The sequence below is a fragment of the Furipterus horrens genome, unplaced genomic scaffold (assembly GCF_987537825.1).
Source record: "Furipterus horrens unplaced genomic scaffold, mFurHor1.1.pri manual_scaffold_6, whole genome shotgun sequence".
Lineage (NCBI taxonomy): Eukaryota > Metazoa > Chordata > Mammalia > Chiroptera > Furipteridae > Furipterus > Furipterus horrens.
In genome coordinates, this window is record NW_028327176.1 from 177,774,793 (window position 1) to 177,846,881 (window position 72,089).

The window sequence follows — 72,089 nt, forward strand, 5'->3', positions numbered from 1 at the left end:
TGCTTAAGCGAATCAGAATCTCTCTTGAACAATGCTAACTAAATGCTTTCTAGGGTTCTTTTTTTTTTTTTAAGCCAAATCCCTTCTTTTCTTCATTACAGAGGAAAAAAAAAAAAGGTTCTACTAGTCTAATGTTGCCTAACGACAGTCAAGTGTCAAAGAGTCAAGGTTAGCTTTCCTTGTATTCATTGTATTACAGAGAGGAGTCTTAGCATGTAGATTTCAGAAGATACACCCTTCTCATCAGCAATGCTTTCAAAATAAGAATTAGACTAAAATCCTTTCTAGAATGAATGCCAGGAGACCAGCATTTCTTTTATCTTGTTCTTTGATTCAGTTTCTGATGACATTTTAACCTTCTCTCTTGATTCTGAGAATGGCCCTTCTATAAAATCGGTGGTTCCCTGTGCCCTGGACATTGCTTCCAGGAAGTATTTTAATAGTAACCTTTGGTCAAGTTAACTGTTTCTATCAGTATCAATAGAAGCACAGTTAACAGGGATTCAGAAATGTCACTTTTGATTTGTTGTGCAAAAAACAGTGATTAGTGTAACCAAAATTTCTGGTGTTACTCTGCCAGAAACAGTCCATCTCCACGCAACAATAAAGTTCATCTTTGATGTGCCCATCATCTGGTGGCCAGTAAAAATTACCTTATTTGACTGTATTAACAACAAGAATATTTTATAACTGAAATAGTATCCAGGTATTGAAGCTAGGAAAAAGAAAGTAAAGAATAAATAAATTAGCCAGTAGGTTAGAACAAAAGTGAACTATATTTATTGTACGTTAAAGTTTAATGTAGAAGGTTTTTGTAGAAGTTTTATTCTGGTCTATAACTAGAGATCTTTTGGGTGATTTCAAATAGCTCAGATAATTTGCATTTGGATTTTTACCTTAGTACACCCTGGAGTTGGGAAATTTCTGTGGAGAAAGTGGATGTAACATCACAAAAGAGAGTATGAATATAACACAGAAAATGGCTCACACACATCAGGGTGAAAACAATCTTTTCTTGTTGTCACTGGAATTTGAATGGTACATTCACTGACCAAAACATTGTGGGTCTGTTTTTTTTTGGGGGGGGTGGCAGGGTATCTCAGCACATTAAATAGAAGAAACTGTTCATTATTTGGTGGTAGATTGCCTCATTAGTGGATTCACATACTTCATCATATATACCTCTCCCTCTACAGTTCCTAAAATAATAGAGCAATAGCAGCAGTAATCAAGTAACTTGAACATACAGAACTCGATTTAAACAATAATTTCCATATATAAAATAAACTCCTGCTATTTATTCTAATATTGGGACCATACTGTGCTGCATTATGAGCTATTCTTTAGGGGAGAAATGAGCAAGACAGGAGCAGGTTGTGGGCTAGAGCAGGATGGGGGAAACCTAACTAAGATAACAAGGCTGATTGCTTTCTTCCTGCCTCTTGGGAAGGAACCAGGAGACCACATCATCGAGTACCTGGAAACCTGGAATTCCTGCTCAGCTGTTACAATCTTAGGAGATAGTGTTGCACAGCTTTCCTTCTGGAAAGAGTTCTCAGGATCAGGTGGTGCCTGCTGGGTTTTTAGAAGGGAGGATGGTACAAGCTGTTACCAAGAACTGTGAGAAGAGTTCTTGGTGAGATGAACAGAAAGAAGAAGGACCCAAAGCCTCAGCTGAACCCAGGCGAGTTAGCTGAACCCTCAGAGCTGGTCTCCAGCCCTATAGAGAGCTAGATAGTCACAGAAAATCTTAGTAGATGGACTACTGAGGCTGGTTCTGTGTATGAAATTGGGTAGGTAGGGATTTCAACTTGATGCCCTTACAGTAACATTCCTTTCTGAATCCCCAGGAATGTTTCCAGATCCATGTCACTCATTTAGAGAGCCTCCTACTGTACCAAGTGCCTGCATTCCAGTGGCTCAGAGCTCGAGTGGGAAATGGTAGTGCAGGCATCTAGATCTAGGCTGTAGTTACTAGAGAACTATGGTTTTGATGCAGCTTATCTGGATTATTTGAATGTATTGCAAATTAAATTATATATTTCTGTATAAAAATTAAATGGTGAAAAGGTGAATTATTAGAATTAACCTAGGTTGCAATAGCATCTTTATATGGGCTTTTTGTTCTTTTTCTTTTTGATGCTAAAGAAAAGTAAAGAATATACTTCCCGCCTGTCCCTAGATTGAATTTCTTAAGACCTAGGTATATTGCTTACAAGGTAGGAAGGAGTATGTTATTGCAACTAGTACATTCTACATTACTATCTGGGAATACAAATGAGAGTACATTGTTTTTCATATTCAAACTAGATGATCCTGAGCCCCTATACCATCTGTTGCAAGACTATTTTTTCTTTGCTTGGGATCTCTCTCTTACAGTAGCTGCAACAACCTCAGGGGTATGTTTTTAGCCCCAAGTTATTCCAAGGGTCAGGCCTGGCTACTGTCCTATTTTTACTATATAGCTGCTACACAGGATCACTAAAAGTCACCTGATTCTGCTCACCTAATATCTACCTGTCTACTGAAGGGCAATCTGCCTCAAACAGACAGAGCAAGTACCTCGACACTGACCTTGTAACCCAGTAAAATGAAATAATCCTTGGTCTCTCTTTAGGTGCATTCTTTGCCAAGGCACTTTTGGCAGAAGGAATGAGGCATAACATAGACTTGAGCGTATTAGTTTCCTAGGGTTGCTGTAACAAATGAAGACAAACCAGGTGGCTTCGAACAACAGTTCTGGAGGTTAGAAGTAAGGTATTGGCATCATCATGCCCTCTGAAGGCTCTGGGAGGATTGTTTTTTGCCTCCTCTTAGCTTCTGGTGTCACTAACAATCCTTGGCATTTGTTGGCTTGTAGATTTCTAGATGCATAACTCCAATCCCTGCCTCCATCATCAAATGGTATTCTTGTGTGCGTATGTGTGTTCCTGTGTTCAAATTTCCTTTATAAGAACATTGCTTTTTGGATTATGGCCTATTTTAACCCAGTATGAACTCATCTTAACTTGATTTATCTACAAAACTCCTATTTCAAATTAGATCACATTTACAGGTCTGAGGAGTTAGGACTTCAACGTATCGTTTTGGGAGTCAATTTAACCTGTAATACTCAAACCTCTGCCACCTCGCCCCCAATTTATATTCTTCCTACAAGAAAAATACATTCATCCCATCTCAACATCTCCAAAAGTCCTAACCCTTCCAGCACTGGAGAGTTGTTGGTTTTTTCCCCCTCTATGTGGAATACTCACATGTTAGGGATCTGGGCTCCAGGCTCACTCTTGGGTCACTTGGGTCTTTGAATTCACATGCAAACACATGCACACAGAAAAACCATTTTCCCCAGATATTTTTCTGAGGTAGCAATTGAAATATTAAACATCACAACTAGGGATTAGAAGCAGACTCTGTGAAGAGTGAGTGGGAACACACTAGAAGAGAGATAACATGAGAGGGCCTAGAAAGTCCTTCTCTTCATGGATACTGGGATTCAAAAATTTTTTTTTACTAACTTAGTCCAGACTATTCTCAACTTTGCATGGGCACAGCCCTTTGAACCAAGGAGTGGCCCATCTGGAAATCCTAGTAACTCTTTCAAAGGGAGGCAGGTCCTCTGATGTGATCTGGACAACACAGCCCACCTCCCTCTGACACTGAGTGCTGACTCTCACTTGTGAATCCCTAGCCGTTCCCTGCTCCTTCTAATCTGCATCCAACTCTAACATTTTGTCATTTGATTTGTTCCATGGTTTCAGCTTTACAACAAAGAACTTCAATGACCTCCTGATTTTCTACATCTTCCGAAGGACAACCCAGTTCAAATGGTTCCTTTTGGCATGACATCTCTCCACATCTATCCGTGTAGCATGATACACTCTTCTATGGATAGAGAATTAACCTCTCAAGCTGGACACTAGCCTAACTATATGCTTATAAGAGGCATGCCTATATTCTAAAAGATGTGAGATTTTAATCAACACACTGAAAAAAATCTTAGCCCATTTGAATGAAGGAACTAATTCATTTCCTTTATCATGTAGTCCAACACTGTTCCTTATACCTTTCGGTGAAGATAAATTTTTCTCTTTGTTCACTGGCCAATTCAATAGCCACTAGCCACATATGATTACTGAGTACTTGAAATGTAGCTAATATAGTTGAAGAACTAAATTTCTAATTTTATAATTTTAATTAATTTGCATTTAAATTCAAATAGCAACTTGTGCCTGGTGGTTACTTTCTTGGATAGTACTGGATTACTCTATACTTTTATATTCTGTGGCAGTGCAAGAGTTAAACCACCAGGAGCAAATTAAAACATGAATTCATCAAAGCAAATTCATGTTTTATAATAAGAACTTTATAGGATCTTAAGGGAAAAAAGAAAAGAAAGGTGATGAACTTGGTTATGGGAGTCTAACTGAATAGCTCCAAGGCAATATGAATGAGGTTTCTCATCATTCATGTGTGGTTGGACATTGATATCCCCACCTTCTGTCTCTGAGCGCACTTCAAGAGGTATGAAAATTTGACAAAGGTGAAAGTGCTTGAAGCATACTCAGTGAAGTTCCCCAGCAGCTGCGTGAGATCCTGGAGAAGCTGAGGACCTCGTCTTTCCTGGCGAGTGGCTCGGCCACTTGATAAAATCGCTTGGCTCTCATTTTAAGCTACTGCAGCAGTAAGAGGGAGATTAAAGAATTATGTTGGCATTTTGGAATTATCTCTTTTAATTTCTCTGAGTCTAATTTAAAGTTTTCTTCAGATAAACTGCTTTATTAGCATTCACAGGCAAAATGTTCAGACTTTAAAAATAGAAAATGTCAATGTTGAGGTTATCTATCTGATTGGGAGATTATCTTGCTCCTGAAGTGCAAATCCAGGGAAAGCAAAGATAAAGAGAGTAGTTAAGCAGGGACACACGTTATCTGACTCCATGGAGTGCCTCTATCACTAGACCTGGAGGAAATATTTTCTTATGCCAAGCAAAGTTGAGAGACTTTATAGAGAACCTTCATGAGTTTGATTCGGTGTAAGGTGTTAGGGCTTCTGAGCTCCATATGTTTCTGTGGTTATCAAGAAGACCTTGCACAAGATCCTTCCCCATGTGGGAAGGCCACTCTCCCCTCCACACCCCACTCTTATTAGGGATTTCTGGACCCAAGGGTAGGTAGGATGATGACCATGTCCAGCTTGAAGCAGCTAGAGGAGCATGAGACCTTTGCCCATTGTCCTTTATAAGATTATAAAGGATCTTAAGTCTGAGAGCAGGGAATTGTTACAGAGCAGGGATCTGCACCCCGCCCCCCAGATAAATAAATGATTTAAAAAAAAAAGAAGAAGTCCTTGCACACAAAACTTTCAATTAAAGTAGGTGAATCTGGAATTGGTATAATTTACACTCCTATCTGATGGGGTGGCTCTAGAGAAGATGTAGGTATGGACAGGGAAATGAAAATGGGTAAGTTGAGAAGTAATTTAGTAACACAAAGGACTCTAATGCTTAAATGCAATTGAAAATAAAGTTATATAACAACAAAACTCTCAGTCTTTTTCATTTCTGAATTCCCCCTCGATGACCAAGCAACCTCTGGCCTGTGTGGGCTTGAATGTCCATATATTTCCAGATTTGCTTTTGAGTTATTCCCCAAACAATTTCTTTAGACTCTGTTTGTAAATGAAATCCTGACTTTCATTAGATAGGAATGAGCTCCTCTAAGATGTAAATTTTGGGCAATTTGCTTTATTAAAACAGAATACTGAATCTGTGTGCTATTCCTTCCATGTAGCAAAAGAAACAAGGCCTCCCTTTTCTCCCTCCTTCCCTTCCCTTCTTTTCCCTTCCCTCTCTCCCTCCCTCCCTTCCTTCCTTTCTTTCTGTCATATTTCTTTCCACAATTGGGTGGACATTATAAGAAGATTGATAGAGAAAATGCAGTATTTTAACATTTTGACTTTCAAAATATTTATGAACTCTTCAGTTGCCAGGCCAAACTTCAGTAGGAGCATTGCCTGATTTCCATGGTGAGGGGAGAATCACCTGCTTATGGAAGCCCCCTCATCTGTTACCAATTCCTTCTTTACTCTCTCTAGGACAGAAATACCTTTCTTTTAATTCTTGGATTTTTATTTACCTTCTTAAGTCCTTTATGTTGGATAGAGCTGAGGAGATGTTTCACTGTTCATATCACTGTCACTTGCCAAGGAACTGATTTATTATATGTGACACTAGAAAAAAATAAAGCACTAATTTATATTCATGAAGTTCTTGTTTGTGCTTTCTAAACAGATATAATGCAATCTGTCTAACCTCTCCAGGACATTACTGAAGCCTGCCATTTTGTGACATATTCTTTCCAACACAAGTAGGAAGAAAATAGTGTATGAAAGGTAAAACTGTTACAAATAAATTAAATTAAATAATTTTCAGAAAAATGAAAATGAGAAGAAATTACTAAGTGATGTTATAGTTTCTAAGTACATCAGTAAATGGGACAGAAAACATCATTGCTCTGAAATTTGAGGATTCTCACAATATATCTCTTATGTGCCAATGAATATTTGTATTGACAGGAGGAAAAAAAACAAAAACAAAAAACAAAGACACTTGCCAGTAATAACTATACACATTGAACTAAAGAGACCTGCAAAAAGCTTCACCTATGAACTTACAACATGCCAAATCTTTCTTTCTCTTTTATATATCCTATAAATTTTTATTATAGCACATATCTCAACTAAACCAAAATATAACATTTATCCTTTTAAGGTTTCATTCTTTTTATTAATGTCATGATAGTTAAGATCTCCTTCTGAAACCAGATGGGATCAAATCATTTCAACATCACCTTCTTATAACAAGTTTCCCCAAGTTCCTCGATTGGGCCCGGATCACTGGCCCTGTTCTTTTGGAGCCCTCTGTGTTCCCCTTTATAGACTGTGTACAAGTGAAATGCAAGCAAATCTTTCCTTCCATTAGCCTAAGCTCCATGGTGGAGACCCTCACTGCGTGCCTGGGGCTGAACAGAAGACCTCCATAGTAGACATACTGTGCCTGCTCAAAAGATATGTTGATTAATGAGTTGTGATCTTGACATTCCCCTTTAATGCCCTTAAAGTTTCCATAAGAATAGAGGGATGGCTTCCTTTGAAGGGACTTGGCTTTGTGGTGAACCTATTAAGCTGGTTCATCACAGCATTGGATTTTGTCAAGGGCCCGGGTGAGCATTCCTTCATATTTGCAACTATAACCTGGAATTAAAAATGGTGAGTAATGTGTAACTGAAGTGTTTGCTTCATGAGGTCACACTTAGATTCACTTTGAGACTATGCTAATTCTTCTTCCACCAGAAGTTAAAAGCTGAGGGAAATAAAAACGCTTTCTGACATGAAGATGAGAGCAGCCATTGGCCAGGAGCTGAGCAGTCATGGGAAGCTTCTGAGTTGAAATCAGATACTAACAACTTCCTTTCTCTGCAGGGCGGAACCCAATAACTGAAATAGGGTAGGAAACTTTTTTGAAAGGTGAGCTTGGAAAACAGACGATTGGAACAAATACCAGTTAAGTGGCTGATGAGTCTAGTCTTTTAGAGTGTTGAATGCTGGCTCTCTTAAAATACCACTATAAAAAGCCTGATAATCAGGCAAATCTGAGATTATTATTCTCAAAGTCAAGGAGAAGGGAGGGCAAAAATAGGATATTTTTGAGGCTTTGGAGTCTGGTTTAAGGCTTAAGATTGGGTAAGCATTATGATCTAATTAAAAAATAATGTTATAATCAACACAGGAGTACAGATATCCAAGATATGGAAACAATTTAATTATCTGTCAGTGGATAAACGGATTAAAAAATGTGATCTATAAATAAAATAAGATAATAACCAGTTTTAAAAAAAGAAGGAAAATCTTGTCAATTGTGACCATGTGAATGACCTTGAAGGCATTATGTTAAGTGAAATAAGCCAGAGAGAGAAAACCAAATACTGCATGGTACCTCTTATATGTGGAATCTTAAAAAAAAAAGAAGAAAGAAAGAAAGAAAGAAAGCTGAACTCATAGGAACAGAGAGTAGAAAAGCAGTTACCAGGGGCTGAGCAGGTCGGAGAAATTGGGAGAGGTTGGTAAAGGTATACATTTCAGATAAATAATGTCTGAGGATCTATTCTATAACTTGCCAACTATAGTTGATAACCCTGTATTGTGTAATTAAAATATGCTAAAAGTGTAGAACTTAAATATTCCCATTAAAAATGGGGGGGGGTAAATATGTGAGGTGATAGATGCATCAATTACTTAGCTTTATAGGGGAATCTCTTGACAATGTTTACACATATCAAATCATTGATTGTATTCCTTAAATACAACGTTATTTTCCACTACATCTCAATAAAGCTGAAAGAAACAAAATTGGTGGGTATGGCAATGCAAGAATTTTATGGTAAGTTTTTCAAGTCTCGAAGAGTCAATAGTCATTTGATGTTATCTATTGAGAAGCTGGGTAGTCTGATATTAAGTGAAATGAAATTTTGGAGAAGTTTCTAAAATGAACAATAAAATTATCTGCATGGACCAGAGTATCCTGGGATAGTAAAAGTCTTGTTAATGAGGACAGTGAGATAGTTTGTTCCGTTTAAAACTGGACAGGAACCTGCATGGGTGTTAATGTTTTCAGGTCTCTGTACTCTTCTTGATCTACGGCATTCCTCTGTTTTAGCAAAAGAAGGCCCCCTGGAGAAGCATCAGGGGAGTAATGGTGAGTTAGCACAAAACTGTAACAGTCAGCAGTGGGAAAGGGGTCATCTTTTAACCTACCTACTCCATTGTGAACAAGACATTGTCTATTCTTTACTTCAGGGTAACCATTAAAACTCATAAATTTAAATCTCCTTGTTCCAAAATTTCCAATGAAATAAATATAAAGCAATAAATAAGTACTTAAGCAGAAAAAATGGGAGAAATGGCAGATGCTGCTTGTTTAACTCATGTACTTAGGGACTTCCAGATATGTTTCGTGGGTGAAATGATTTGTAGTGGGAACAGATAACATAAATTTATAAGGTTAGTTATTAATGGATAATGCATAATATAATACTACAAACAGTATAACATTTCTGATAGGTATGTGGGGAAATGCTATCAAGTAAACCAGCTATAATCTGTTTTGTCTTATTACGTACTTTGTTAAAATTAGTCATTCTCATAATCAAATAAATACCAGATGAAGGAGATATTGTGATTCAATTTTAAAACCAAAAAGAAATGTTTCTAATGAAATACTTATTTAATTTTTGGAAGAAAAATATTGCAACATGGCAAAATGCACTGAAATGCTAAGCAGAATTCTAAAAAGAAAGTCAGTATATCAAGACCCCTCTATAGAATGAAAGGCTGGCAAATCCTCCTGACAGGCTAAGGAGACAAGAACAATGCCTTATACCACTCAGAGTTACAAAAACTGTACAGGCACCCATGCCTGACCAACAGGAGTCAGGTTATGGCAACAGCATCATCATTATTGTAAGTGATTTAGAGAGAACTGGACTGCCTGGGATACGGGTGCCATAGCTTCTTCTCTTGACCCTTATAGGACTCCTCTTCTTCCCCCAAGTGCTCCCCTCTGAGATGATGGTGATGAACCCACGTAAAGCAGAGCCAGCAACTCAAATGCCCACAGAGAACGGGAACTGAATGTAAGACAGTGGAGCGGGCCTGAGTAAGATTCTGAGCAGCAGTAAGGAATGGTGGGAACCGGTGAGCAGGAGCAGCAACAACCCAGATCTGGCTGATGATCGCCTTGTGGGAATATACGCCAAACGTGCCAGAGGTTTCAATGTTTCCAGAAATTGTGGCAAATCAGATTTTTAAATAGTAGTTTCCAACTTATAAAGTATATGTTTAATGGTCAAAAAAAAAAAAAAAATCCCATACATCTACAGGTTGAACTTTGCCTTTGGACCTCATCTTTTTTTTAATAGCTAAATGCTAAAGACATAATAGCTAATGTAAGATCCACTTTGTCCCTTGTCCCTCTCATTATGTCAGATAGGAGGAAGAAACCCCCACCCCAGCCTAGAGCATCCTTTGCTGTTTAGAACAGGATGTGACTTTTCATTGTTAGTGGCACATTATTCTTTCAGGACAGAGGGGCCTTTAGTTCCCTGCTAAATATTAGAATATTTCTGATTGTAACTTATTGAGGTAAGTAAATCTAATCCACTAAAAACTTCTGTTGAAATTGATTAACTAATAAATGAGGGGGAGAAAGAAAAGCGGCAGGGAAATGGTTCTACTGGGTAAAAAAAATCACTTGTTTAAGATGCAGATCCCCTGGCTGCAGCCTGGAGATTCAGAGTTTTAGAAACTAGAAAAGAGGCCAAATTGCATGTTCAAAGAGCACTCCTGAGTGATTCTTGAATAGGCCATTTTTCAGAAATAAACAAAAACCAAAACCTAAGCAGTGATTCTCAAACTTTAGTGCTCCTGAGATCAACCAGAGGGCTTTGTTATAACACAAATGGCTAGTCCCCACCTAGAAGTTCTGGGGTGGGACCCCTGTGATGCTGGCGCTGCTGGTCTGGGCACCACACTGCATGTGGGCAGGTTGTCTGGGTGGGCCGTGGAGGCCCTGGAGGGTACACAGAAGCTGAAAGTGAGGATGGGACAGGCTGAAATTACTTCATCTGCCTCATAATGTTGCCTTGGATCTGGTGTTAGAGGCTGAACTTAACTGCAATGTAGACTTTGTTACTGGTCCATTCACTCACCAAATAATCATTGACACTTGCTTTGTGCCAGATGCCATGGATGGCATAGGTCTATAAATTATTTAGCTTACAAAATATCTAATTCATTAATACCACAAATATCTACTGAACATCTACCATTATCCAGGCTATGGACTAGTTGCTAGTTCAGAGACAGGTCTCAACTTCCAAGGGATCAGGAGCCAGTAGCTTTTGGCTTCTCCACTGTCATTCATATTCAGAAGATGGCTTGAAGAAAATATTGGTTCTTTCTGGATAAACAAAACAGAGCACAATAGAACTGATTTGTTGTGTTATCCTGGGGGAATGATGTCTTGCGCAGATCCCTGGAGCTCAGAGGGGGAGATGCTTTTGTCTGAACCATGCTGATAGCTTTGGTCCTGCGAGCCCTGGGAAGACCCAAAGCACTTTCCTGTTACAAGGACAAGGCTTCCCACTGTCACCCCTGTGCTTGGTAGCAGGACCCCAGACACACTTTTTCTAGAAATAGTGCCTTGCCAGTGAAGACAAATACATGTGAGACAGGCTGTCAAAGCCTGCTCCCGTGTAGCAATCCTGCACTGGGTTGCACGCTCCACAGGAGACCTGCCCTTTCTCTGTGTGCACACGGCAGGTAAGAGGGCATGGGGGTCAAATGTTTCCAAAGTTATAGAGGCAGCACCATATTACACCCATTGACAAAAACGTCATTTTTTAACGTAAGAGCAGGGTTGGAGGAGGACAGAGGGTCTCCTGGGAGCTCTCTATCACTTTCTTATACTCAGGCCTCTTTCCCAAACATGGTACAATGGTGCTAAAGACAAAAAGGGACTCGGATCCAGTTTGGCTCCTTTTCCTTTTCTTTTCTTTCTCAGTTTCCCGAGTCTCTCCAGTTTTACAAAGCCTAAAAAGTAAACTATTATCCAGGGAACAAATGTCAAAACTTTTAAATATAGTTAATGGATTGGTTACTTTGGCTCCAAAATACAGATCATTTCCTCAAGATAGCATTCTGGTTGTCTAATATTATATGATTTTTAAAATCACAACTGTTTAGCTAGCAATACTTAAATGGAATACTCCTTGAGAATGAAAACTGGCTAATTCAGTTCTATATCTCTCCAATATTTGCATATGGTGGACATGCTATATAAATTTGTTGAATTTATGATCGAGTGAGAAAACAAATGCACATTGGAGTGTATCGAGGAAACAGGCTCAGCAGAATGGTGATGTCTACAGCTCTTGCAGCAGAAGCAGGTGAGAAGCTGTCTGTTGCCTTCCAGGTTCACGCCTCTGCCTCTGCCAGAGCCCTGCTGAGCTTATTGTTAAGTATACATACTTGTTCTCAGCTACTAAAGTTGAGATTTGAAGAGTCCAGAAAAAAGTGAGATGTATCCAGAACAATACATATTTTAATATAAGCTGAATTTAAAAATAATTTATTTGGGAGGTAGTCTTTTTTTCCCTGGGGGACAAATGTTAGAGGACAATTCAATAGGAAATTTTATTCACAGTCCTAGACTCAGGTAAAGATTTCCATAAAAACTCCAAATCCTAGTAAATCTGTTTTAGGGAAACATATGTACACTTCTTAATACAGACATTTTAATACAGATATTTATTTTGACTTGATAAATTGAGTTCACCAGGAGATGGTAAAATCTTTTTAAGGCTGGGAGAGGAAATATTTAATTTCCATATCTGCTCAAGAAACTATTTAAACTTAGAATGCTTACTCTTATGGCTATATAATGGGATAATTTGACAGTAGTCAATATAAAAGCTCGTGCAGTTCTACTGATTCCCTGTCCATTTCCTCTGCGCTGTATCTCATTTAGCAGGCCACCCAGGCCTTGAGCTTTTGCGGCATCATCTAGTCCTGCCACTAATGCCTCTGAAATATCTCCCAACCCTGTTCCTCTTTTCCACTTCCTTTGGTTAAATTTGCATGTTCATCATCTCCCTCCTCCTTCTCCTTCACACTGCTGTTAGCTATTATTTTGAAACATATGACAGATTACGTCACTTCCTAACACCCTGCAATAGCTCTCCAGTGTACAGAGTGAAGTCCTAACCCCTCAGCGAAGTGCTCAGGGCCCCTACAGCTTTGCTCCAATTACTCTTTTCAGACTCCTCTTTCCCATTTCCCTCTGCACAAACGCTGTTCCAGCCAACTCTTTATGATCCTTCAGATTATAAAGGAGAAAGACAGCAGAGTGCAGCTGTTAAGAGCAGCAGCTCTGGAGGTACGTCACCTGTGGCCAAAAGCCAATTCTGTGATGAACTTGATGATCTTGAGTAAGTTACGTCGCTTCTCTGAGTCTGGACTTTCTCATCTGTGAAACAAGAATGGTAGAACCTCCCTTGGGGGTTATCAAGAGTTTAACAATAGATGACATGTGTAACATGCTTGGAACAGAGTGCATTAGTCACCATTGTCATTTTTCACATTGTTACTCATGATCCCCTCTTGGTGCCCATGGGGATCACACTCACCCTGCAGCAAGCTGTTCACTTACCACTCTGGAAAACAACAAGGGAACCAGTTATTCTCCTGGATTTCTGCAGCACTCTGATTCCATTAGTTTTTGTGCCTTGTGTTGTGATGAGCACTTTGCTACCTTCATATCCTCTTCCAGGTCATAAACTAGAAAACAGTAACACTGTGATCATTTTCCATCTGCTATGCCAGCCAGGGCTTAGCACCTGGAAAATGCTCAGCGAGTATTTGGTGAAACAGAAAAAAACTTATCTGTGAGACATTCAAAACACTATGTTTAAATGCACACATCCAGGAAAATAATCCAAGTAGAGACTACTATTCATTTACCTTATATCATGGTTAATGTAATCATTCAACATTTATTTTTTGAATGTCTGCTGTTGCTAGTCATTGTTCTTGCCACTAGGGATATAGCAATTAAAAAAAATTAAATTTTCTACTCTCAAAGAGCTTGTATTCTAGCAGATAGAAACAGTTACTAACATTAAGAAGCTGATAAATGCCTTGGGTAAAAGGAAAGCAGGAAGAAAGGTAGATGAAAAGTTGTTATTCTATACATGGGTGGCCCAGGTAGACTGTGTTGAGAATGTGACATTTGAGTGGAGACCTAGGGAAACTTGCAGCATTGAGGCAGAGCCTTCAAAGCAGAGGGAATGGCCAATGCCAAGGCTATGAGGTAGAGCTTGCCTGGAGAGTTAAAGGACCGGCAACACAGACCTGTGTGTCCACAGTGGTGTGAGCCCCATGAGGGAGTGGTAGAAGTGAGGTCAGATATAATTGGAACTGGATCTTATAGAACCTCCGTCTGTATGACTCCCTCTGCTACCCTCACCCCATCATGAATCTCTACATTTCTGTCAGAGAAAACATTAGGACCCAGTTTATAGTCTTCTTTCCTCTCCATCTCTTAAACATTAATTCTAGATACTTTCAACACCCATGTAGAGAACACATCCAATGGTTCAGCAACACAACTGGTCCCCTTACCTCAAAATTACAATCCTCTGTTCAGTGTTGAAAATACATCCTCCTCATTCTTTTTTGTTTGCTTGTTTATTTTTGGTTTTTTGGAAAGCATGAAAGACAGTGCATTCATAACATGAAAAAAATCAATTTTCTTCATTCTTGATGGCAGGATGCCCTGATGTTACTGGAAAAGAAACATGGCCAGCTAACCATGCCTAGTGATACCTCTTCAAATTTGTGGTACCCAACTTGGGAGGATTATTAAATCTGCCAATTTATCTTTTATTTCTCTTTTTTAAAAATCTTGTTTTTCTTTCCCTCAAACAGTTTAGGATGGCTTTCAATAAAAACAGGGAGGCTATTCTACTTTTCATAGTTATTTTAATTTTTTAAAAGTTAATTTACTGTCAAGTCAGTACATGTACAACATCAAAATTTAAAAGGTTAAAACAAAGTGTATAGAGTAAAAAGTAAGTCTTCTATGGACCTGTCCTTGCAATACCTAGTTACCCTTTTAGAAGACAATAATTTTTGAAACTTTTTATGTTTCTATAAGAAACATACACTGTAAAATACAGGTAAAAATTATTGTGTGTGTGCCCATAAACACAATTTGGAAATGTGCCTGTGTGTGTATCCACACATTTGGTATAACATTATCCACACTAGCTTGCATCTTTTCACTTGGTATTATAATTCGGAAATATGTTGTATCAGTGTATAGAGATCTGTCTCATTATTTTCAATGGCTGTACAATATTCCATTGTATGTTCGCATTGTCCTATATTGGATCATGGCCAAGCTGATGGCATTTAGATTGCTTTTACCCTTTGCAGTCACAGACTGTTCTGCCATGAAAACCGTTCTATTTGTGTCATTCTCACAAAGCTAATAGTTGTAATAGCCGTATGATGTTGCTAGTTGTAGAACTGCTGATTGAAAGCACACAGACATTTAAAAAAAATTTAAATCTTCTTAAATTTATATAAATATTACCAAAATATCCTCCACAAAGTCTACCAATTTATAGTGTGTCAGCAATTACATACGTATGAGGACGACTAGGTGAAAATGTCATCTCGCTGGAGTTTTACTTTGCATTTCTCTGATTGGGAGAAAAGGTGACCATCTTCTCCTATGTGTATGAGACACTTGCATTGCTTTTTCTAGGAGCAATCTGTTCATATTGTAGTTTATTTTGGACTCTGTTTAACTGTCAGATGTTTAAAATAAAAACTGTTCTAGTTAATCGTTTTCCCCATTACTGTATGTGCCTGGATTAAACAATGTTATAACCTGTGTCACAGTGTTGCTTATCTATCAAATGGCTCCACCTAAATAGTTTGCTCAAACTTTCCCTTAGTGAACATTCATGCACCATGGATGTGAGCTGTGGGGAATTGGGTTGGAGCTGTAGTGTTGTTTCGGACAGCGGGTCAGATTTAACCCCGATCTTCAGTGTTATAATCTAGGAAAGTCCAAAGCCTAGCTCTGGCCCCAGTGCTCATCATGTCTGGCAGTGGGAGGAACACTACACTCTCACAGGGATCACCCTCTCTGCCTCCTGTATCCTTACATGATAGGTAGATAGATAGCTTTTAGTGAAGCTAAGAGCTAAGAGCTTCACTAAAAGCTGGGTGCGGACCTCTTCTCACTCTGGCATAGCCCCTTCGTGAGAACTGCAATAAAACTCTCCATCATTTTAACAGGGCTCCCATGTTTCAGGTATAGTCTACACAATATCCTCGTGAAGGCGGCATATTTCTCTGGGTTAAAATCTTTGGTGGTCATAACTATAGAAAAATGAGTCACCTTTTTCAAAACTGAAGAATCTGGAACTTCAACGGTTGTGACTTAAAACCATGTTCTTCTATACTGACTAATTCTGTGATGTCATCCTCCACAGAAAATGGGATGTTTAATTATTTCTTTTGAAGAATTCAGTACTTCCATTATGTGGAACCTTGGTGAACAAAATTTTTTTCAGTAGACCCCTGGGAATCTGTAATTTTGAGAAGTACCTCATCTGGGCATAAGGGATGGACTTAAGTGCTATGATGTTGAGTTAAATGGCACACAATACTAAGAGTTCATGATAAAGAATTTACAAGCCTCCTCCAAAGAAAAATATCTTGAGTTAGGTACAAAGATCTCTGTGATAAGATGGAAGACAGTGTTTTTCTTCTACGTACATTTGTTTGGGATGGTCATTATAGAGACTCATGCCCAAATTCTGACAGTGCTGTGGACCCATGCCATCAGTATATGGTTCTGTATGGCAGACTAACCCTCATATTCTACTAAACATTTTTAAAGGTCCATGTCCTTTGGGAAAGGAATCCTGGCATTAGAAATACTTTTAACTTAATTTATTTTATTTTACTTTATTTTTTAACTTCTATCAGACTTCTCATTGGACTGTTGTTCCCTGGTAAGTTTATCAGCCACTTATTAGAGAATCTTTCTTTTTACCTTTCTGAGAAAACTGAAGTCATTAGGCATACTTATTATTCAACTAACTGTCTCCATTAACAAATTTATCTACACCAATTTATTCTTCCCTTATTTTTAACAGACTTAGTGGATGAGATGCTCCTCTTCCTTCTCAAGGTCAACCCATTCCTCTGTACCTTTACTTCCAATCACATCAAGCTCCTTCTGACATGGTACTCCTTCAGCTATTCATCTTTATTGCCTTTTACTTATTTCTATATTTTAAGCCATGAACCTGCTCAAATATAGGTAATCTCCTACCTTCCCTTCCCAAAACACAAATCTCTCTCCAAAAACTCCTGATCTTGAATCCTATCTAGCAATTCAGTCTTTCTACTCCAACACATAACAGAGTTTTAGAAAATACCTCATCTGATATTTTATCTCCTTTCCCTTCCATTCAATCAACCAGCAATTGCAACTTGACCTCTGTCCCCACCAATCTACTGATTTTACCTGTTCACCAATTATGATGCAGGTTCCAAATGAAATGGAGTATTTTAATCTTATCCGTATATGCTGTTGTCAATCCCTCCTTAATTCTAGAATAACCTCTTTCAAAGTTTGGCCTTTCATGGGATCACCTCTTTGGTTCTCTGAGGATTTACCTGACTGTGTTTTGTGTGCTCCTCTTCCTTGGCCCATCCTTAAAGTGTCTCTTTCCCCCAGGCTCTGTCATTACCCACTACCCACATAATCCTTCTGCTGCTTCTGCCTTTCAGAATGCCAATCTTGTATTTTGAATGCAAGTTTCTCTTCTTCCCATTCTCCTTGAGATATCTCACCAAACCTCTGGGGTTCATCCACCCTAATATACTGAAGATCCTCAAATCTTTGTCCAGTTCAAATCTCTCTACAAACCCTCGAATTTTAAGAATAGCAATACATTGAGTATTTCACCCCGATGTCCCACAGTCATTTTCACGTGGCCTGTCTGAAACTGAGTCCATCTCATCCCAAGTCTGCTTCTTGTCTTGCTTTCTCTGTGTCCACCAGGGATGGGGTCACCAGGATCCACGCTTCCAACATTTCAAGCTAATATTCTGGGATTTATCTTTAACCATTTTACATATCTCATTTTCATTGAAACTCAATTTGCAAGTTTTATTTCCTAAATATTTCACAAATTTTTCTCTTTTTGCTGCATCTCTGCTAGACTTATCCCACTGAAGACCCTTTTTCTCTCTTGTTTATCATGGTTCAGCAGCCTCCAACCAAGCATTTCTCAAATTATCCAGTGCAACCCCAAGCCACACTTCTATAATGTAAACATGACATTTTATTCATCTTTTAATCCTCGCTATTGCTTCGTCTCATGTCTTATGACTATGTTTCTCACAATGTTGTTCCTCTTAGATGTCAACATCCGCTTCCTGTCCCAGGCCTATATTCAGACTTATGTTAGACGCTCTCATGCATCATCTCCCAATTAGTAAGCCACCTGATGGGAGTCAAATGTTATTCAATTTTTAAGATTTAGATCAAGTGTCACCATCTCCAAGACACTTTCTTTGATATATTCTTTCTGCCCAGGTCTAATTTAGGGGCTCCATGCCTGTGTTCTCCTGGAACTCTGAGCTTACCTCTTTTTATCTTAACACACTTTCTTAAGGCTGCCTGTTTATGTAACTCTTTCCCACTAAATTTGAGCACTTGAGAACAGAAACTTCTTCCCACACCTATGTATATCTAAGGACTAGGACAGGGTTTGACACTTAGTATAGGATTAATAATGTTGTTGAATAAGTGTATGAGGAAATGGTTTAGATTAAAATGATGGAGTGGGACTCTGAAAGTGGATGCACTGGGCCAGTGCAATCTACTCGCTTCTCCTAGTCAATCTCTTTATTGTAAAGTGGGGATAATTAATAGTCACCTAACTTGATTTTTGTGAGGATTTAATGAGATAATACTATGTAAAGCACTTGGCATAGTACCTGACATAGCAATTGCTCACTAAATATTACAATACAATACTGACAATCAGCTCTATTACTTCTAGTAATCCTGATGGTTAAGCACCATCTGGAGAGCAATATGTGAAGTTTAGTCTTTTCATGCACCACTATTACTAGACTTAATAATAAGAAAATGAGTCTTAATGTGGCTCACTTTCTCAGAAAGTCAGCTCAAAGACCATTCTGCTTTATTACGTTTTTAATTACGAAGCTATTTTACTTCATTTTCCCATTTGGGAAACAGAGAATAGAAGGAATATAAAAAAATTGCTTGTGGCCCCACCCTCCCATTGCAACCACGGCTGCTATGTGTATTTTTCTCCCGAGAGCTCTTTTTGTACACACATGGTTAGAGAGTAGTTGTTAGTGATGGCGTGACCCTGCTATTAAATCAACTACTTAGTGCAAGGATCACAGGCCCTGAGAAAATGCAGATTTAAACGGATCTGCAAGGAAGAAGACAGTTTCAACCTGAGCCTGAGTCTGGAGCTGAACCAGAGCCCCACGTAAAGACAAAAGTGAGACGCTCTATTCATGTCAGATCCTGCAGGGGACACAGAAGCACTATTTGTTTGTTGGATTCAGAAGTCCAAGACTTAAGGTTGGTGCTCTCTATAAAGAGCAAGGATAACTATTTGCTCAGCTGATAGATTTCAGTGACATCTAACTTTCAAAATACTTTGCTTCATTATATTATGATCTTCTCAGCATTTATAGTTATTGTTTTATCAACAACCATACATTGCTGTCCTCTGGGAGTGAACACCTGTACCTCTTAAATAGACTTGTAACAAATTCACCACATATTTAGCAACAGATATAAAGCAGGAGCAATAGACATTCTTACAGTTATTGAGTCATGCAAAGAGTAAAATTAGGGGAAAAAAGGGTCATTCATTCATGCTTCTTTCTTTCTTTCTTTCTTTCTTTCTTTCTTTCTTTCTTTCTTTCTTTCTTTCTTTCATTTATTCAATGGTTATCTGTTGTCTGACTTTCATGAGCCAGGCGTAGTCTTTGACTGTTGTTAAAATGTAGTTACATGATTAGTGCTTTCATGGTGCTCCAGCACAGCCAGGACACTGGTAGTAAACAAGGATATGAAACTCAGAATTATGTTAAGTGCATTGCAAGAAAGAACATGCATCACTGAAACAGAACAATAAGGGTGAAGAGAATGGGGTAGGAGACCACCTTCCAATAGTTAGAAAGATCACTCTGAGGAGTCAGTATTTCAGTTGAGACTTAATGGAACATAAGAGACAGCCAAGCATCAAGTTGGGGGAATAGCATTCTGCCCTGGTGGCTTGGTGGATCTTGCTCCCTGGGGACTAAAACAAGACCAGTGTGGGCCGGCGTTTGGTGATCAGTAAAGGCGTGACAGGCCCAGATGAGGCTAGACAGGTCAGGCCTGATCATGCAGGACCAAGCAGGCTGTGTTAAGGAGTTTTTGTATAACCACAGCTGCCCTGCTGGGGTACTATCAAAACCTAACTGACCTGGAGAACAGAAATACGCATCTCCAGTCCCCTCTCGTCATACTGTCTGACTTAAGAGGGGAGAAAAAACTGAGACACTTGTGAAATTTATAGCCCAGAGTCACAGGCTCAGAGATGCTTAGAGTCAGTTCATAGGCAAAGTTCAAAGGATGTTGGAATGATCAGACCGGGTATGTAAGACAGCTATGATTAATACGCTAAGGGCTCTAATGTATGAGTGAGATGGCATGCAAGGATAGATGGGCTGTGTGTGGACATCCTAAGAAGGAACCAAAATGAAATGTGAGAGATTATAGTCTGAGTGTCTCCAGACCTGCTATTTCCCAGCTTGTGACTTCTACCCTGAGATATGCTGCTCTAGGTGATTGCCTCCATCACTCTCTGTCCTACCCACCTGCGCATAATGTTACCTCTGTGCCTTAGGGCACACTTGAGTCCCTCCTGCTTGGGATGGAAATAGTATCAATTCAAATTAGAATGTCTGCTCAGAGACCTGCAAGCAATATAAGCCTAAATAAGTTCTGAAACCCTGCTGAGCCTCATATCTTATAAAATTATGAAAAGATATGTCTCAATAATTTGATGTGACAAATGAGTGAAATACTATATGTAAAATCCCTTAGCATGGGGCCTGATGAGAAATAGATGTTCAATAAATGTTAATTTCCCTGTTTCTCCACCTATTGAGTTTCTACCCATTCCATTCCAATGTCTTTTTTAAGCCACCAAAGATTTTGGTCTGTAATACTTATTTTCTTTACCTAATAATTCACTGTAGCTTTGCTCTTCATGAGTGTATGTCCTGATTCTCCCAGTGGTTTAGGGTTGAGATCATACCCAAAACTCATAGTGACCAGTAGTATTGAACACAGAGGTGATGTCCAGCAAGTCTTTCATGTTTGTATAATTATAATCCAGTGGAGCCAAGGAAACCTTGATTGGCAAAGCCATGGAGGTTGCAAGTAACAAAAGAAAAATGAAAATGGATTCCATGACCATGGGGAAGTTCCAGAAACCTGAAGAGGGAGGGAGCTTGGGGTAGAGAGGAGAGAATGCCATTAATTATCCATATAATAATGGGTAATTTAGAGATAACTGTGGTTCTGTCCACAATTCCAAACTATGTGGTGAACTCAGTGGTGAATTAAAACAAACTGATTATTTGGACTCACTATTAATTAATTAATTCAATGTACATGTATTTAATCTTTATTATTGGTGATGTGTCATAGGGTAGATATTGGTAAAATATATGGAATAGACTACCTTAAACTTAGAAAATTAAATATTGTTATGGTGTTTGATCTAACTACATCTGTCAGTGATTTTAATATAGTAAGTTGAGTCATAGATCTCTTACACTGTATTTTTCTATAATAAATATGATGGGATTTAACTTAATATAGGTTATCTAAATATATGCGTTTTTTGTGCTATATATCAAATTACACAATAAGATTTTCAGTTGTCAGACATAATGTTATGTACTTTTATAAACAAAAAAATAGTATTTTAAAAACATTTTCTTTGAACATTACTTTCATAGGTATTTCTTCTGAGTCTTTAGGGATTTTGATGGGACAATGCAACTATATTATCTATGAAGTACAAATAATTTGTTCCCAAGTCCTTATGTGGAAAAAAGATCAGCAGAATTTGTGGGTCATACTATGATTGTTTTTTCTAAATCTTATTTTAAGATAATTTTTAAAATGTGTCTATCTTTTCACTGCCAAATAATTTTTAAAATATTTTCATGTTTAAGTTTCCCTTCAAAATGTTTTACAAGTAAGCAGTTTAAAAGTAGAGTAATTGGTGGTAAAAACACAATAAAATATATAGATGGTGTATTGTAGAATTTTATGCCTGAAACCTACGTAATTTTATTAGCCAATTTAACCACAATAAATTCAGTAAAAATAAATTTAAAATAAAATATTAAAAAATAAAAGCAGAGTAATTTATAAAATGGAATAATTTCATGAATATTTTTATGTTTCACGTCTTGGTTTCTTTATCCCCTAGTTGCCTGGATTTCCCTTTCAATTAGCAAATTTTGCAATGTATAATCATTTCTTTTAGATTATGCATTAATAGGTTTATCCCTGTGAATAGAAGAAAGTCCTTTATTACATTAGCCATGGCATTTCTCAACCTGGAGGTCCAAGTTCCAAAAGATGCCTGTAATTAGATGAAATTACATGTCATAATAACCAAATGGTAGCACATCAGATTACGATTCTGCTGCGATCTTCCCTGTATCTTTTCTACATTCTCTTTCCACCTCCCATTTTAGAGTCTGCCTCATGATCACCAGCAAGAACACATCTCTAAATTACATTCCACTGCTAAAGCTGTCTGAGAACCAGCTCCCGCGAGACTCGGTAACCAATTGTGACAATGGACGCAGCATTGTTATAATGTCCACTTTTCCCTGGGGAGGAGCTCTCTAATGTCCAACTTTAAATCTCCACTTAAAACTGCCTCGCAAGAGGTAGCCGCAGTACACCGGACAGTCTTGCTCTGAAGGAGCGTCCTCTGCTTTGGTATTTGCTTTACAGCTCTGTGCCGACCGTACAAGGTTTCCGATTTATTTTTTCTTGCAGTTCCTTGGAGTGTAAGAGCCAAAATAACAGTATGGTTTCTCATGGGTGTCAAAGGCACACTTACTGAGCTCTTTTTTACAGGATTTGCTTAAAAATAAGAGGTTTAGTCTCCGGTGCTGGAAGACTCTGGGTGGAGGGCAAGGTCCAGGCAGATGTCTGGAGGCAAATGTCTCCTGGAGATTACTTCCCATTCATTCTTCACTGGAGGTCCTGGAATTCTTCAGAGGACTCCTCCTAAGGGGCTGGGTGTAGGCAAGGGTCCTAGAAAGTCTAGTTGCCATTTTCTACCTTCTTTTATTTACAGATTTTGCTTTTTGTTTCTGTTTTCCATCATTATAGTTCTTCCCTTGTGGATTGCTTGGAGCTTCTCAAGTGAACTACTTAATAAATAATATAAATAGCAGTATGTTTGTTAACTCAGTTAGTATCAAATTTACAATACCCCCTACACTCCCTCTCCTGAGTCACTAAGTTTTCTTTAGCTTTACTGAGCGGACCCAGTTTGGTGGCTTCCCAGAGCACAGGGAGGATGGGCGCATGGGCTGTTGCCATGGAAACAAGGTAATTGCTCCGGGGATTCATCCTGTGTGGGTAATACCGAACTAACTACTGTACAGGTTTCCATTTATGACAGAGAATTTTCGAGGAAAATGTGATATGTTTCATGATGTTGAAGTGTTTGCCTTTTATCAAGAAGCTAAGTAAAAAGTTGTCAGAATAAATGCTAAACAAAATGGAAACTCTTCAATAAAAAGTGAGTTTAAAATATGCAAAGGTAACCGATGACAAAAAAAAAAAAAAAAAAAAAAAAATCAATTGGTGGGCCAGAGGCCTTGAATGGGTAGAGGATATGAGTACTCTGGATGTCTGATGTTGACATCTGTTGAGTCTGCAGTGGCTGTCACTAGGCCTGCCCCACGCAATAATACATGGCTAGAGTATACATTCTGTACTGCGCAGTTTGGACGCTATTTCATATTCTTTACTCTTGACTTCCTCCTTTGTGCAGAAGGACCTGACTGACTTTTTCTGTCCTAACTTCTTTTCTCTTTGTTCTTCTCCTCTATATTGTCGCCCACACTAACTTTCTTTTACAAAGGAAAGCAATTTTTTCCTCTCTCTATCCTTGGACAGAGTAGATTTTACCACATATTTTAATTCCAATCTTAAAACTTCACCTTGTATGTAAGAGGATCTCAATAAGCTTTCACTTAAAATATCTTCTGATAAGACATTTATTCTCCTTTGGCTCCACCATTAACCATAAAACCAATAGCTACATCAGAGTTTCGTAGCTTCTTGTCCTCAGTTCACAAGTGGTTTCATAGATAGCATTCCTTCTGGTTAGGGGGATTTTGTTTTTCTATTTCTAGTGTAATTCCACCCCTGTTCTCTAGCTTAAGAAAACCAATTATATACTTTCAAAAATTGCACATGCTTCATCACACAATTCTTACTCATTCCTGTTGAAACTCATGGTACAGAACTAGATGACCTCCAAATTCACTTCCTGTTCTGACACACTGCAGTTCTGTGATCCTGTTGTTCAGTCATCTCATTTAGAAACCTGGTCTGACCAAACTGACTTACCATAGGAACTCCCAAATGCCTTGTGGACAGTTTTATTGTTTCCCTCACCACATTTCATGGATGTTAGCTCTTCAGCTATCTGTCTTCCTCCAGTAGACCTGAACTCCTCTAGGATGAGCTTGTTTCTTATTTAGAACTGTTTGCATGTGGCCTAGCCCAGCAGGTAACAATGGACCTTCAATAAATATTTCACGAACCCAACAGTTAGCTGATGCACTTACGTCATCCAGATTATAGCTGTACTATTGTATTAAAAGCAGATCCCAACATCAGAAGACTTTGCAAACCTTTTACTTAATGGGACTGTCACATCTCCTAAAATGTATTGCAGTTCCACCACGAAGAGTTAAGAGATTGATGGGCTGTGAACTGAAAGTGACTAAGCTTGAAAAAACACATTTGGGAATTTGTGTTCTTATTTGTAAAGCACCCTCCTTGTCCACGCCAAGTTTGATTGGCTTGCTTAAGTGATGTAGTATTGACATCCATGCTGTACAAATGTTTAACCAATTATTTATTCACAATGTTGGTAATTGGATGGCTAATTTGTTGCTTGTTTTTAAGGCCACAGGTTGGAGCCAAATCATGATACCTCATTTCATCCTGAGGAGTTACGTAATTGGATTTGAATTTCACAAAAATAAATAAAAATAAAACATATGCTCTAATATAAAATGTCAGCTAAAATCAATAGTAATCTATTTCTTTTTGGAGTGTGAGCTAGACCCGATCAATTAGCAGTAAGATTGTCAACATGCACAGGACACAGGTTATTAGGTGCTTTATGATACTTCTATTTGCCCTGAGCATTTGAGTAAATGAGGTGAAATGTTGCCTCGAGTCTCTGAATCTTTGATAGATAATTTCTGGACCTCCTGCTGAAATGCTGTTGGCTAATTTTATGCGGTAAATTTTCTCAATAATTGTCATAGCCCGCAGTAATAAATGACTTTTTCTCCCATATGTCGCCAAGCCTGAGTGCAGAGAGATGACACACAGGCTGGGTGTGTGTCTGTGAGATTGCAGCTGTGTGTGCATTTTTTTTTTAATGCAGAGAAACAACTTTCTCCAGAGTTCTTGCTGAAAATCCCATTCCTCCTTCCAGATAGCAGGCACTCATTAAATATTCATTGGGTTGCATTCCGTGTTGTGTTATATATTGGAGGCATAGTGGAAGGGAGATGAAATTGAGAAGGAAGGTCTAGTATGATTTTGCACCAACATAGTCATAAGTAGAGGTCCAAATTGGCCATTAGACTCACAAGGTGCAAATAAGCTTTAAGGCTACATTTTGTTAGCCTTATAGAAGAATCCAGGGAAGGCACTTCAACAAAGACATCGTCATCACGTGGGGACCCAGCAGCTTCTCAAGTACATGGCTCCCTTCGCCTCCTTCCCTACTCGTGGTATATGCAGCTGCTGCAGACAGTAGCCAAGTTGTCCACATCTTTCATACTGTTCTAGTCCATAGGCCCAAGGCCTGCCAGCTACAGCTCTACAGCCTATCTGTAGTTCTACGGACCAGGCGTGAACGCAGCAAGGTAGATACCACATTCCAACTTTATCTTAATGATGCAATTTCCAGTGAAGCAGTGCTGTGGGAGGACATGCTGGCCGGCATCAGCTGAAGCCTGATGGAAAAACTTGATGCAGGTATATCACTTGAATGGCAAAATAGATGCAAGAAGTGACTTTTTAAAAAAGAAAATTTAGTTTCCACTACTTTCATTGACCAGTTGCAAAGGTGTCCATAGGGGAAATCACTCTATTAAAGTGGAAAAAAAAACTTCAACCATTAAGGGCTTTAGTTTCTGAAAAATGAACGTCTGTGCACCCAACTGACCACACCGTTGAGTGTTTGACTTAAAATCCAAGAGTTCTTTCTTTTTAGTGCTTCTAACTGTCTGTTGGTTCTGGATACCCTAATAGCTCTCTCAGTCAGAGAGATTTCCCTCCTGCCTAAGAACTCATAATTTTGCACATATTCTCACTTAAAAGAAAATCACGTCTGTGGAATTGAAAATCCAAGAGGGAGGCTTCACTCAAAAACTGTATCCTTTAGTATACAAATTAGAAATTCATAGTTTAAATTAGTTCTAGTTGATTGTGGTTTGGAGTCTCTCATTTCTTTGGAAGGATATTCTATAAATGCAATAACAACAAATCCAAGTTTTACTTTTCTTTAAAAAAAGACATAATAATAAAGTTCACATTTTTTTCATAACTAAGAATTCTTTGTCATTTACATCTTGATAATAAGGACATAATTCGATTCCAAAGATGAGTCTGAATCCTGCTTTGCTTCAGCAAATGACAGAATTGTATATTATATCTTACATGAAGATATCTCATCGAGAGTGAAGTGGAAGTCAATTTCCACTTGACTTTCTATTTCCTTTTTTGTTCATTACTCTATGTTATGAAGAAATGACTATTGGAAAATGGACACATCAAATGTAGTTCTTGAGAAATATGAATATACATGTAATGCTCATATATGTCAAAGTTTTAAGTACAAAGAGGAAAGAATAAATACTATTGAATTTATTTAAAAGCATATTATCTTATCATTATGTTTGAATTTATATTGTTCACATTTTTATACATGTTATACAGAGAAATCCCCAGTAAACATCTGTGATTGGTATGATTGGTTGGTTACCTTTCAGTAGAAAGCTTAATTTAGGTGCATTACTGCATAGGTCAAATTATTTGAAGTTAGATACCCAGGGAGTCACTAAGATATTATGGATAGTAGAAACAAAATTATAAAGATGAACTTATGTAATATTACTAATAATTTATAGTATAAAATTTAGCATGAGCTCCCAAAAAGTCTTTGTTAAAAATACTGAGGAATATGAATTATCATAATTCTTACATATCTGCTTTTGGTTTATACATACAAAATGCCATTTGTGGCTTCTGTTTACCTAATGCTTTACTAAATGTCTTATAATTCCTTTTTAAGTTTAATGATCATAGTCTTATTATATGTTCAATTTCTCCACCTGGAAATTATATGTAATTTATATGTAACATATCAACACAGGGCTCTTGGAATATTTATTTCAATAAAATTGTTCTTTTAATTGAATGATTTGGTAAATATAAACTGACATCTTCTTTCCTTTTTTTGCTTATTTGTTTTTTAATGAACTGATTGTCTTGTTTGGCACATACAACCAAATTAAAAAGTCTTAAATTCACCAAACTTGCTGTGAGAGGGGAAAAGGTGCATTTCAAGGTCATAGGAGTATAAAGATTAGTAAGAGAAAGATTAGAGCCATCTAGACGTGTGTTTGCCAAAGACCCTACAAATTATCCCCGTGGTCTTCCTTTCTAATGGAGAAAGATAGACATATTCTACCTTCAGGTAGATCCTGCTTTCTATGTGCAGGATAACGCAATAATACACTTGACTACCACAGATATGCTCTCTGCTTGGATAGCTACCCTGTCATCACATCAGAGACTCAATCAGGAAGTTCCCATTTGGGTTGACTTATAGAAGAGGGATTTATGCCAGTTATTATAACCCCATTTTGACTGAGGAGATGGATGGGAATAAAAATTGTACATCTCAGAAGTGGCTTTAAGTATACATTGCATATTCATAAATGTTCCTCCTTTAACCTAAAAATGATAATTTAGTTTATGTATCTTCAACTGATCTGTATCTCTTGATGGGCTCTGACTCAGCAAGCTCTGAAGAGGATAAGGTGCCAAATTCTGTTACAGCTAATTTGTTCATACTTATGCCATCAATCCATAAAATGAGTTATGTGAGCACATAGCAATTTCTAGTAGAACATTTATGAGAAAGTGAGATTTGGAGCAGGAAAAGATAGCTTTGAAAAAAATCACAGATGATAAAACTTTAAGATGACTTTTAGTGATTCTAAAGTAAAATCGTGCTTATTTTGCATAACACATAAAATTTAGAAACCCACAGACACATCTATTTAACCCACATGCTCATTAATACTTATTACCTTTATAGATCACTTTATTGTGTCATACTACATTTCTAGACATGTAATAACCATGACCTGATACTACATTTTAAATTAGAACACTAAAAATAAAAACATTTTCTATCCAACATACTCTTTAACTTGGTTTGTATGGCATAAGGAAAATGGCTGTTGTTCAATATGTATAGAGTCTCTACATCTCTAGTCATTTGAAACAATTGTGAGCTGCCCCTGACAGGCTGAAATTATAAGAGTGTGATAACGTACATTATATATAAGGAGTGTGTCTATATAGCAAGACTTCAATGACGAGAGATTCTGCAACTTGAAGCAAAACAATATACAGGATGAAGCAAAAGTATGTTTACAGTTGAGAGTAGGTGAAACAGAGTTTATTCTTGGACTATTATTTATTAATTATTTTATTATTTTCTATATGAACAATTATACACCTGCTTTTGCCCCACCCTGTAAAACCAAACCAATCTTACTATAAGCTAGTCGATATAAACAAGAGTTAAGTTCCTAGGCATCTCATCAACATTATAATGAAACAAACTTGAATGAAACTATGTCATTCAGGGATCTGCTATAAACATTTATAATAAAGCCATTGGAAATCTCCTTCTGGTAGTACAGGTTGCAAGATGTGATGGATCAAGTCATGTTTCTCGAGTGATGAATAGTGTATGTTTATAAATGCTAAAATGCATGATGGGAAATGTAGAAAATTAGTGTACTTGCTCTGTGGCATGGTTTTATAATAACGTTTATATGTCTGTGGATAATTTGCTATGTAATTTTTTGTTTGTCCAACATCTAATGAAGGTAAATTTATTTATTTAGAAACCCTCACATTGTCAATGAAAATAAGAAACTAGAGAGCTATCATTGACTTTATAAACTTTAAATCAGTAGACACTAAGACATATCAAAATTATAAAATTATTCAGTATAAAATAAGAAATAATGCCAGCTTCATGGCGGGCACACATATTACCAAAACTAAGAAGGGCTTGTCTCAAAAATATTCTCTAACAAAAACCACAGCAGAAAAAAGTGATTATTTAAAGGAAAAAATAAAAAATTTAAATCAGAGCCAGTATCTAAAAATGTGTTTCAAGTAATCCGTAAGTGACTAGTGGGAATTCATCTCCAAGACTGTTTTGCTTGATGACAAACATTATGTACTAAGATTTGTCTTTAAGTTCATATAATAGAAAATTGCATGAAGAAAATGTTTGTTTTTGTCCTTCAGAAGGCAACATTACATTCATCAGCATTGCAACTGCAATCATGATTTTCTAATCCACATTTCATTTCTCTGCAGACGATAGCCCTGGTAATGGCAGATCCCTCCAGGGTACAAGATAGATCCACTTTCATCACATGCATGCAATTATTATATGGATCTCTCTCTTTCTTTCCCTGATTACCAGTCCTGATATTCATATTCATGCATCTCCAATCACAATAGTTTTTTCACCTAATTTTGATAATAAATTTGGAAAGACCATCAGCAGATAGAGAAGAACAGCCATGGTGGACGCATAATATTTTGCTGGCACTGAGGCTGACCATGCCTAGAGAAGGCTGAAGTATGAAGCAGACTGAGAGCTAAGTATTGCCCATAATCATGGACAGGCCTGGCTACCTCCCTAGACTGCCAGAGGCAAGGAATTTCAACACAGCTTCTGGCCTGTTTTCTCCAGTGAATTCCACTATGTGTGCAGGCTGACTTTTTACATTTCACTGCATTTCTGTGAGAATTGTGTTTAGAACAGTATTTTATACCTGAAGTTCTTTTACATTTAGAATAATTGAATTTTATATTCAAGCTAAGAGAACATTTACTCCTACACTTCATTTAACAGATGAAGACTCTGAAATGCAAAAGGTTAAGTGGCTTTTCTGAATCTGTGTAGCGTTTTTGTGATAGAACCGAGATCTTGTCAATGTTGGCTCTGAGCTCCTTCATTTCCACTTTAAGATAATTCTTCCTTAAATAGCTTATATTATGAAATCTGTGTTAAAAGCCTGTGTTGTTCTACAATGGCTTTTAAAATATATATATAAAGGAAAGTGGTTTTATTCAGGTGTCAGCAAACTGGAAATGAGGGACTCTCGTCTCAAAGCCCATCTTAACATCTCAGTATAGGAAGGAGTTTGTATAAGGAGGGAGAGGAACAAGGAGAACAACAAGATCACGGGAAGAGGCTGTGGCTAAGCAGAAAGTTTCCTTGCTGGTCCCGATATGGATTTTAAAAAGGTTTTAGCCATGGTGAGTTTTATGCTTTATTTATGTAAATCACCCAGCGAAAGACACAATATAGGAAAAGAATTCAAATAGATGACTGCTTTTGACATTTCAGAATTTGAGTATCGGTAATTGATTTTATGCAATAAAGACAACACCTGTTAATGTTTCAAAATGTTTGTAAACTCAAAGAAAGCAGGAACCATATCGAATGAATCTCCATATTCCTGGTGCCTAGAAGTTATTTGGCAGATGGTAGGCAATCAATATATTTGCTGAATGACTTAAGAAAACATTTTGGGGGTGAAGAGTTAGAAGGTATCAAAAGCATGCTCTTAATGTATATTTAAAATAGTTCTGCTACTAGAAATTGCAATAACAGATCCCAAGAAGTTCCTACACCTGAAGGACACATCATCAAAGACAAGCTCGGGCAAGTGACAAAGTTGGTAACTGCATCAATTTGGTTTTATCTTTTAGGAAAACCAACAACTTTTTGGTGTAACTGCTTCATAAATGTGCTGAGAACAGAAATAAACCCAGAGGATTTAGGAAAAGATTCTGAAGTAAGAGAGAAAAAGATTAGAGCAAAGAAAGAGTAGGGAAGGAAGATTGGTAACTTTCTAAGTGGAGACAGGATGTTTGTGACCCTTGGCTAGACTTTAATGAAGTCTAGAAAAGACAGTCTGGTATTGTTTTACTTCCAAAGCGGACAACTGTAAGGAGCAGAAATAACGAATTCTTGGGAGAGAGTCAGGTCCTGCAGGGGTAAAAAATACCTTCCACTAGAGGGCCTTTGTTGTGCACAATTTTTATTTTAACTTCATTTCTTATTGAGCAAGGTAGCAAAAGAGTTCTTTCAATCACTTTTATTGGAACATGTATTCTTCTGGAAAAGGAAACTAGACTCAAAGTTACCTGAAAAGCAATGAAGTCAAAAGTGAGAGAAACCTTTTTCATAGGGGTCTTACATCAGAAAAGAGATTAAGTATCCATTTGAAATGGAAGCAAGGTAAATTTTTTTTTAATTTAGAAATTAATGCCATCATATATTATGCAGGCATATTGTAGTAAGGAAAGTGGGGGTACAACAACTAATGTGAATAGTTAGGTGCTCCTAAAACATAAAAAGTGAAACAGGAAGTGATAGGGACTGTTACGCCCCGACCCTTGATAAATTCTGATTACCTTGAGAATAAGCAAATTTCCATCCTCTTACTAATTTCTAGACTTTGTGTTGATGAGAAAAAAATGAATATAGTAGGTGGAAAGAGTTGTGTCAGAAACCCAGAAATACGAGATTTTGGAGGTTTGGGGGTGCTAGGTGTTGAGAGGTTCACCTCTGAAAGTCAGAACCTCGTGTGCACCCCGCCAATGAAGTGAAGTCTCTTTCATGCCATCAATTGTTTAGGGGAGATTAAGGGCTTTTTAGTGTGTGCTGCTAAAATGACTGCTAGAGATTAGATAAAACCTATATTTGGCCTCAATTCATTTTTCTTGCTCAGATTAGTGCTGATATGCCAAGTTCCCTGAAGAAACAAAGGCCGACTGAAATACGCTAAGGCTATCTCAGGTCTCTGACACCAAAGCTTTCATTGCATTTAGGTGCTGGGTGTGCAAAATAAGCTAAGTGGTCAAGATCTTCAAGAAATGTGACCTCAGACAGCTGCAAAATGCTCCAGAAGTTTTTGAGACCAACCATCACATAAAATGCTAAAAATACGTTGAACCTAAATTAAAAGCAAGGTCGGGACACAGCCATGTCTGAATGGAAGATATAAAGCACAGTGAATGCAAATTGGTAATGCTGAGGCAAGAGATCATTTATTGCTCCTTCATTTTTCTTTTAGGGAGCAAGTAATAAATTGAAATGAATGAGCCAATTCATACCTAATATTCATATAGCATCATTTCTCCTGAAGGTTCACCAAAGATAGAAATCAAAGAGAAAATAAAAAAGAAAACCAAGCTACTTCATCCTCAACTGATTTTGTGAAGGAGGGCTTGAAATTTTACCTGAGGAACATTGTTTTTTAAAATATAAATTCTTAACTACAAAATCCAAAACACAAATTCTATTCTTGTGTGAATATAGTCTTAACTTGTATATTAATGCTTAGTATCCATATGACATATGAAACCACATACATACACATATACACTCATACTCTCAAATATGCACTGTTATTTGTCTCTCTGTCATCTACCATCTATTTGTATGTTTGTATGTATGTATGTATGTATGTATCTATGCTTGATAGTTTTTCTCCTCATGCTTGCATCTGTCTTTTTCTTGTTAACATATATGTCTGCCTTCATGATCTTCTAGGACACTAAAAGTTGTTGCTTTAAGAGAGATTATAAAAAGATCCTATGTGATTCTCTCTTTGGAACTTGCAGACTGTCAAAAACTGTGAAATGTTTGAAATTTGACCCTAAAAAGGTAGCCTGCACCAGTTTCATGGATGCTAGCAGAAGACATGAGACTCTTGCATCAGAGACAAATGACGTTATTACTCCTGACACAACAGATCTTGAAGGTTTTGTGTTCCCACTGGTTCTCTTTCCCCCATAGTCCCAACGGGACAATGCAAGGAAGCTCGGGTGGGTGCTGCATACTCAGTGGTTTTGTGTCTTGGGTGATGAGCCGGATCAAAGAAAATGCATTCTTTTAAAAGGGCCGTCAGCAAACATGCTCAACTTTTGCCCCAGAAAGAGACACATTTTCTTCATTATCCTTGATGGAAGAAAAAGTCCACCATCTGCCCTAGGAGGAGATACTCTTCGTATTTTCTAAAGATGTTTGCTTAACAAAGGCCCTTGAAAATATAGTCCAGAGGGGAAAAAAAAAAATCTGGCAGTGACTTTCAGCAGATACAAGAGAGATCTATTGAGAATTGTCTCCTAATACAGACTTGTTTCTATAGCTCTGAATACATATGTTCGTATTATTAATAGTCCAAGAGACAAATACTTAGTTTGCCTATCAGTTTCCACGAAGTTCTCCTATCAGACAAAAGCTGTATTTTTCTCCTTTAAATTAGTCCTGGTACAGAAGCATCTATCTCTTGCTCTATGTTTCGTCCTTCACACCCAGAGCAGTTTTTCAAACATGAACCGCATATGGGCAATCGCTTTCATTTTTTCCCTCTTTTTCAACTGCAGTCCTGTGCTACTTGGCTGAACATCATGGCTCTAATTTTTATTTGTGGTCAATGTCTGCTACAATTGATGAGTCAGATTGTCTGTGTTTTAGAGGATCTCAGTAGGTGATGATTTCTAACAGCATTTGATTGATTTGCCCATGAACTTTTTTACATTATATAGTGCTCTTCCTTACTTTCTCAAGATCCCTTTGAGTATAGTTGTATATATACCCTTTTATTTCACATCAGGTTCACGCTGAGAAAAGATCATACCTCAGGAAAGCCATGTTCCAAGTACCTGTGTAATAATTTATACAGGTTCATGTCCAGGACTCTGTCTTAATTCATAAACCTAGGAAAAAATTTTTGTTTTTTTTTGTAATATAGGTAGGAAATATTAGTCTTCAGGTAATAAAAATGATAGCAAACATGCCCTAATTTTTACATTGAGAGGAGTTTCAGCTTCTTCAAAATAAACTTCTTGGAAGTCATAGACTCAACCCAGTTTTTCTGTCTTTCCACAGAATATTTTTAGAATTCTTTTCAGAATCTAATATACATTTTTGGACTGTTTGCTGCAGTAGCCAATCTTTATCTTTGAGCACTGGATTTTATTTTTGGACTAGTTAAAAGTTATATAGATCCCAATTTTAAAAAATGGATAAACAAGCTGGGTTTAAAAATATGTGACTATGTTCAATAAAGTGATATTCTTATGTGGCTGGTAAATTGGCCCTGAACACAAGCCCTACAGAGGAGCTCTAAGTGTTCCAGTTTTTCAATGTTGTAGGAGAAAATCAAAGGCTTCCCAAAAGGATTGAGAGCTCCTTCATTAGGTGTATAAACGATAAAGAATTGTTAAGATGTATGCTTTTTTCTGATATTTCTTTAACGGTAATCACTTTTAGGCTAATGAGATTATCTCCAGATGGAGGGATTTTGTCAGTGGGTGCCACCTGGGTACTTCCAGAGCCAATGAAATCCCTTATGGATTTGCCTTCATTACTAATAAAAAGCTCTGTTAATTTCCCCTTCTCTTATATATGTCCCATCCTTCTTTGCTTTATCTAGTTTTTGAAAGATTGTGTATTTGTTTGGAAGTTGTGGATGTTTGTGAGTAAATTCTACAACTCACATGTTTTGAGTTAAATCTAGGTACCTTACTTAACCTTTCAGCTTAAGTTTACTCAAATTTAAAAGTGGGAATATTAATACCTAATTTGCAGTATGGTTTTTAGATGAACAAGATAGCATATTTGAAGGCAAATGACAATATTGAAAGGGAATTGATGAACAGTAATTCCTCCCTTCATTTTTCTGCTTGCCCTGGGCACAATCGTCTGTTTTAAATGTCAGTTTAATATTTTCCCTAGAATAGAAGAAAAAGATAGAAATTTCTAAGTTCATGATGGCTGGGCTGCCAGCTTCAAATTTATTCTCAACATGCATGATGACTTCAAGACAAAGAGGCAAGACAGAGAAAGGGCCTATTCCTTCTGGCCCCTTCTCTATGTAGAGTACAGATGGATGATTATAACATGATGAGATTATAAACTGACCCACTCTAAACTATTGCGCTGGGCTCCAGTCCTATGACGTTAGACACAGAAACTGTCGGCAAACAGTCCCCCAATATGTAGCCCTTTCTATGGGGGAACCATCAGGGAAAACAAAAGACTACTCTCCAGGGGAGCAGTTGGACGTAATTACAGCTGTGGAGCAGAAGAAGAAAACTGAGTTCTCTTTCCACATAGGCACCCTCTTGCCTCTCCACCTGGTGGCGAAAGGGCTGGCATGGAGGGCAGGGGCGTGCCTTCGTTCAGCAAGCACTGGGGGGAGGGGTGGGGTGGACAGTGTGGAATGTGGGAGGGAGTGAAGTACTGGGGAAAGAGAGTTTTGAAGTCTTCATTATTCTACGTGTCTACTCATCCCAGGCTATAGAAAATATTGGAAGAGTCTTGTGCAATAGCATGTGGATTGCATAAATGTGTCTGTTTGATGGGTTTGGCCTGATCTGATTACCAAGAAGTCTAGGGGAGATGCTGGAAGGACCTGGGTTCAGCAGGTGCCAGGAAAGTCACATTCTCACAATATAAAGTCCCAGGTGGGGTCCTTCCTTGGTGATTCTCAGCTTCTATTAGGGAACTTCTGGTGTTATTTTCAGCTGTCAGGGTGGCGGTGGGAAGGTTCAATGCTAGTTTACACAAGCGTTTCTCCATTGATTCTTGAAGCTCTGGGGAAGGAAAAGATACTCCTGGTGTTCTTAGGGTGTGTCCATTCCCTGTTTGTGCTTCAGTGGGAACCCTCAAGAACCCATTGCCCAGCACCCGCCGGCACTGCTGGCCATCTCTGCACAGGACAACCTAGGACTCGATGACCAAAGATGTTAAGAAGGAAGAAATGAAGCCAGTGTTATCCCAGTAGTGAGCACGTTAACCTTAAGTTGTTTTCTGTGTATGGCCCAAGCAAGTAAGGGGCTGAGCTGGGATTTGCAACAAAGCTCATCTGACTCCAAAGATCTTTCCTTCATCGTTTTCCTGTAAATGCATCGTCATTGCCCGATCGGATGTGTCAAATCTGCATCTATAGCCTGGTGTGGAAGTGACAGCAACGAGTCCTGAGAAAAACAGGAAGGATCTAAACAATTAAGTAGTAAATTATTTTTCTCAAATGTTTGAGAGAATCATTTATTGTTCATTCAAAGTATAACTGCAATGATTTTTTTGAACATTAACTCAAATTACCCATGACAATTTTTTTCCTATTCTTTTTTCCTCCTGAACACGGAGCACTCATTAGCTGTCACAGAGTAAATACTTTCATTAAATAAAACACCATTATTACATCCCAGCCACCTGACTGCTGGTAATAAAGCACCACCTAACTTGAAAATAGTCTAGTTAAATAAAATACAAGCTGCATTAAATGCTGCACAGTTGGCTCTGATTTAATCTTTCCTACCCAATGTACCATGTCAGTCACTGCTCTTTTGATTGATGGTATTTTTATTCTATGGCTGTTTCTACTAGACTTGGCATTTGACCAAAATAATTAGACAGGGTGGAGTTGGAATGGTTTTGAGGTCTTTTTTTTCCCCTTTTCCTCACTAAAGTACTCCCACTGGGAAAAGTATTTGACAGAAATTTTTGGAGGTGGCAGGGCCTTTCATTTGTCTTGAAGTTCAAATCTTCTGGCCACTTGTAGGTCTGTCCCACACCAATACTCCAGGGCCTCCGGCTATGAAGAGGCCCATATCCTTTCTAGAAATCTTCCAAAATCAGGTACCCTTTTGATTCAGGAGGTAGAAGTGGAGGTCAGAAGAAACAAAGTGCATTCAGCTGTGTTTTGGCATGCTGTTTAGCTTTATTTCAGAATGGTAGGTAATAAACATGAAAAAAAGCTATATGCCCTCAGGGAAGTAAAACTGCAAATAACTCAGTTTTATTGATGAATGTGTCCTAGTAAAATTCAGCTGTTTTTTTTCTCATCTTTCCCTTCAAAGAGTTAACCTTCAGAGACTGGTGTAGCTTGTAAAAATGTTTGACAAATGTTTCAGCAAAAATTTAAAAAGTGCTTTCCAAATATATTTAATTAGACAAAATGAATAGAAAAAACATATATATTTTTTATAAATGTAATGGTGTCTTTTGTTAAACTAGTTTGGATTCTTTTGGTTGCAGGTAATAGAGACAACTGGAACCAGCTGAAGCAAAAAGAGAAAGGATACAAGACAGATGTCCCCAAGCATATCAGATGCCAAAGTATATAACAGAACCAGAAGGTGTGAAGTCCACTGGGCTTCAGAAGTGGGTGGCGGGATTGGAGCTCTTATGAAAAACTTGGGAACTCTTCCTTCTGTGTCTTTTATCTTGGCTTTTCCTCGTGAAAGTGTATTTTTCTTTCCTTGTGCTTACTCCCAAATCCACACAGTGGAGCTTAACTTTCAAAAAGTGTCAAATTTTATGCATCCCAACTGAAGCACCCAAGGATGGGCCCAGTCCCAAGTTCCCAAGGTAGGGATCATTTGTCTCAGACTAGGTCATCACCCATTTAGGAATAAACTGTGGCCAGGGTGACCAAGTTATGCCGCAAAATTACTGTTTCAGTTTTATATCTACTTATTGGCATGGTTGGGGCAGCTCCCAAACATTTGATGTATTTGTCTTGGAAAGTTTTGTGGGATGGGGGAATTTGGGAGCAAACTCAAAATATTGGCATCTTCTACTTTGAACTTTTCAGATAGTGAATGCTATGTTGCTGAAGTTTTAAACCGTTATGAAGATAATCAAATGAATTAACAAGAGAATGAAATGTGTAGAGCATTGTCACTAAAATAAAATGTTACTAGGATTTATTTAGGAAACAGCTAATATAACAGACAGAAAAGTTAAATGTTGAGTCTGGCAAAAAAAAATTTTGCCTAAATTTGAAATCTGACTCTACTATGGATTACCAATAGAATTTCTCTGTGCCTGACTTCCAGCCAAGATGGAGGTGTAGACAGACACGCTGCATCTCCCTCCACAACTAAGAAGAAATACAACTACCTCAAAACTAGAAACAACCAGAAGTTCCAGAAAATCAAACTGCATGGAAGTCCAGCAAACAAAGATATAAAGAAGAAATACTCATCCAGACAGGTACGAGGGGCGGAGAGGACGCAGTGTGCTGGTGGCAGCAACGGCAGCAGCAGCAGTGGCAGCAGTAGGCCAGCAGAAAGCGCAGTCACACGTTTTAAAGTCAGGAGGGACACCTGGGGAGTGTTGCCAGCTCCTCACCAGACCTTGTAGCCCACAGTCCCAGCACCAGGGAAAATCAAGCCTCATTGCTTCTGACTGTGTAAACCAGTGGGGGTTGAGGTGGAGGCAGAAACTACCAGTTTTTCAGCAGAGTCCACTTGTTTAAAGGGCCCCCATGCTCCTAGAATGTCCGCAGACCCACCCACTCTGGGAACAATGGCCGGGGCAGCAGCTAGAGGGGCATCAGTCCAGTGTGGAAGTGGAAAAGGTGCCTGGAAAAGGGGCAACTGCTGGGCAGGTGGCATTATTCCCTCTCAGGCCCCTCCCCCACATACAGCACCACAACATGGTGAAACGGGTTTCCCTGTACTGATGAATCCATAAGGCTCTGCCCCTTACAACATAACAGGTGTGACAGACCTACCTGGGATGCAGAGGCAAACAAACACAGGAGCCTGTCAGAATGAGGAGACAGAGAAGTATGGCCCAAAAGGGAGAACAGATCAAGGTTTCAATGGGAGAACTAAGCGACGAGGAGATAGCCAACCTAACAGATGAGGAGATAGCCAACCTAACAGATGCAGAATTCAAAACACTGGTGATAAAGATGCTCACAGGATTGACAGATATGCTTGAGTATGGCAAACACATAAGAGAAGAAGTGAAGGCTATGTTAAGTGAAATGAAGGGAAATCCACACAAAACCAATGAGGAAGTGAAGGAAACTGGAGTTCAAATCAATGATTTGGAACATAAGGAAGAAAAAAACTGTCAACCAGTGCAGAATGAGGAAGCAAGAATTGAAAAAAAAAGAGGAAAACTTCCCAAATTTTGCGAAGGAGATGAACATACAGGTCTGGGAAGCATAGAGAGCCCCAGGCGAGCTGGACCCAGAGGGGACCACACTGAGATGCATCATGATTGAGATGCCAAAGGTGAAAAGATAAAGAGAGAATCCTGGGGGCAGCAAGAGAGAGGCAGAGAGTTGCCTACAGGAGGTGCCTATAGGACTATCAGCTGATTTCTCAGAGGACACCTTGCAGGCAGGAAGGGACTGGCAAGCGGTATTCAATGTAATGAAAGGCAACCTGCAACCAGGACTACTCTATCCAGCAAGGCTATTATTTGGTATGGAAGGGCAGATGATGTGCTTCCCAGACAAGGTAAAGCTAAAGGAGTTCATCATCACCAAGCCATTATTATATGAAATGTCGAAAGGACTTAAGAAAAAGAAGATCAAAACTATAAACACTAAAATGACAACAAACTCACAACTATCAACAACTGAATCTAAAAAATAAAAACAAATTCCAACTAAGCAAACCAGAATAGGAACAGAATTATAAGTATGGAGATCATTTGGAGGGTTATCAGCTGGGAAGGGGGATGGGGAGAAATGGGAATATGGTGCAGGGATTAAGAAGCATAATTAATTGGTACAAAATAGACAGGGGGAAGTTAATAATATAGGAAAGGGTGAAGCCAAAGAACTTATATGCATGACCCATGGACATGAACTAAGGGGGGTGGGCTTGCTGGAGGGAATGAGTATACTGGGCAGAAGGGAGCAAAGGGAAAAAAAACTGGAACTACTGTAACAACATAATCAATAAAATATACTTAAAGAAGAAATCAGAATTGCTCTGTGCCTAAGCTATAACATGAATACTAGTATCTATTTTGATGTATTATTAAGAGATTAAAATGAGTTAACACACATGTAAAGTGCTTTTTAAAGTGCCTGGTACATAGGAAGATTAAAAAATGTTAACTATTTTTCTTTTGGATTTTCAGCCTTAGAATTCAATTTCACTGTTTTTCTCACCGCAGTGAGTAACAGTGGAATAACACAAGACTCAGTTTTTGCTGCTTAACTTGGACCCAGCTCTTTATGTAGCTAATATCAGCTTTGGTTGTCTTTGGTGGAAACTTAGCAGATTACTCAAAGTCATAAACTCTTTTATAAAACAAATAGCAAAGAACTGAGCAATATCCAAAAGTCATATTTGGTACTGAATTCAATTTTAACTTCATGACACTAGATGAATCTATATGATATTGTGACCTTTCTCTTTCACCCATTATATAAGGAGATAGATGCAGGTGAAAAATGTGGCATGTCGAAATTACAGAAATTTTATATACATATACAATCAAGAGGGCTGTAAGTTAGGAAATAACATACCATTGTTTTCAGCTTCACAAATATGCATATCCTCACATAATTTTTCAAGTTTTCCTAGGCTCATGAATAAATCTTGGGACATAAATTTGACCCTTATTTATTTTTTTAAAAACAATTTTTTATTAGGGTGACATTGGTTAATAAAATTATATAGGTTTTAGGTCTACAGTTCTGTAATACATCATCTGTGTATTGTATTATGTGTTCACCACCCCAAGCCAAGTCTCCTTTATCATCATTTATCCCCCTTGACCCTTTACTACTTCTCCCCAGTCCCCTTTCTCTCTGGTAATCACCACACTGTTGTCTGCCTATGAGTTTTTGTGGAGTTTTTCCCCTTAATCCCTTTACTTTTTTCACCCAGCATCCAACGCCCTCCCCTCTGACAGCTGTCAGTCTGTTCTCTGTTTCTGTTTTGTTAGTCATTTTGTTCATTAGATTCCACATATAAGTAAAGTCATATGGCATTTATCTTTCTTTGTCTGGCTTATTTCACTTAGCATAACACTCTGCTGGCCCATCTATATGCTGTGGCAAATGATAAGATTTTCATCTTTTTTACAGTGAAGTAGCATTCTGTTATGTAAATGTACCACAGCTTTTTTATCCACTCATTTACTGATGGGTACTTGGGATGCTTCCAAATCTTGGCTATTGTAAATAACGCTGCAGTGAACATAGGGGTGCATATATTCTTTCAAAATAGTACATAATTTTTATCCTCACCCAAGAATATATTTTTATTAATTTTAGAGAGAAAGGAAGGGAGAGATAGAAAGAGAGAAAAACATCACTGTGAGAAGGAAACATCAATAGGTTTCCTCTCATACACACCTCAACCAGAGATTGAACCTTTTGGTGTATAGAATGGTGATTCAACCAACTGAGCTTCCTGGCCAGGTCAGCACAAATTTTTTACATAATGTTTTTGTGTTTGTCCATCTGTTGTGTAATCATTAGATCACAGCAGAGCATCCATGTAGTCAAAAGGAAGACCTATTTCTATGACCAAATCTGAGTTCACAAAGCAATGTGTTCATTTTCAAATGTTGTATAGGATGGTAGAAAGGCACTGTGGGACAAGTTACATACAAGAATAAATTCCATCCCTTGTTCACCATCACTTTCTCTTTCATCCATATAAATAGTTTCAGACTACTGCAATAGAGGGAATATTGCAATAAAGCAAGTCACACAAGTTTTTGGTTGCCCAGTGCATGTAAAATTATGTTTATGCTCCACTGTAGTCTATTAAATGTGCAATAGCATTATGTGTGAAAAAAGCATTAAAGAATACTTTAGTGCTAAAAATTGCTAACCATAATCTGAACCTTCAGTACATTTTTTGCTACTGGAGGTTCTTGACTCAATGTTCATGGCTGCTGACTGATCAGGTTGGTGATGGCAATGTCTAAAAATAGGACAGCAATGAAGTTCGCTACACTTAGTGTCTTACTTTCACAAACAACTTCTCTGTAAAATGCAATAAATGCGATGCTGTTTGATAACATTTTACCTGCAGTAGAACTTCTTTCTAATTGGAGCCAATCTTTTCAAACCCTGCCCCTGCTTTATCGCCTAAGTATATTTAATATTCTGACAGAGATCAGAGGGGAGGGGATTGTGGGGCTGGGTGAAAAAGGCAAAGCAATTAAGCAAGAAAAACATTTAATATTCTAAACTATTTGTTGTCACTTCAACAATGTTACAGCACATTCCCCAGCAGTAGATTCCATCTCGAGAAACCGCTTTCTTTGCTCAGCCATAAGAAGCAATTTCACATTTGTTAAACTATTGTAATGACAGGGCCGCAATTTCACACATTCAGACTTCACTCCTAAGTCTAGTTCTCTTGCTATTTTCACCACATCTGCAGCTACTGTCTCCACTGAAGTCTTGAACTCCTCCAAGTCACCCATGAGGTTGGGATCACCTTCTCCCAAACTCCTGTTAGTGTTGACATTTGGAACATTTCCCATGGATACACATGTTCTGAATTACACCTAAAATAGTGAATTCTTTTCAGAACCTTTCCAATTCACTTTGCTCACATCCATCAGAGGAATCACTATCTATGGCAGCTCCAGCCTTAAAAAAATGTTTTTCTTAAATAATGAGGCTTGAAGTTGAAATTACTCCTTGATCTCTGCACTGAAGAATGGATGCTATGTTAACCAACATAACATTAATCTCATTTTACATCATCTCCCTCAGAGCTCCTGGTGACTAGGTGACTGTCAATCAGCAGTAATATTTCAAAAGAAATCTTTTCTCTGAGCACTAGGTCTCAACAATGGGCTTAAGATATCCAGTAAACTATGTTATAAACAGACGTACTATCATCTAGTCTTCGTTATTGCGTTTATAGAGCACAAGCAGAGTAAATTCAGCGTAATTCTTAAGGGCTCTAGGATTTTTCAAATGACAAATGAACATTACAGTAGTTTCAACTTAAAGTCACCAGCTGCATCACCCCATAACATGAAATCAGCCTATTCTTTGACGCTTTGAAACAAGGCATTGTGTTCTCCTTTCCTGCTATGGAAGTCCTAGGTGGCATCTTCTTACATAAAGTCTGTTGGGTCTCCATGAACATCTGTTGTCCAATGCAGCCACTTACCTTAGCTAGACATTTTGGACAACTTGCTTTAGCCTCTGCATTTGCACTTGCTGCTTCACCTTGCACTCTACGGTACAGAGATGGCTTCTTTCCTAAAACCTCGTGTGCAAACCTCTGCCAACTGTAAACGTCTCTTCTGCAGCTTCCTCACCTCTCTCAGCCTTCATAAAATTGAAGAGAGTTAGGACCTTGCTCTGGATTAGGCTTTGGTTTAAGGGAACGTTGTGGTTGGCTTGAGCTTTCATCCAAACCACTAAAACTCTCTCCATATCAGCAATAAAGCTGTTTCTCTTTCTTTAGCTTGTGTGTTCACTAGAATAGCACTTTAAATTTCCTTCAAGCTCTTTTCCTTTGCATTCACAACTTGGCTAACCGGCGCAGGAGGCCAAGCTTTTGGACTGTCTCAGTCCTTAACATGCTTTCCTCACTAAGCTTAATTATTTTTAGCTTTTGATTTAAGGTGAAAGACACAAAACTCTTTCTTACACTTAGAGGTTATTCTACGGTTATTAATTGGCCCAATTTCAATATTGTTGTGTCTCAGAGAAATAGAAGGTCCTTCACGGGGGAGTGGCCGGTTGGTGGAGCAGTCAGAACTCATGACATTTATTGATGAAATTTGCTGTCTTATATGATCACGGTTTGTGGTGCCCAAAACAATTACAATATTAACATCAAATATCATTGATCACAGATCACAGAACAAATACAATAATAATGAAAATGTTTGAAAAAGTTTGAAAAAAGTTTGAAATATAACACGGCTATTACAAAAGTGGCACCGGTAGACTTGCTGGATGCAAGTCCATCAGTTGCCACAGACTATCAATTTGTAAAAACATGCAATATTCACAAAGTATGATAAAGAAATGCACAATAAAATGAGGTGTGCCTGTACCGCCTACCCAACACGCACACACACATGCATGCGCTGCTCTAGCTATTATTTGAATTTGAAGCAAGCAGCCACATAGCAAGTTAAAGTAATTATTAGGTTTACCTCTTTCTACAAAACCTACCATAGTCCTGAATTCATTTAGACAATTCCAGGAGTCACATTTTTAAAAAGAATATTAACAAAGCAGACCTCGATCAGGGAGGGACAGCTATGCTGCTGTTAAGGGGGTTAAAAAATGTGTTTGGGGGAAATAATGGAAAGAACCAGAAATTCCTTAGGACCTGTCACTCAATGTAACTCAAAGGTAAAACCTCCTCCTGGCTCCAAAAATTGCACTAGTCACTGGCCACAACTTTCATGCACAGATATGCTTAAAAAATAATTTTATGAAAATAGTATATAATAGTTTGAACTTCCTAAAAAATAAATATATAAAGTTAAGTAGACCTTTGTTCTACTACTTAAGAAGGTGTTATATTAGGTGCTGGGTGCTGTGAGTGAAGATGAGAGGCTTAGTTTTGGATATGAAAGAAATTTCAAAAGCAGAGAGTGGACAGCAATGTCCAACAGTGTAAAGAAAGTAAGAATGTGAAAAAGCAAATGAATAATTAGTTTATTGAAGTCATGCTAAAAAATCAACAACAAGATGTAGTAGTGTCAGGTGAAGATCCTATTTTCAAAGCATTGGAAGGTAAACTAAAGTGGGGAATTGAGGGTGTTTTAAGTGAAGTCTATGAGTGTAGCTTGTTATTTTTAGGATTTCCCTATTAAAGGGAAGAGATTAGACAGTAGCTTAATGTAGAGTCAGGACCAAGGGAGGGATTTGTTTTAGATAGGAAATATAGAAACATGTTTGTAATCAGAAGGGGAGAAACAAGAAGAAACTGTAGAGTTGAAGATGAAGCAACAGCAATGATCGATGGAGTGAAGTTACAGAAGACAGAAGGATGAAAGGCTTCAAGATAAGTGGAATGATTATTTTACAAAAAACCAAAACAATTCTTCCTCTGAGACAGAGCTAAAGGAGGAATGTATGGGTAGTGCAGAGAAAATCTGAGTTGTGGGAGAAGATAATTAAATAGCTGTTTTCATGATTCTTGTGGAAATGCATCCAGTATTTGGTCATGTTTAGCCTAGAACTGTGGGTCTGGCATGAATTATAATTAAGCCAAGTCAGCAAAGAGCAATATTTTCTATTACTACATAAGACAACAGTTTTGCTACTTATTGAGACATACTGACTGAGTCCAGATCTGGGCCTTGGAAGCATTACTGGGTCAGCAAAGGGACAATGGCCCCTCACCTGCACCTACATTGCGGGGCCCAGGACCTTTTCCTTCCTGACAGATCTCCATGGACTTTCCAGGGGCAATTCTGGCAACTGCTGCTCTTCTTAAAAGGCAGCGATGTCTGAACACTTTTCAGAGGCTATTGAGATAGGTGAGTGTAAAGCCTAAGGAGATTCATAGAAATGCAAAGCAAAAATAAAATACAAGTGGAAAAAGATGAGTTTGAAATTAACTTATGCTTCAATGATAACATTGAGGAAGATACAGCATTATGTACTATCTGGTAAATATTGGGTAACCATGACTAGATAAGAAGTTCATGTTTGTATCAGTAGTCAGAACAGATTGTCAAAACAAATTATGAGAAGCCTATACTAACAAGTGAACCAATTCTTACATTATACAGTTTATACATTATGCAACAACAAATCATCCAGATAATTTAAATTTCATTCTTGGATTAAGTCACATCCCCTGCAATCTACATCTTATTCCCAAGACTCACTTTTACTGGGCTGTGATTTGGTATTTTGCGTTAAGACACCATGGAGGGATTATACAAAATGTTCTCTTGTTATCCTTTGTGGGAATATTGCTGAAGGTATTTCTCACCACAGAAAGCAGTGTCTCCTTTATGTTGGCCTAAAGGAATAATTTTTTCTTGATCTTAGGACATAAGTTAAATTTTTCTGAGCCACTGGAACATTTTGATTCTATGGTCACTGAGGATATTAAAATTGTTGTGATTTCTTTTTTGCTTTGGCCGTGCATTGACTGAGATTGCTCTTAGTCACAATTACTTACGATAACTTTAGTAAGTTTGTCTTTTTCTTTTTACGTAGCAAGAAGCCTGAAGATAAGTACTGCTGGGACTGATTCAGCTTCTCATCTCGGGACCGCTGTCTCGGAATTTGTTTCAGACACAGGATGGCTGCTACAGCTCTACCTGTAGCTGACCTTGGTGTGTTTTAGAATTATCTGGAAGCTGATAAAGCAGACAGAGGCTCAGGCTCTTTGAAGAACAGAGCCAGAGCTTTTTTAGGTTCACCAAGTTCCTCGGGTGATTCTGATATCAACCAAAGCTTGAGAACCATTGCTCTAGCGCCTGCTACTCAAGCTCAGACCGAAAAAATAAGGTAAGTATTCCCTTTCTCAATTTCTGTCTTCTTGGCTAGGAAGAAAAAAATTTGAGAGTCAACCCAGCCGACTGCCTCTTATTACTTCTCTATGAAAGACTAGGGAAGGACCTAACTCTTTAGAGATCAGAGAACTTTTTCCACTACCAAACCCAAATTTTGGGGTCAAGGAAGAAGCGCATCACTGAATGGACAAAAGGAAGTGATTTGGGGTGGAAATTACTCATACTTATTATACAGGAACTTCTTTTATATTCCTTTATGTGGTTAATTTATCCTGAATTACTTTGGCTTGCCCATGTTCCTCTAATTTTTCTACTAAAAATCAGTTGTCTTGTATGAATTTATATAACCTACTTTAAACCATTTTTGAAATGTATCATTATGATGATTATAATAAATTTCTTGCTCACTAGATTCAAAGATGACCACTTTTCTTATTACCAACAAAAGAATCATGGGTATTACTATTCTGTTCTCTCAGCTGCCTTGGGCTTCGTTTTCTACTTGTTCATTCTCTGTGCCATGAAGCAGGTTGACTGGTGGTTCACAGAACCAAAACTAAGCTGAGACTCTTGCCTTGACAAGGTGCAATTTGGGATTGGTCTCTCCAGGCAATTTTCTTTTAGTCCAGGTATGAATCCTGGTTATTTCTGACCTGTTATGGGTCTAGCTTGTTCGATCATAACCGTAATTGTGCATCAGGATCTCCTGAAAAATACCAATGCCTTGTACGTCCTGATTGGAGGTAGGGCCCAGACATTCAGGTTTTCACTTCACGTAAATGTTGCCTAACACGATTGCTTTGTGTGACTTCTGCCTGTTGATCACCAGATGCCAGCTGCCCCAGGGAAGCTTGTGGCCTTGAGTGAGGCAGCTCTCTATAGTTGGAGGTGACTGAAAAAGCTAACTGTTGGTGGCTGTTTGCTGACCACACTCCTGGCTGTGAAACAAGTTCTCTTCCTGATAGAGCAGTGGTTCTCAACCTTTGGGGGTCGAATGACCCTTTCACAGGAGTCACCTAAGACCATTGAAAAACACATATATAATCACTTTTTTTGTGATTAATCACTATGCTTTAATTATGTTCAATTTATAGCAATGAAAATACATCCTGCATATAAGATATTTACATTATGATTCATAACAGTAGCAAAATGACAGTTATGAAGTAGCAACAAAAATAATTTTATGGTTGGGGGTCACCACAACATGAGGAACTGTATTAAAGGGTTGTGGCATTAGGAAGGTTGAGAACCACTGTAATAGAGTATTTGAGCAACACCTCTCTATGCCTGCCACAGTTATTCTGTCACCCCTCTGGTTTGCAGGTGAAAAGGGCAGAGGTCTGATGTGTACCTAGCCAAGGTCTGGTGGTTATTCCTCACATTGCCTATATTTAAAAATAATGTGCTCTCTGAAATTCTTTATCAACAAATCTGTGGGCAAACAAGGCATTTTGGAAGACTGAAGACATGCATAAATTTGGGTTATTCAATTCCTAGACTAAAGTTTAGGGTTTGTTTGTTTGTTTTTTTAATCATAAATAAGAAGAGAGAAGTAAAGGAAGTAAAACAAAGTGGGATGGGACTAATTTTCATTGTGTACCAATCCTGAGGCTTTTGTCTAAGGTATATATGGACATCCTGCAAATGACCTGTCACCTACAACAGCATCTGAGCACAGAGATCCCAGGAATCTACTTTCCAAAATCACTTAGGGTACCACTTCATCATTTACAAATGGTTTACTTTTAAGAGCATTCAAGAAATTTTAAGAGAGAAGCCTAATCATTGATTTGCTGCTTATTTTCCAAAGTAGCTAAAATTCAAACTTAATTTATTTAAAATGGTTGTCCCAATTCTAATAAACTTGTATATTTCTTATATGCCATGGTCTTTATCTTCATTCCTTACTCTAAGCTCAGCAAGAACTGAACTAATTCTTGAAGAAAGATAAACTAGAAAAGATTCCCAGTAGATTTGAGTGAGTGTTTTCTAAATCCCTTTGACCAGGGTGGTCATAAATCTATGACATCACAAGACCTCTGCAGACCATTATGGATGGGGGATAAGAAACTATTGGACTTAGGACACTCTACTGAAGGACTGTTGTCCCTACGGTTCTCTGTGAAAGCTCTTTCATGCCTCCTTAAATCATTCTAGTCAAGCAGGAAATGCAGCATTGTAGATGAATTCTGTCTACAATCATCTGAAACCTAGAATTAGATTTTTATCTCCTAAAAGGTAGTATAGCTCAGCAGTGAAGGGTACAAGTTTTATAGTAACAGAAAACTGAGTTTGAATCTTACCACTGAAAGAATGGTTGTGGCACTTAGGCAAATTGCTTGGCTTCTCTAAGCTTTAACATCCTTACCTAAAAAACGAGGATTATAGTCCCTAACTGTAGGGTTTCAATGTCTTTTGTAATGCTGAGCACACTAAATATTCAACAAATGATGAGTGGCCTGAACATCATCCTTGTCATTTCTTTTTATCCCAACAATGTTCAAGAGAAGAATCATTTTTCTCTTAAATACACTTCATGTTTTGACTCTTGCCAAAACATGATTATTTTTCCTTTGAAAGTCATATATTGGTCATTCCCAGTGTAGCTTCTTGTTTTCCTTGTTTTTATTGATAGGAGTTGGATGTATGGACAAAGCATTTGGACTGTGCTCATTTTCAATGACTTCTAAATGATGACATCAGTGTCAAAGATTAGTTTAGTGACTATGTTAGACCAAATTGTGTTTCTCAGGAATAGCTTTGGTTTCTGTACTTGGCAAGATATTTCTTAAGTTCCCAGTGGCCATCAGGTGAAGCCCTCAAGCTTGGGTGATGTTACCTCCCCTTTGGATGGAATCATTTCTCTGTGGGCTTTGTGGTAAAGAAACTCCAAATCTTTATATGGTAGGAGCATTTCTGTAGCCTAACTTTGGATGGAAACCAATATTAATTAATCTTACTATCTTTCCTAGCTTCTTGTCTGTATTTTTACAAGTTCCCAAATTCCCTATCTTTGGCAACTGTTCTTGTTATGTGTATTTTGGGTTACATCAGGGTAGGCATATTAACGACCACGGGTTAAACACTTGTAACACATATGGTAGCTGGAAATGGGTCACACAAATGTGTCAGCTATAGACATCAGCTTCAAAGATTGTCCTATTCCATGGTCTTGATGGTTCAGCCTCCATACTCTGAGTCCCTCATCACTAAATAAACTAGCACCTCTACATTCACTGCCATTCTCCTCTTTACTTGTCTGTTAATATTATTCCAGTTCAGAATAGTTTTAAGATGACATGTTCTAGAATCAGACTGCCTGGGATCAAATTCTTATTAGGTTTTTGCTTCTTATAAGGTTTTAACCTTTAATGGCTCAGTTCACTCATTTCACAAATAAGGGCAATTATAATATATATCTGAGCTGGTTAGAAGGAAAGGTGAGATTTTATATGTAACACACATAGGACAATGCCTGGCAAAATCAATACTGGCTGCTAATGTTTTATTATTATTTACATGCAAGCCCTTGAACTCATCACAAGTATCCTAGTCGGGTTCCATGGAGATCTGGTTTCTTTTGGGTCATCAGCTTATGGATCAATCCTCCCTGGCCCAGGTAAGGAAAGCTTTAACCAAAAAAAAAAAAAATGACAAAGCTTAAGTTATCAGCATAGCTTTGTGAGGCTCCATAGAGTTACAGAAGGTAGATCAATATAAGTCTGGAGACATCACCTATTTTAGTCAGCTCAGCCTGTTAAAACAAAATACCACAAGCTAGGTAGCTCATAAACAACAGAAATTTATTTCTCACAGTTCTTGAGACTCAGACTCTGAGACCGGGTGCCATAATGGTCACACTTCTTATGTGTCCTCAGATGACAGAGACAGAGAATGCAAGCTTTCTCACGGGCCTTGTAAAGACATAATTCCATTCATGAGAGCTCCACCCTCATGACCTAATTACCTTCCAAAAGCCCTGCCTCCTAAGAGCATCACATTGTGGAGCAGGGGTTTCAACAAATGAACTGGGGGAAAACAAATAACACCTTACCAAGCCCCATGACTGTAAAACCTATGCAGACCTCCCATCCCTTTCCTCATCCACCCTATCAGTAGATCTCAATAAAATAATAAAGGAAGGAATGAAACCCTCAGTAGAGGGCATAATAAAGTATTAGTTAAAGAGATTTAACAGAATGTGCAAAAGCTTGCTTTTCAGTGACTCTATCTGGAATGGTTTCTGGGTCATTATTGAACTGCTATACTAACAACTGAGCAGCACAGGTGTCTTAGCAAAACACAAATAACGTGATCTTATTTGACTTAAAGATTTCTAAGAGATAGAGGCTTTAAGGAGAATAAGTATGTGACTAAAAATTGATAGAAAGGAAGAGCTCTAATGCTACTGATGCATTAACTGGACACTGACAAATTAGCCGGGCCTTCACACATTAGTTTTTATTAAAACAAAAAGTTTGTGAGAGGAAAGTGAGTCAAAACGGATATAAAGGTAAAATACTCGTTTTACTACAATTGCCAAGATATTTTGGAGTAATGGAGTTGTGATAGGCGTTAAGTACAGTATGTGACATTTTAGAGTGTTTAAGATTGATGTCTCTTGCAGTTTTAGGCATTGCAGTCTAGTATAAGGTCACTGGTGTCAGCTTTACTTGTCATGGCAGTACCAGAAACCACATAATTGTCTCTAGGATTGATCAGATTCCCCTCATTATCCCCCTTTCAAACCTAAAATGATTTAAATGTGCCCCTATTCCTTAACTCAAAACATTTTAAATCCATCTCTTGGATGTCTGCACACAGACACACAAAAATGCAAGATAAAATATAATACCCTCCCCCCAAAGCACAGAACACCAAATGGCCACTACTGTGGAAGGCATGAATATTTCAAACATGACTGTACAGTATGCAGTACATATTTGCTTAAAGTAAACAAATCCTTTAGAAACACAGTGCAAGTATTCTGTTCAAAAGAAAGAGGATTCAATCTTAATGAGGTTTAAAAAGATTAGGGAATAAAAGTAATATACCATGGAGCTTATAGTAATAACTGGCTTCCCCTAATAAAGTATGATGAATTGACAATAATCTGGCACTTGAGAGAAAGAGGTCGATATGTCATTGTTAGTGAATAAACGAATAGTCTTGAAATATATTTCATGAATTATAGGAATAAAAACCCAAAGTATCTTTAGTAAAAAAAAAAAAGCTTGAGCAATAAAATGTGAAATAAGGTACTCTATAAACATAAATGCAATGCCTGAAGGCATGGATATTTTTTCCTTTGTTTATCTTTGCTTTTCTAGACAATAATTCATCTCTGAATTTTATCACTCCAGCTAATAATTAGCTTACTTCTGGGTAATGTAACCTGTGAAATGACAGCATGGAGCCACTAACAATACCTCAGGAAGGCATCATAATGACTTCTCCCAGGTGTTTGTCTAAAAAGAAAATAAGAATATGGTAAGGAAGAAGTAGATCTGATAAGCATTAAATGACAGTGTTGCTTTTAGGAAGAAATAACATGAATAATTTATCAAATGCATGAGTGTATATATTTAGCCGTGTGCTGTGAAGGTGAGTTCATGGGCCACGAGTTCTTCTTGCATTGTTGCAGCTCACAACCCCCAGCACTGCATCGGTAGGCTTTTCAAGAGCTATTTTAAGACAGACTGCCAATTTTTTACCTAACATTGTAACTAAGAAATATGTAAAAGGTTGTGTTGCCAGAATTCTTAGAGACTTTGTCAAAAAGGAGAGGGCTCTTCAATAAAGGGGTGTGCCATAAAGAAAGTACATTGTACCCCTGAAGACTATTCATGCTAGGATAGTTTTGAAACCTGTTGTGAAATAGCTTTCTTTGTGCTCTGTAGTTCGCCAGTGTCCTGTTTCTGGGACCTGTTTCTGGTCCATTTGTTCAAGAAACAATAATGCTAAGGACTGAAAAGTATGCTCCAGAGGTAACCAGGTCTTTATTATTACTCATTCTTGATACCATTGTTTCCTGCTAGGAGTTAAATGGTGTGTCGCCCAAATATGTTGAAGCCCTAACTCTAGGTACCTGTGAATATAAACTTATTTGGAAATAGTCATTGTACATGTAACTCTAAGGTCATTTTAGGTGGGCCCTAATTCAACATGACTAGTGTCCTCACAGCAAGAGGAGAAGAAATCCATATCCAAACACGCAGGGAGAAAACCATGTGTTGATGGAGGCAGAGATAGGAGTGATGTTCTATAAGCTTAAGAATGACTCAAATTGCCAGCAACATCAGACGTTTAGAGAAAAGCATAAAACAGATGCTCCCAGAGAGCCTTCAGAAAGAAAATGGCCTTGCCCACACCTTGATTTCAGACTTCTTGCCTCTAGAACTGTGAAAGAATGAATTCTGTTGTTTAAAGCGACCAGTTTGTGGTATTTTGTAACAGCAGTTCTACTCTAGATATCCAGAGTGAGGGGCCATGAGCTAGCAAGCATACAAGACAAACCGATAGTGCTGAGATGGATCTTCAAGAGTGCACATATATCTCCACCTCCGTTAACAAAGGGGCGTGTCGCAGTGTAGGTTGGTCAGGTTTGTCTGTTTGTCCAGGCCATCCCCATTTCCACTTCCTTTCTGGGCATAAAAACTAATGGGTCACTTTGCACTTTAAAATTATTCTATCCCAGTTTCGATGATAAATGACAGTCACTCTGTCTATGTGTACACACTTAATCATTTAGCAAAAAAAAATTAATTTTCATCACTCAGTTCAGTATTTTTAATTAAAAAATTATGTCAAGTGTCACATTCAAAATACTCCCAACACTGCAGTAAATTGAAGGTTCCAGATTCCACTTTAGGCTTTACTTTGGGCTTAAATTTACTGGGGGCCTACATATTTACATCTCTTACCTGGGTCATTCTGCTTAGAAAATAATGCTTCAACCTATTCAAAGCAGCTGGAATAAACACAGCTAGTCAAACTCCCAGGGTTTGTGGGGGAGAGGAAGAAGAGGAAAAGAATGGCAAGTGAGTTCAAGGGTGGGAGGAGGAATATTCTGAATGCTACAACCCATTTCGGTTACAGCAACGGGTTGGAGTTCAAACTCCGAAAGAGGGAGAGATATGCCTCTATGCCTTGTTTGGTCATAAAACCTTCCTGACTTGAATAAATCTGTCTTTGCCCTCAGTCTTCCCAGTTGAGAAGTAAGGGCTCTCACTAATTTTTTTTTTTTTTTTGGATGTTTGTTGACTAATCAGGGAATGATGGTGAAATACCTTAACAATCTGAAAAAATAGTTTGCATGTCCCATACCTTGAAGATGGACCTATGCAAAATTTACTCTCATTTCTTGTCAGTTCTATGCTTGCTCTATTATTAAGCATGCTACTCATGAAGTGAATGGTATATGAAAAACAACTTTAATAGTATATGAAAAACAATGCCTACAAGTCTTTGTTGATGCATTGTCAGCCTCCCCTCTATACTGTGTTTAATTTAAAATAAAGTGGTTGAAATAAGCCAGTCAGAGAAAGACAAGTACCATATGATTTCACTTATATGTGGAATATAATGAACAAAATAAACTAACTAACAAAATAGAAACAGACTGATAGATACAGAGGACAAAGACAGCTGTCAGAAGGGACAGGGCTTGGGGGGCTGGGTGAAAAGTGAAGGGACTAAGCAAAGAAAAAAACCTCTCATGACACAGATAGCAGTATGGAGATTACCAGAGGGAAAGAGGGGCGGGAGAAGTAGAAGAGGATAAAGGGAGGATAAATGAAGATGGAAGGAGACCTGACTTGGGGTGGTGAACACACAATACAATATACAGATAATGTGTTATAGATTGTATACCTGAAACATATTATTTTATTAACCAATGTAACCCCTATAAATTCAATTAAAAATTTTTTTTAATAAAGTAAAACAGTTGACATCACTTTCTTCTAGTGATTGCTTTTAGCCTCATCTCCGGTTTCTACAGTCAAAATATAGTTTACTGTTTTTTCTGCACTTATGACTATCAATCTCACACCTTCAGAAGATAGTAGGGGACATTGCCAACTGAAAAGAGAATATTGGAAATTGCAGGTATTGGAGTAGTGTGATGTTTCCAGGATATTTGTTAATGTGAGGGTGAGCAAAGTGGCCCAGTGTAATTGTTAACATCAATACCCTACACTGCCCAGCTCTGTGTTTGCACAGTGCCTTATGAATAGTTATGCCATTGCATTGGTAGTATTATAATTTTGTTCACAGTTTTGCTTCTTTTACTAGATAATGAGGTCTTGAAGTCTGAAATGCATCTTACTTCTATTTTCTCCTCCATTATTTCCCAAGTATTTGAATGTAGGTGACACTCAATGCACATTTGTTGAAGTGAGCAATCGACTTTTAAATAACAATTGGTTAATAATATAATCAGTGGACTGATGGAGGAGCTTTGTGATGTGTTGACTTGGCTAGGGTGAACTATGTTTACAAGATTATTTTTCTAACATTTTTCTTTTAGGATATCTGTGATAGATATTTTTTGCGTAAGACTCGGAGAGTGGAAACAAAACAACAACTGTCTTGTTTCTTAATATCGCAGGGTTGATGCAAGGTCTTCAAATGTTTTTGTAGCTCATAAACATTGTTGCTTATATGCTGTGTAAGATCAAATCCCTGTAACAAATACCTTTACACACACACAAACACCATACACCTGTGTATATCTGTATGTACGTCTGTATGTATGTGTGTATACCTCCTAATGGTTGCACTTCTCTGATTGAACTCAGATTGAGACAGTGAGTCTTGAAACTTTGAAGGTAAATTGCTTAAGAGTGCTTATCTTTCTGCATGTGTGTATATGTGTAAGTGTACATAAATGTGACTGACCTAAAGGCACTATTGCTTACAATAATGCTAGCTATTGGAATTAACAGGTCCATTGAACAAAACTCAGTAATTTAACACAATAGATACCTTTTTTTTGGCTTTAGAAAAAAGTCTACTATTGTGTAGAGAGACAACATATTCTTTTTCTGTACTTATTTAGAAACCCACCCTAAAGAGAGTCTACTGTCCTCAAGAAGCAACTACTGTGGTCTCCCTAGGCAACGGAATTCAGCCAGAAGATTGGAGAAGATGGTGGGTAGAATATACATCTTGCCACCTCAGGTTGGAAATAACACTCACCCTTCTGCTTATACACCATTGGTGAGAACAAACCCACGGTACCACTGAGAAACAAGTGGTACTGCTGGGAAGTGAAGTCACTGATGGGGCAGCCCCTTCCCAGCTACCGCAGCATCAGGGAAGGAGAACACAAATCTTTAGGGGAACACCTGGCTATCACTGCCACATAGAATCTTGTGTAAAAAAAAAATTTGATTAAATCAGAAAAACTCAAGCATCTTGCATTGCTATTAAATTTCACATGGGTTCCTGGCCTGCTTGGGGAAAAAAATACAGGGGTCAGTGTATAGTGAGCTAGAAAGGAGGCTCTAGCCAGCTTCAGTATGTCTCGTTCAATTGTATCCTGAGGTGAACGGAAGGCAACACAGCTTATGGCCATATAGAAGGAGGGCTGGCCCTTGGTAATCAAATTAAAATGGAAATATCCACTTGAAATCCTATACTAACTGCCAATAGCAGTAATGTCCAAGTTCCATTTGTGTGTATCTTCGAGGTCGTTCACCAACTCCTGGATGCAATAGTTACACCACAATTTGATCCCTTTGTGCCTTGGGGTTGGCTCCTGCGGGTACAGATATCACTGGTCTAGAAGGGACACCTATGTACAAGCATTTAGTACACATTTTTGGAATAAGTTGGCTAGTTGAATCTATATCTTTTTCTCCTTTCCCTTGGGATTTGGTAGCCTTTGTGCAGAAGTCAAAGTCAACATTTACTTGAAATCCCACTCTATATTCTTTAAATATGTTTTATATTAGTTATTTTCAGTTTTCTATTAATGAGTGGGGTTAACAACTAATCAGAACTCACATATGTTAATGTTTTCCCTCCATTTACTCATTTGTATGTAAAATTGTTTTTCTTTTCTTTCTGATCTGATTTTCTATCTTTATATTGTCCCCTTATGTTTGTTTCCCAAACTGAAATTTTGTGATCTGATACAAATCATGAAATTATCAGAGGCAAGATTTAATAAAGACTTTGTATAATTCAGAAAGCTGTGCATCTGCAAAAAATCTCTTTCTTTTAAAAGCAGCACATTTGATAAATTTTTGATTTACTCTGTTAATACTTTTCTCTCTCCTCCTAAGAAAGAGGAAACAACCAGTACTATTTTGTACTTAATTCTGATCAACAAGGATGTCTGATGCTATAAAGATAAGACAAGTCTCAAAAGGAAGTACTCTTGCTATCTTAAAAGCATTAACATCCAAGAGAAGGAATGCTGAACCAAGATACACAAGTGAACTGAAGCTTAGACAAGCAGATGTCTACACATTCAGAAGGCAAAAAAAAGATCCAATGACTAATTTAGAGAAATAAAGTAGCCCAAGACTATTGAAAAATCTTTCCAAAATATTTTTTGATACCCAGTCAGTCACAAATGATCCACAGAGAAAGAAAAAGAGACATTTAAAATTTTATAGAGGTTCCAAAAATTTGCACTTTTAAAGGACACTTATAATAATGGAAAAAAGTCATATAACCAGCAGTAATTATAGAAAAAGTGTCATAAAACTATATATATGGTATCAGAAAAATCTAAATACCTGGAATCAACAATCCTTCCAAAAATTTAGTACATTTACTATATGAAAGGCATTTCCCAGTCATCTTCTTAGTTCTCAGTAAATTTGCAATTATCTTTTAAGGGAATTTTAAAGATAAATACAAAAAAAAAATAAAGATAGAAGAGCTTATGGTTTTTATCACATGATTTAATTTAAATATAAAACAAAGGATAATTTTCCATTTTAATTTTGGCTCTTTTTTTACTATAAAGAATGACTTAAATTAATAAGATATAATTTCATAGTATAATCCTACACTTACTTTAAGTAACTCTACTATAGTAATAAAAGCACTGCTTAAAAGCTCTCCATATGAAAATTTTGTAGCAGTTTTATATCACTATAAAGTCAATGTAAGAATGCAAAGTGACAAGAATTACAAACTAAGATTAATTTAGAGTTTACTAATTGAAATATAAAATTTCAGGCATTGCAAATGAAGCTCACATTGCTGTTTGAATCTTCACTCCAAATATCTCGGATTTAGAAATTAATATCTTGGATTGTCTGTTTTAGGTGAGGTAGCTTGTTACAAATTACCATCTAAAAGACTAATTAGCAAACAACACAGCATGTAGACACACACACAAACATGCCCACAGATCTATTTGAATGCATTAGAAGATTATCTCGGTACCCATGATTTAAGAAACCAGGAGCCCAGAAACAAGAGAAATAATTTGATATAGTCCTGGAGTTCTGTGTAATGTTTCTACTTGAGGTGGTTTTGTGAAAAGTCTAAGAGGCTGAGAATATATGGAAGGTAAGGGGCTGGGACCTGTAGCTAAGCTTTTAAGTCTCTCTTAAGATAGTATTTGCTATATCCTCAAATCATCCTTACAACTTTTTATACACAATTATTCATTTCTAGGCAAACTAGAAAATGGTTATAAAAAAAAAAAGACTAAAAACTAAGAGAAAAAAGATAAAAATTTAACCACAGGACCTTCATATGTTGATGTTAACAGACTTTATCATGATTACAATTAATATGTTAAAGGAAAGAGATGTGAACATGAACAACTTTACCAAAGAATTGGAATCTATAAAAACATCAAATGGAGAAAATATAATAGTTGAAATTAAGTACACAACAGATGGATTAATTGCAGATTAGACACACAGAAAGGAAGACTATTGAATGGGAAAACAAGTTAATAACCCATACAGCAGTACCCCCTTATCTGCAAGGGATATATGTTCCAAGACCCCCAGTGGATGCCTGATGCATAGATAGTACCAAATCTTATATATATACATGTATGCTATGTTGTTTTCTATACATATGTATCTGTAATAAAGTTTAATTGATAAGTTAGGCACAATAAGAAATTAACAATAATTACAAAATAAAATAGTTATAACAATATAATGTAATAAAAGTTATGTGCATGTGATATTTCTCTCAGAATATCTCATTGTACTGTACTTACCCTTCTTCTCGTTATGCGGTGAGATGATACAGTGCCTATGTGACAAGATAAGGTGAGATAAATGACATAGGCATTATGACGTAGGGTTAGGCTACCACTGACCTTCTGCCATCACATAACAAGCACTTTATGGCTTCTCTTTGACATCCACTAATTGTCAGCATCACTACACTTGCACATGGGGGCCATTATTAAGTGAGAGAAGTGATACTTGAACACAAGCACTGCCGTACCATGACATCAGTCTGATAACCAAGATGGCTACTAAAGGACAGAGGACACATACAGTGCGGCTATGCTGGATAAAAGGATGATTCACATCCCAAGCAGAATGGAGTGGGACGGCATGTAATTTAAACTCATGAATTATTTATTTCTGGAATTTTCCATTTAATGTTTTGGACCAAGACCATGAAAAAAATAACCGTGAAATAGGGGGAAAAAATCTATTGAGAATGAAGGCCAGAGAGTGCAAAAAGCAAAAATATTTGAAGGAATGCAAGAGCTATTTGAGATACCAATAAAGAAAAAAGTAATTCATTCTAGAACAAGGGTTGACAAACTATAAGCTATAAATTGGCTGCATGCCTTAAGAAATATAGTTTTTTGGATTATAACCATTCCTATTTATTTACATGCTATCTATGACATGTTTGGGGTTACACCGTCAGAGTTGACTATTTGTACCAGAGATCACACGAACTGCAAGCTAAAAATGTTTACTGGCTCTTTAAGAAAAAGTTTGCCAATCCTCCCTTGAGAACCCAACTAATTTCTTTCAGGTAATGTGGTTTTGAATATCCTACTTTTATATAATGGCTTTTAGTTACTTCCCCCCAAAAAGTGAGGCAACTAGACTACAAAGAGTAAGGTAATAAGCTTAAATTAAAATATATTATTAATCATAATGAATGTAATTCTGAGACTGAATAGAAATAAAATCTAAGTACATGCTCTTTACACAAAACTTTGCTAAATAAAAAGACAGAGAACAGCACAAACTCACAGAATTGAAAAGATATATACCATGAAATTTAAGCAAAACACACACACAAGAAGATAATGTTTCAATGTTACTATCATAAAAGTAGATTTTAAGGCAAGAAATATTACAAGAGATAAGAAGAGATAGTTCATTATAATAAAATGATCAGTCTATCGGGAAGATGTATCAATTCCAAATTTGATTCAAATAATAATATAGCCTCAAAATATACAAAGCAAAAATGGATGTGCCTAGCAAGAAAAATACACAAATTCACAATCATAGTAGATCACTTTAATGCATGCCTTTAAGTAACTAATAAAACAAGTAAACAAGCCAGTAAATACTTAAAAATTTGAAACTAAAACGAACAAACATGGCCTAATGAACATATGTAAGCACTGTGCAGAACTTCAAAATACATATTTTTACAACTGCATATGAAAAAAATTTACCAAAAATGACTTTATACATCTAGTTTAAACAGATTTCAAAAGATATGAATTATTCAGCATATTATTTTCTGACAATTGCAATAAAGCAAAGCATATGAACAATAAAAAAGGGAGAAATCCCCAAATGCCTGTGTGCCAAAGGTCCTTTTGGCCATTTTCAGGTTCAATGATTTGCTATGAGGATTCACAGGACTCAACACATAGTCATACTTACAGCTACAATTTATTACAATGGGAGGATACAGGACAAAATCAGCAAAGGAAAATGCCTGTAGGGTAGAAACTGGGGGAAACCAAGTGCAAGCTTCCAGAATCTTCTCCCAGTGGAGTCACCAGGATGCACATAATTTCTCAACAAGAAGCTTTGACAACATGTATGAACTGTTGGCAATCAGAGAATCTTATTGGTCCAAGAAGAAGTTACAGTGGAAATTAGAACATATAGTTTATTAAATGACAATGAAAATATGACATAACACCTGTGATGCCACAGAAACCATGCTTAGAGATAAATTTTTATCTTTAATGCACAAGAAAGCCTTAAAAAAAATCAATGAACCTAAATATTCAGATAAATCAGAAAAAGAAAAGAAAATTAAACTTCAAATAATAATTTTAAAATACACAATTGAGAAAATAAACATAGCCAAAAATTACTTCTTTGAAAAGTTTAATTAAAATAAAAAACTCGTGAGAATATTAATCAAGAGAAAAAAATATGGTGTGAATTAAAACCATTAGGAATAAAAAAGAAATATTATAGATATTTATCCACTGAGATTTATAAAAATATATTATAACCAACATTATATCAATCATATGAAAATTTAAGTAAAATAGTAATTAAAAAATAACTTCAAACTGATACAAACATATTTTTAAATATTCTAATGCTAATAAATATGTAATAAAAATGATTCAATAAATAAATCTCTAGGCTCAGATGGCTTTAGTAACGACTTCTACATATTTTTCAGTAAGAAATAACACTAAATATACATGAACTCCTCTAGAGAATAAAAAAGGAAGAAATATTTCTCATCTCTATTTATGAGTGAGTACAGCATAAGCTTGATACCAAAACTTACAGAGACATTGAAAGAAAGGAAAATTATAAAGGCAAAAATCCAAAGCAAAATATAGCAAATCAAATTTAAGAATATGTAAAAATGGTAACATATCATAAAATAAGTTGGGTTTATTCTCAGAATGCAAGTGTGGCTTAACTTTCAAAAACCAATTGACATAATTTAGCTGAAATAAAGGAGGGAACCATATGATCAGCTCATTATATGTGAACAAAGTATTTGATAATACTTCAGTACCTTTTCATCTTGTGCTGTTATGTAACCAATGGAATCAGTTAGGAGGATATTAAATTTGGCTCTGTAGATAAGCAATATTGAAGAAGAGGGGGATCAAAGGAAGTATTATTCCCTTATAAAATTATCTATAGAAAAATGTTTTAGTGACATGTCCACTGTATCATAGGAATAGACAATTGATTGACCAAGAGATCTGGGACTTCTCTTGTCCTCCTATCAGTCAAGAAACGTCATGTTTGCCCTGTTGGCAGGGCTCTTTGTGGGAAGAAATTCCCTGCAGAACACTACACCTGGTCTGCACTTGGGTTATTTGACATAGGAATGAAGTGACAGGTTCATGAACACATTGGTACATGTTAGTTTATCTGAGTAGCAAAGTCCTTAGAACTAGAATACAAGGCTTGAGAGAATGAGCCACAGAACAGAATCACATTAATTAAAAAGCAGAGGAAGAAGAAATTTGGGAAGGATTAGGTTCCAGAGTCTGGGCCTTTGTTTGGGGATGTCAAATTCATCTGGAGCACCATGATAAGGTCCCTAGGCAGAAGTAGAAAGTCTTTTAAAAGAGAAGGTAGAGGAGGGGGAGAAAAAATATGAAGACAAATCTGACAAGAAAAGCAAAAGTTAGAATCTACGCTGGAAAGAGGCCCTAGGGAACATTCCTGAATGTGGGGAGACCAGAGGCTGTAGGGTTACACTGGCTTCCTGCAGGTCACAGGGCAGGTCAGTGAGGAGAAGAAAATCAGAGCCCTGGTGTTTTGACTTTCGTCAGAATGCTCCTCCCACCACATTAAAACAAAAATAGTATAGCTTCCTACATTCATGTTTTTTATACTAATTTGACAAGTGACCATTTAGCCTGCAAAAGCTGATAATACAATTCCTATTTCATCTAGGAAATGAAGTTCTTGAAACAGTGTTGAACTGTTTCTGCTTTTTTTTTGCTACTCAATGCAAAATATTCTATAACATATCTTTATCTTCACTCTTATACTCCATGGTCCTTGTGGGAAAGTGTTTTGAGTGATTTCTCTTTATTTTTATTTCATTTTATTACACAGGGCTGTATGCTTGTAAATAGTACAGTAATAAATGTTTATTAAATGAATAAAGGAAAATGTTTGACTTATTAAAACCCACTAACCCCTGTTATCACTACTGTTAGATTAATTTATATACCCATATAATAACAGAAGTTCTAAAAATCCAAGCCAAACAGTACATTTGACATCATGCTAATATCCTCTTATCATTCCTGTAGCAGAGGCTGTTAAATCACCAAATGCCCACCTGTTCTCCTATATTTCTGGGCCTCTCTTGAAGTTGCCTGGGCCTCATGCCTGGATTTTGGCCAATGGAAAACACACAAAGTGATTCTTGTCCTTTAAAATATTTCCCAGTTCCTCCAGCCCTGGCTGCTATGCCCTGGTGATCTTTAGGTCACGTTTTCGGGACGGCATAGCCTTGTGATGGAGTGGGCCACGAGGCCTGCATCGGATTTTGATTGATTAAAAAAAAAAAACCCTTTATGTGCGTTCTTTCACCCACCAAGTACAACATACAATACAATGTTTCTTTGTAAACTTAAAGCTGTTTTATTCTACCCTTACAACTCTATTCAGTAAGTGGTTTTTTTTTAAACCACATTTTCTTGGAGTTTTCTTACAGAAGGCAATGGGGCCAGTGCTCAATAGCAAGAGGTGGCTTACTTTCAACAGCTTTATGTGATGCCACTAGAAATACATGTTTCATACATGTACATATGGTACACACTCATTCTTGGGATTTTATTACCAATTTAAACAGTAGATTATCAGGGTTGTTTATGGAGCTTAAGTTCGGAAGTGCTATAGAGATTTCTTCATGTTGCATCGAATTGGGGATAATTACAACAAGTATCAAGTGAACGCTGATCACGTATACTAAGAGTTGTATTTGGCAGGGTCAAGAGAGTTACAGGGAATTTGAGGCCCCGTCCTTGCCCTCCGGGCGTCTGCCAGCTCGCCAGAGCAACGAAACATGCTCGTGTGAAACAGCTGACTTACGACATCTGTCCACATGTAACACCTTCTGCAAACTCTCCAGTTGCCTTTACTGTGTCCTTTTAAACTCGGTTATAATGGGTTTAACATTTGAGTTTTCCATCCCCAATTTTAATCTCAGTAGTTAATTAGAAACATAACTTTGAAGTTAAAGAAGTCAGCAATTGAGTTAGAACAGGAACTGAAGAAATTTGTGTTTGCCAGGTACACATAAGATTGAAATAATAGTATCAGTCTAATAACTAAAGAATGACTTTGGTTTTCTTTCTGTGAGGAACTTTCTGCCCTGCTCCACCATCCCCAGATAATTCAATTCTTTAGGAATTCTGAGGGAACAACAATGTTAAATTAGATTTAGAGTAAGTGGTAAAAGAAGCCGTGAGGAATTTTACCTTCATTTTTATAAAAGATTGCTAGTTTCTCAGAAACTGTTAGGGCCAGAGACCCCATGTTGCCTGCCCCGAAACCTGTGTGAGGACTTGCAAAACAGACTATGGTTGGTGGTCACTGTGTTCTTGGGAACCGTGGCCTGAAGTCTCGAAGGATCTGAGCCATCACCTGTGCTGAAACAAAGATGACATGTGTCACTGGCCATGCTCCTGATCACGAAGTCCCCTATTGTGAGAAGCAACTGAAACACAGCTGCCAGCACCCTGCTGAGCCCTGGTTTCTCTCCCCTTGAGTATTTCCCAGGAGCAAGGGCCATAAATCTCTTCGACTTTCAGTTCCCACAGCAACCATTCTTAACCAGAAGTCATTGTTGTTTCACCTACATCCTGGACCTTGGAGCTGAGCAGCAGGGTGACACAGTCCCCCTGGGGGTCTGCTCCATGCCCTTAAAAATCCCTCTACCCCTTCCCTCGGTGCTGCAGTCTGCTCAGTTTCAGCCTACCCACTTCAACATCCTTCAGTAAAGGCTTTGAACTGGTCCCCCCAACTCCTCCCCTCTTCCGGCACAACCTAACAGAAACCATACACTTAAATATTTTAGTTAACCAGAGAATACAAAAGTAAATGAACTGCAACTAATATGTTGGAGAAACAAAATGAAGTTGGGAGAAAAAATATTGAAGTTGGGAGAATTTCTCCAGAGTTGGCAGCTATAAAAATAATCAAACAGAAATTATAAAACTAAAAAATACAATAACTGATAAAATGTTAAAATTTTAAAAAGAACACACTAAGTTCAAAAGATTAATAATAATGTGTATAACTGACTTTTGAACAGATATTTCGGAAACAAGTAGAAAATGGAATGACACCTTTACACGCTGAAAGTAATACTTTCGACCTACAATTCTATACCAATTTTTAAAAATCTCTTTGAAAATGGAGGCAAAATAAATACTTCAATCAGATAAAAATGGAGATACCAGAGGACCTGCACTACAAGAAGTACTAGAGAAATTTTTCAGGCTGAAGGAAAGGGGATTCCAGATGGACACTTAAAACTGCAGGAGGAACGAAGAACAGCAGAATGGGTAAAAATGTGCGTAATTAACAAACACTAACGTTATGGTTAGATCATCATCCTGATGTGCCAAGATTGTGGGTTCTGTGTCCTGTTAGGGCACATACAAGAAATACAAGAAGCAACCAGGGAACGTGGAAATAAGTGGAACAATAAATTGATGCTTCCCTCTTTCTCTCTCCTTTCCTTCCTCTAAAATCAAATTTAAAAAAAAAACCACTAACGTTAAAACAACATGACAACAATGCTTTATGAAGCTTATAACCTATGTAGAAGCAAAATATGTGACAGCAATAGTTCAATAGTAATGGAGAGAAACTGTTGTAAGTTTTCTCAGCATTGTTTCAGGGATGGTAAATTACTAATATAGGCTTAATTGTAGGGAGTTAAGAATGTATATTTGATCTTTAGAATAACTACAAATTAAAAAAACCACAAGAATGTATACTGAAGGATAAAAGAACATATAAAATGGACTAATACAAAATACCAAAAGAGAGCAGAAAAAGAGGAACAAAGGAGCATAAAATGAGACAAATAGAAAACAAACCCAAAATATCAGTTGCATTAAGTTGCATGTAAATGAGTTAACACTCAAAGGCTGGGACAATGCTCAGAAGTCTTCTGGGTGTAACTCTGTGCCACCAGTTACGACATATTTACTAACCCAGCTCTGCCAGCTTGTATCAACTAAATACCAGCTCTGCCTAGGAAATTGCCACTCAGATTAAGAAAGTAAAGCCCATTGCTGTCCCCTTTAGATCCTTTGTGTACCTTTCTCAAATCATACCCCACACTTTCCTCCCTAATTGGTAATGATTATTCTGATGTTTGTGTTTATCATTTCCTTGCCTTACTTTAGAGACTAAACAAATATGTATCCATGCCAAAACAATATAATGTTTTATTCTTCTTGTTTTTAAATTTTATATGAATGGAATCATAGTGTATATATTTATCTTCAACTTTGAGATTTTTGTTCAAGACTATGTCCCTGATATTAATCTGTGTGTTTTTAATATGCTTTATTGGTTATGCTGTTACAGTTGTCTCAGTTTCTCTTCCTTTTGTTCCCCTCCACCCAGTGACATTCCTCCCTCCAGTTGTCCCCCCTCCTGAGTCCATGCCCATTGGTTGTGCATATAGTTCTTCTCAGCCTCTTCCTGTCTACTCCACTCCCTACTACTATGCTTCTTAATTCCTGCACCATCTCTCTTCCTTTCCCCTCTTCCCCCTCCCTGCTGACCTCCCCCCATCATGTTCTCCATACCTATAATTCTTTTCCCACTCTCATTGCCTACTTAGTCTGCCTTTGTTTTGGTTCCCTAGCTTCTGTTGTTGGCTGTTGTGATACAGTTTTCATTTTATGTTCATAGTTTTGGTCCTCTTTCTCCTAAAAAAGTCCCTTTAACATTTCATATAACAGTGGTTTGGATCTGATGAACTCCTTCAGTTTTACTTTGTCCTGGAAACACTTTCTCTGCCCTTCTATTCTGAATGACAGCTTCGCTGGAAAGAGTAATCATGGTTTTAGGCCTTTGCTTCTCATTCCTTTGAATATTTCTTGCCAGTCCCTTCTTGCCTGCAGAGTTTCTTTTGAGAAATCAGTTGATAGTCTTATTGAGACCCCTTTGTATGTAATTCTCTTCTCTCTTGCTGCTTTTAAGATTCTCTCTTTAACCTTAAATTTTGACATTTTGATTATAATGTGTCTTGGTGTGGTTCTCCCTGGGTCCATTTTTTTTTTGGAACTCTCTGTGCTTCCTGGACCTGTAAGTCTATTTCCTTCCCCAAGTTAGGGAAGTTCTGCTTCATTATTTTTTCACATAATTTTTCAATTTCTAGTTCTTCTTCTTCACCTCCTGGCAGCCCTATGATTCAGATGTTGGTCTGCTTATAGCTGTCCCATAGTTTTCTGAGCTTCTCCTCATTTTCCTCACTTTTCACTTCCTCTTTCTACACTGGTTGACTGTTCCTTCCCTATGTTCTGATGTGTTGATTTGATCCCTGTTTTTTTTCCCTCACCACTAGTTTCGTATGTGTTTTTGTTCATTTCAGCAGGACTAGCCTTCATTCCTTCCCCATCTTGTTTAAGATCTGCTGTTAGGTCTGTAAGCATTATTTTTAAAAATTTTTTATTTATTTGTTTGTTTATTTATTTATTTTTAGAGAGCGGGGAAAGGAGAAAGAGAGGGAGAGAAACATCACTGTGTGGTTGCCTCTCACTTGCGCCCCCAACTGGGGCCTGAAGTGCAACCTAGTCATGTGCCCTGACTGGGAATCGAAACAGCGACACTTGACTCGCAGGCCGACACTCAATCCACTGAGCCACAGCAGCCAGGACTTCTGTAAGCATTCTTATAATAAAAGCGCTGAACCGTGCCTCAGAAAGATTTCCTGTCTGCTGCTTCGTTAGATTAGATATTTACTGTCTGGTCAGCTGCGTCACCGGGATCTCTATCACAATCGGTGCCATCCTGACAGTTTTGTGTTTACCTTGGTTTCCTGGGTGGGCTGTCACACCTTCTACACTATGGAGGGTGGAGCCCCATGAACGCATTACTTCTGGGTGACCCTTCTCACCACACTGAGGCATTTTCTGCGGGGGTGGGGGTCCAAGATGGATTCCTGCCGTTCACTCTCTGCTGAGACTGGGAGCCTCCTCCTCCATCCCCACCCCTTCCAGGCTTCACAGTCCAAGGCAATGGGGGTCTGCCTTCCCTGGCATAGGAATCGCAAGCTGACGGGTCTGGTCTGCATCTGGGGGTGCTCCCCAGGCATTTCTTGCCTTTTTTAAAATATGGGTGTCTGTGCTTACTGCCATCCTGCCGCCATTGCCGCAGCTGCTACTGCCAGCACAGCTTGACCTCTCTGTTCTGGCTTCGCCCCTCCTACCTGTCTGGATGAGCACCACTTCTTTATAACTTCATAATTTGGACTTCCATTTATTTTCTGGAACTTCCGGTTATTTCCTGTTTGGCGGTAGTTTTATTCATTCTTGGTTGTGGAGGGAGATGGGGAGTGTCAGTCTAGGCCTCCATCTTGGCTGGAAGTCTCCTGTGTGGATTTGCCTCTGTGTCTTAGGTAGAGATGTTGCTCCTATTACATTGTAAGGAGCAGAGCCTTGGGGATTCGTCAGCACAGGGCAGCATGTTTCACCACGTTGTGGCGCTGTATGTGGGGGAGAGGTCTGAGAGGGAACAATGCCACTTGCCCAGCACTCGCCCCTTTTACAGGCACTTCTCCAAATTCCATATGGGACTGGCACCTCTCCAGCTGTCTCCTTGGCTGTCGTTCCCAGAGCAGATGGGTCTGTGGACATTCTATGACTGTGGGGGCCCCCTAAACAAGCAGACTCTGCTGAGACATCAGCAGCCTCTGCCTCCACCCCAACCCCCACTGGTCTGCACAGTCAAAAGCAATGAGGCTTGATCTTCCCCAGTGCTGGGACTGTGAGATGTGAGGTCTGGTGAGGAGCTGGGAACTCTCCCCAGTTGTCCCTCCTGACTTTTTAAAATATGTGACTGCACTTTCTGCCAGCCTACCACTGCAGCTGCTGCTGCCACCAGCACACTGGGTCCTCTCTGCCCCAGCTCCGCCCCTCCTACCTGTCTGGATGAGTATTTCTTCTTTATATCTTTGTTTGCTGGACTTCCATGCAGTTTGATTTTCTGGAACTTCTGGTTGTTTCTAGTTTTGAGGTAGTTGCATTCCTTCTTAGTTGTGGAGGGAGACACAGTGTGTCTGTCTATGCCTCCATCTTGGCTAGAAGTCTTTACAGGCCATTGAAAAGCATTAATTTCTCCTAATATATAATAACCTATCATATAATTATTCCAAATTTTCCCTGTCTGCTGTGAGTAGACATTTGTATATGTCAAAGTGTTTCTCTAGGATATATATCCAGGAGTGGAACAGTTGAGTTGCAGCCACTGCACAAATGAACTTCACCAGATAATGCTAAATTGTTTTCTGAAGTGATTATAGACCACCAGCAGTGTATTAGTGTACAGTACTTGTTAATCCAAATCCTTAAGGACATTTAATTTTTGTAAATCTGATAGAAAGAAAATGCATTTTGGCTAATTAATTTCCATTCATTTTCCTGCTTACTAATGAGGTTAAGCATATTTTCATATGTTTATTTCTATACTACAGAAGCTTCCTCAATAAAATGTCCTTCAAGTTTTTTTCAATATTTTATGTTTTTTTCTTATTGATTTGAAGGGTATTTTTCTTACATTTATTTTCAGACATATTTTTAAATACATTTAAATTCTCTCTTTTAAAATAAATTGTATATCTTACATTTTTTGCTCATATATTATAATACAATGGTTATTTTAAAATTTATTTTACAACTAGCAAACTTGCCAAATTCTTATTATTTCTAATATTTTATGTATACAGTTTTTGGTTTTTCATGTTATTACCATATCATCTGTGATTAACAGATCTTGTTTTTCCTTCATTATCCTTACAATTTATTTGTTTTTCATAGCTTACCGGGACTGCTCAAAGCTTTAGCATAAAGAATAGTAGGCAGAGACAGCATTCTTGTTTTGTTTCAGATCTTAAAAAGAATGCTTTTCCACATTTCATAAAAGTGTAATGTTTGCTGTAGAATTTTTCTAGCTCTTTAACATGTTAAGAAAATTACCTTTTGCTCTTTGTTTGCTAACTGTTTTTATTGGGAATCAATAGTGAAAAAATAATTTGTATTTCTTCAGATGATTATATGTTTCTTTTTAAGATCTTAATGTTAATTATATTAATCAATTTTTAAATATTATGTCACCCTTGACACACTAACATAAAACATATATTTTTAAAAGTAAGTGACTTGATTCATTCTGCTGTGAATTTGTGCTTTTGTCTCTAAAATAATTTGATATGTGTAGTCAGAATTAGGAGGGAAGGGGATACCCAGCATTCCTATTCAAAATAGCCCCAGTCTAGAGACCATCCACATACCCATCAAGAACAGGTGCATAAATAGTGATACAGTGATTTTTTTCATAAAATGGAATACTATGCAGCCATGAGGATGAATAAACTACAAACATATGCAGTTATAGGAGTAAATGTCAGAAACACAACGTTGAGCTAAAGAAGACAGATGCAAAAGACATACTGTATAATTCCATTTATATAAGTGTAAAATGAGGGAAAATCAACCCATGCTCCTAGAAATTGAGAGAATGGATGCCCCTCAGGTGGCGTGGTATAGTGACTGGAAGGGGGCATGAGTAGGGCTTCTGGGCTGCAGGGAATATGATGATGATGAGTCTGCTAGGTGGTTACCTGGTTTTGCCAATTTACAAAAATTTATCGAGGTGTAAAATTTTCTCTATCTGCATTATGTCTCAACTAAATGATGTTGGGTTTATTTTTAATGAAAGAAGCAACATGGAGTAGGAAGCCAAAGACCTTGATTTGAGTCCAAACTTTGTCCCTTAAAAGTATATGATTTGGTTCAATTACTTCAACCTTTCTAGGTTTTATTTTATTTATCTGTAAGGTAGGGGAAAATAATAACTACTTTATAAGGTGGGGCAAAAGTAGGTTTACAGTCATGAGTACATGAAATAGAGTTTGTTCTTGTATTATTATTTATTAATTATTGCATGATTTTTCATACAGACAATAGCAAACCTACTTTTGTTCCAACCTGCATATGGTGACACTGAGTAATTAAATCCAGTTTGCTCCTTGAGATTTCCCCTTTGAGAGTTAAATTATACATTAGCATTCATAAATCAGACAGAAATATGCAAAACCATCATGAGAAGCTAAGATGACTCCTGAAGTGTTAAGAATGGAAAAAAATTTGTGTCTAGAAAAGAATGTTGGAAATTTGACTATGGGTATATTTGTGTCTATAAAAGAGAATATAAATGAAAACAAAAGCTTATTCAGCTATGAAAGCTCGAAGCTAGATAGTCATAGGACTAAATGTGGCCGTGACAAAAAGTCACCTTGGAGATGGGCAGATCAGGTCCCACATTCTTTGTGACCAAAGAAGTAAAGACACTATAATCTGACAGCTGGTTTGGCTCAGTGGATTGAGCGTCGGCCTGCGAGCTAAGTGTCGCTGGTTCGATCTTCCAGTCAGGGCACATCAGAGAAAGAAAACTCTGACTCCAAAAAACCTCAGCTGCCTTGCGGCATACCTCTTCAGGGGAAAGGCTAAGGGAGTAAACCCCGACAGAAAATCCGGAGCCGGAGTCCCTAAGGCGGTTTGACGTTGTAGTCAACACCGGCAACTCCTGCGGCGCACCTGAAGCCAAGCTGTATTGACTCCGTCTTTCCCTTGGATCCTTCAGCTGCGAAGAGAGGGGGGGTCTGCTGCATGGGCAACAGCAGACCCTCCATATCACCCTGCCCAGGCTCTGTAGCTTCAGCTTCACTGGAGAGGACACTCCAGCATCATCACAAGATGTCGATTCAACACGGGAGGAGACAGATACCGTGTCACTCCCGAGTCGGACTGCACAACCATTCTCGGCGGTGCAGATAGACTCTTAAGAAGCTACACCATCGTCTCTCGAGACAGACGGCTGCCGACAACCCTATATTTTTAAATGCACAATTGTTAAATTGACAATATAGTTTTAAATTTCAGAATCTTGTGATTTTTTTCAAAACATCAAGCTTCTCCAAACTGAATACATGTATTCATTCATCAATTATCAAACACGTATGGACATCCTACTTACAGGGAGATACAGATAAATAGACAGGACCAGCCCTACCTTCAATAAGCTAATAATCTGATAAGGGAGACCGACATGGATATTAGCAATATAGCCAGTTAAAAGCTTGAACAGAGGTAAGTCCAGAATCCTGTGGGGCCATTTGGAAGAATACTTAATTCATGCTTTTGAATTCAGAAAAAAATTTCCTTGACGGGAGATATTAAAATCCTGGCAAAGACTTTGTAACTGAATTCCTGAATCTTCAGGACTAAGGTCTCAGCCTTTGACCATGGCT